The sequence below is a fragment of the Xenopus laevis genome, chromosome 3L (assembly GCF_017654675.1).
Source record: "Xenopus laevis strain J_2021 chromosome 3L, Xenopus_laevis_v10.1, whole genome shotgun sequence".
Taxonomy (NCBI): domain Eukaryota; kingdom Metazoa; phylum Chordata; class Amphibia; order Anura; family Pipidae; genus Xenopus; species Xenopus laevis.
The window spans coordinates 134,981,948-135,034,697 of NC_054375.1; the positions used below are offsets into that span (position 1 = coordinate 134,981,948).

Sequence of the window (52,750 nt, forward strand, 5' to 3'; positions counted from 1 at the left end):
TGTGCTGGCCGGCCTTCTGTGTGCACTGGCAGTTCTACATGTGTGCCTAATAGAGTTTAACTGTCCTTGCATGCTTGTCTCTTATTCTGCTCCTCAGCGGAATCTGCCATCGTCAGCAAACTCTCACCTGTGGGCAAATAGTTGGAATGTCAAGTTCCGAGAGGAAATGTGTCATCACATGAGGTGGAAGGGGAATTCTAATATGCATTAGGAAACCATTTCTGTACTGGGTAGAGTTTATCCTTTATTTGCATTTCCCCTGAGGAGACAGTTTCCACTTTATCCACCCATCCCATCACGCCTGATTGCATGTACTGAAAAAGAAAAATGTCAGCCATGAGAGGGGGTTATAGAGTTTAGATGTCTTCCTGAACTCTGACACTGAAAATTCAATAGTTGGATGTACTATTTAAAATGTTCTTTACATTTTCCCATATGGCAACTGACTCTGGCTATGGGACAATAGATGTATTGATCCCCTTGGACATGCACATACTGTTTTGTAACAAAGTTGTGTTGGGCCCCCTTGCATGTAACTTTAGAGGGGCCCAGCTCTGGCCTGACATTCCCTACCTTCAGCCCCCCCCCCCCTGGAAAAGGTAAGAGAGCGGCTGGGGAGGGAGGATTTTCTTAAAGGAACAGTAACACCAAAAAATTTGAGTGTTTTAAAGGAATGACAATATAATGTACTTTTGCCCTCCACTGGTAAAACTGATGTGTTTGCTATAGAAACATGACTATTATATTACAAGCTACTGCATAGCCACTGGGCAGCCGTTCAAGCACACAGCAGATAACAGATAAGTTCTGAAGAATCCCATTGTATACTACAGAGCTTATCTGTTATCTGCTGTGTATCCTGTAGCTCTTCTCCTTTCTCAGCTTTGAATGGCTGCCCCCATAACAACTATAGTATAGTTTCTGAATCAAACACACCAATTTTACCAGTGCAGCGCAGCAATACATTATATTTTCATTACCTTAAAACAGTTTAATTTTTTGTGTTACTGTTCCTTTAATTATAGAGGCAGCAGACCCACGACGGTCCGGGCCCCCCTGCAGCTGCGGGGTCTGCTTCCGCTATAGTTAAACCAGTGTTTACATATACACCCATGTTCCCTGCCCAACACGGCTTTTTTATTTTGTGCATATTTTAGCCAGCAGCGCAGAATGTAGCTCCTGTTCCCAAGGGCTGGAATACATGGAAAATACAGCATTGTTGGGACAAAAATAAATGGAGAACTGAACCTAAATGATGTCCATGATTTTTCTGGAACAATTGGTGTAATCTGTTCTAACTTTGACATTTTATTTAATCCAGCATTTACCCTCCTACAAATGGATGATGCCATATTGCAGCCCTCCAACTGAGCTGAACTCCAATATTGAGACTGAAGGTACCAATAATACAACAGCCACTGGGGGGACAGCAGGTTGAATATCACTGCTTTAAGTCTATCCATCACATTCCCTGCTTTGCTTGGGAACCCTATTCTTCTAACTCCGCCCCCAGAAGCAGCTTGTTAAAAAATAACCCCTACTGTTGGCACAGGGAAAAAAAGGGAAACTGCCACACGGTAAAATAATTGTCACCAATATAAAACATTGAAAGTGCTAATGATGTTGGGTGTGGGGTGCGAGTAATAGGAATATAAAAGAATACGTTGCTGACCTGCTCACAAACAAGTCATATAACGTAAAGTGGAGATAACAGCGTGGCCCAGACTGGTTCCAACTCTCCCTCCCACTAATATTACATACACTGGTATCTGTGGACTTGGGACAGTTGTGACGTCAGCAGCCAGGCCAGGAAGCAATGACTAACACTTACTGTCAATGGAATTTGCATGCCATGTCATTATTCAAGCGAGGGATCGGTCTGAGTATAATCCACAATGCAGAGAGGGAGAGAATGGCTTGGCAAACACTCTTCTTCTGTAGTGCCGTTTAACAACCCCCCTTATCTGTAAAGCAGGGAATAAACCTACAATAAACCTAGAATACACACCTACAAGTACAGAGTCAGCATTGTGGATAAGATCACATAGAATTCCCCGTCATAAAAAAGAAACCACTAAAAATATGATTAAATGGCATTTCAGCGCCTTCATTTCCATTTTGGGGGTTCCTTATTCCCATGTAGGCAGTACAATAATGATTCGAACTAAAAATCGTTTGACTATTCGACCATTCGATAGTCGAAGTACTGTCTCTTTAAGAAAAAACTTCGACCCCCTAGTTCACCACCTAAAAGCTACCGAACCCAATGTTAGCTTATGGGGAAGGTCCCCATAGGCTTGGCTAAGTTTTTTTGGTTGAAGGATAATCGTTGGATTGAAATCCTTCGAATCGTTCGATTGGAAAGATTCAATCGTTTGATCGAACGATTATTCCTTCGATCGTACGATCGCAGTATTTGCGCAAAATCCTTCGACTTCAATATTCGAAGTCAAAGGATTTTCATTCTCAGTCGAATATCGAGGGTTAATTTTTTTTAATATAAAATCCAATTTTTTTTTTAATAGGTGATTTTTTTTTTTATTTTAAAATGCACATACATTGATAACAAAACAAAAATTAATTAAAACATTTGTACATATAAGGGAACATATAGTTTCTAGGTCACATATACATAGAAGCAATATACCTCATTCTGTAATACCTTTTTTCTTTATTGCGTATCAAAGCACTTGCTTAAAATCAGAATTTTTAGTGGAAAAAAAACACAAATATTTCGGGATTTATTATACCCCGAGGACGGAAAAAGTCTGAATCTGAAAATCCAGCATCTCAGATCTGCCGAGGTTGTATATAATCAAAGGGAGAAGTCCCGACGGTATCTTGATCTGCACTGGGTTTCGTGCAATAATCGGAAGAGATTTTGGGTGGAAAATCCACAAAATTCATACGATTAATTTTTTCTGGTGTTTTCCCACACAGGAAATTTTCAGGAAAATGTATTGATAAATAAGGGGAAAAAAACCCAGTTCGGATTTGGTCAAAGTATTTTTTAGAAAGTAATTAAATAAATTCTGATTTTGATAAATGGGCCTCTAGGGATGGCATCTGGATATTATTTGGTCAGTGGAATGGGTGCAAAAATTAACTCACAGCCCTAGGAATGGAAAACAGAACTGGTAGCCAGATAAAGCTCCGGCAGCGGGTTAATAAATATTCTGGCACTGTAGTCTGTGCCCATCAGGCTGAGCAGTGGTTTCTCTGCTTACAGCAGAATGGAACCAGGCCAGCACTTACAATGACACTACAATGGGCTGCCTTGCCCTTTCACTCATAGTTCAGCATGTGAGGAGTCATTCTGTGCCAGTTTCCCCTGTTTGTTGGCACTGGATGGGACTCACTGATGCTGTAACATCTCACCCAGTCCCATATGGGTTTATTTGGACCAGAGCAGGGAATGGCTCGGGTGTGGCTCAGCTTCTTATGGCATTGACACAGGCTCCTCATCATCATCCTCCTTCTCCGCCCAGGTCCCTGAACTTTGAGTTGTTGTTTTACTCAGACACACCACTGAATCTCATATACGTTACACATACTATCACATACGTAGGATAGGATGATACAGGTAAAATGCTGGGTTAAATGAAAAAATAAAAAAAGCAGGAGCATCTGCTACTTTTATTGTTATGCCCTTATTGTGAGAACGCATGCTTGCGTCCTGTCCGGCGCAGGCGCGGACGCGCTAATGCGCGCCGGCGTCTGACGCGGGACGCCGGCGACGGTCCCGGACGCGGAGGCGCCGGCAACGGTCGCGGGCGCAAGGACGTAGGCGGAAACGCCTGTGACGGACGTGCTGGCGTCAGCTCCGCGACGTCAGCGCAATGACGCCAGTTTGGCGCCAAAACTCCTGTATTTAAACCCAAACCAGATTAACATGCATTGCCTGGTTATTAGGTTATTTCGACTGAAACCCTAGCGACTCTGAACTTTGGATTCCCGATTATTGACCCTTGCCTGAACCCGGACTTTGATTACTGCCGCCTGTCTCGACCTTCTTGCCTGTTTATCGACTACGAATATTTCTGCCTGCCTTTTGACCTCGGATCTCCTGACTACGACTTTGCCTCATCCCTTGTACTTCGCTGATCGTCTCACTGGCTACTCTCCACAACCCTGCTCCCTGTTCCACTCCAGGTGGGTAGCGGTTGTGTGAGGCGCTTGTGGGTTCATTAACTTCTGCTCCAGCCTCTTCTACGTCTGGATTATACTGGTAAGTCCTGACAGTATAACCAGGCCAAAGATGGATCCAGCTGAAGGGGCGTCCCCGTTTGCAGTCCTGACGCAACAACTGTCTTCTCTTACGCAAGCCGTCCGGGAGCTGCAAAGTGGCTATGCTCAGCTACAGGAGCACATTAGGACCCAACCACCGGTTGTTCTCCCTTCCACGGCAGCTGCAACTCCTCCGGTTCCAGCGGAAGTCCAGGTGATCACTTCTGAGATTTCGGAACCTAAGGTGGCCTTTCCGGAGAAGTTTGCGGGTGATCGGAAGTTGTTCCGGAATTTTAGGAGCAATTGTAAGCTACTGTTTACTCTCAAGCCTCACACCTATCCCTCTGAGCAGACCCGGGTTGGGGTGATCATCTCTTTTCTGACGGAAGAACCACAGACGTGGGCCTTTCGTCTTATGGATCGCCATAGTCCTGCATTGTCCACAGTTGACTCCTTCTTTGATGCCATGGCAGTTCTTTTTGACGATCCGCACAGAGTCACTACTGCTGAAGCCGCCCTGCGTGCCTTGAAGCAAGGTAACCGTCCAGCGGAAGACTACACCTTGGAATTCCGGCAATGGGCAGATGACACGGAGTGGAATCCGGCTGCGCTTAAGAACCAGTATCGCTTCAGCCTTTCTTCTGAACTAAAAAATGAATTGGCCCGTACTGGCATTCCCGACAGTCTGGAAGACCTCATCTGTCTGGCCATCCAACTCGATCGGAGGCTCAGGGAGCGCAGAGAGGAAGAAGAGGCAGAAAGAGCGGGTCTTCCACCTCAGTCTTGGATGTTACCAACCGCTCCACCTCCTATCCGAATGCCTTCCACTTTTCCTCCAGCTGTTCCACCACCCGTCTTCAGTGCAGCCCCAGAGCCGATGCAGATTGGAGCCATTAGATCTGCGTTAACTCCAGAGGAACGGATCAGACGTCGCAGACTCAACCTCTGCCTTTATTGTGGACAGGCAGGTCACTTGCTTCGGGGTTGTCCGATTCGTCCAACGGGTAAGAGGATTTTCGAAAGAGACTTTTCCAGTTGCCATGTCCCCGTGCCTCTCCTGACTGTCTCTTTATCATTGCAGTGGGGAGACAAGCGGGTAGAACTTCAAGCAATCCTTGATTCTGGGGCCAGCGGGTGTTTCCTGGACAATAAAGTGGCGCTACAGTTCCAAATCCCACTCCAGTCCAAAAAGAACCCCATAGCCCTCCGTGTGGCAGATGGTTCTCTGATTACCTCGGGCCCTGTGGTGCAAGAGACCGTCTCACTTTTTGTTGTGTTAAATAAAGGGCATACTGAAGTCATGAACTTTGATGTGGTTTCTTCGTCTCTATTTCCCGTCATTCTGGGTCTACCCTGGTTGCAGAAACACAACCCGTCCATCAACTGGACTACCGGTGAAGTGAACTTTCTTTCAAATTTTTGTTCCTCTCAATGCATTTTCTCTTTCAATAGAGTCTGTTCTTTATCTCCTGCTTCCGAAATTCATAATCTTCTTCCTCAAGCTTACTGGGAATTTACAGACGTTTTCAATAAGAAAGGGGCAGACAAGTTGCCTCCTCATCGTATTTATGATTGCCCTATTAATCTTCTTCCAGGGGCTCAGATTCCTTTTGGACGAGTTTATCCGTTGTCCGAGTCTGAACTATCGGAACCTCGTTCTTATTTAGATGAGAATCTAGCCAAAGGCTTCATTCGACAATCTTCTTCTCCAGCAGGAGCTGGGATCTTCTTTGTTGAAAAAAAAGATCATTCTTTAAGGCCGTGTATTGATTACCGGGATCTGAACAGGATCACTGTTAAGAATCGTTATCCACTTCCTCTTATTCCTGAACTTTTTCAACGTTTAGCGGAGGCTAAGATCTTTTCTAAACTGGATCTCCGTGGCGCATACAATCTCGTCAGAATAAGAGAAGGTGATGAGTGGAAAACGGCTTTTCGTACTCGTTATGGGCATTTTGAATACCTGGTCATGCCCTTTGGTCTTTGCAACGCTCCTGCAACGTTTCAACATTTTGTCAATGATGTTTTCAGAGACTTCCTCGACATATTCGTTATCATATATTTGGATGATATCCTTGTTTTTTCTAATTCTTTGGAGGAACACAGATCACATTTAAAAAAGGTGCTGGCTCGTCTACGTATTCATCAGCTTTATGCTAAAATTGAGAAATGTGTCTTTGAACAAACATCTGTGGACTTTTTGGGTTTTCTCCTTTCTCCGCAGGGAATTCAGATGGACTCCAGGAAGATCTCCGCAATTCATGACTGGCCAATTCCTTCTTCCAAGAAAGCTGTCCAACATTTTATTGGTTTTGCAAATTTTTATAGGAAATTTATAAAAAAAAATTCCCAGGTTATTCTTCCAATTACTGAGTTGACTCGTAACAATCAAAAGTTTTGTTGGTCACCACAAGCTCAGGCGGCCTTTGAGAAATTGAAGGCACTCTTCACTTCAGGCCCAATTCTTCATCATCCTGACGTTTCCCTTCCCTTCATCCTGGAAGTTGACGCTTCAGAGCTTGCGGTGGGTGCTGTGTTATCGCAAAGAGCTGGGTTTCAGGAGGATCTGCATCCTGTCGCTTTTTTTTCTCGTAAACTGGCCAAGAGCGAATGTAACTATGATGTTGCGGATCGTGAATTACTTGCCATTAAGTTAGCACTTGAAGAGTGGAGGTATCTCCTTGAAGGATCTAAACATCCAATCCTCATCTTTACGGATCACAGGAATCTGGAGTACTTACGTTCGGCCAAGAGGTTGAGACCCAGACAAGCAAGGTGGGCTTTATTCTTCATGAGATTCAATTTTCATCTTACATATCGACCTGGGTCTAAGAATGTTAAAGCAGATGCTTTGTCCCGTATGTTTTCTTCTGAAGACGAGCCGTCCTGGGTTCCTGAAACAATTTTAAACTCTAATTTTCTCCTGCTACAGTCTACCCTGGTTGATGGAATTAAAGACGCTTCCTTAAATCTCTCTGAACCATCGTTAGTTTCCAAGGAGGGTCTTCTTCTTCATCAAGGTAAAATTTTTGTTCCTGAACCTATGCGCTTAGAGGTCCTCAAGAATGTTCATGATTCAAAGTTGGCAGGTCATCCAGGTATCAAGAAAACTATTATCCTGGCTAAGAGACTATTTTGGTGGCCTGGGTTGGCTAAGGACTGTTTTCAATTTGTTTCGTCTTGTGAAGTCTGCTCTAGGTCCAAGGACTCTCATTCTCGGCCTATTGGTCTTCTACAACCTCTGCTGGTGCCTTCTCGTCCATGGGGTTCGGTTTCTTTGGATTTCATTTCTGATTTGCCTTTGTCTTGTGATTGTTCCACGATTGTCGTTTTTGTGGACCGTTTAACAAAAATGGCTCATTTCAAGTCGTTACCTAGACTTCCTTCTGCTTCTGAGACTGCTGATACCTTCATTAAGGAAGTGGTAAGGCTCCATGGTCTTCCGGATGAGGTGGTGTCGGATCGAGGACCACAATTCACTTCTCAGTTTTGGAGATCGTTGTGTGGAGCACTCAAGATTTCGGTGTCCCTTTCCTCTGCCTTTCATCCCCAGTCCAATGGTCAGACCGAACGAACTAATCAGACTCTCGAGCAATATCTGAGATGTTATTCTTCATACCTCCAAGATGACTGGGTGAATCTTCTTCCCTTAGCCGAGTTCGCCTATAATAATTCCCATCATTCTTCAATCAATCAGTCCCCCTTCTTCGCAAACTATGGTTTTCATCCAGTAACTTTTCCCTCTGCCATTGTTTCTGACATTTTAGTTCCTGCTGTCAAAGACCGATTAACCTTCTTATCCAATAATTTTCAAAAGATCCAGGAAAACATGAAGCAGGCCCAACAAAATTTCAAGATGTATGCCGATCGGAGACGGAGAGGGGACCCAGAGTTCAAGGTGGGTGACCGTGTTTGGTTATCAACTGTTAACCTTAAGCTTTCTTGTCCCAGTAGGAAGTTGGGTCAGCGTTTCCTGGGTCCCTTCCCTATTATTCGCCAAGTCAATTCTGTGGCCTTTCAACTCAAACTTCCAGCTTCCTGGCACATCCATCCAGTGTTTCATGCTGCTCTTCTAAAACCAGCCTCAACATTCCGATTTCCTGGGCGTTCGGCTCCTCCTCCGCTACCTGTGGTGGTCAACAGTCAGGAAGGATTTGAGGTTGAGGAGATCCTGGATTCCAGACTAAGAGGCAAGCGGCTCCAGTACCTGGTGAGATGGAAGGGTTACGGTCCGGAAGAAAATTCCTGGGAACCAACGTCGAATGTCCACGCTCCTGAGTTGCTGGAGAAATTCCATAGAACTCACCCTGGTAAGCCTTCTGGTGGTCGCGTCCTGAGGCCGCTCCTTGATGGGGGGCAATGTGAGAACGCATGCTTGCGTCCTGTCCGGCGCAGGCGCGGACGCGCTAATGCGCGTCGGCGTCTGATGCGGGACGCCGGCGACGGTCGTGGACGCGGAGGCGCCGGCGACGGTCGCGGGCGCAAGGACGTAGGCGGAAACGCCTGTGACGGACGTGCTGGCGTCAGCTCCGCGACGTCAGCGCAATGACGCCAGTTTGGCGCCAAAACTCCTGTATTTAAACCCAAACCAGATTAACATGCATTGCCTGGTTATTAGGTTATTTCGACTGAAACCCTAGCGACTCTGAATTTTGGATTCCCGATTATTGACCCTTGCCTGAACCCGGACTTTGATTACTGCCGCCTGTCTCGACCTTCTTGCCTGTTTATCGACTACGAATATTTCTGCCTGCCTTTTGACCTCGGATCTCCTGACTACGACTTTGCCTCATCCCTTGTACTTCGCTGATCGTCTCACTGGCTACTCTCCACAACCCTGCTCCCTGTTCCACTCCAGGTGGGTAGCGGTTGTGTGAGGCGCTTGTGGGTTCATTAACTTCTGCTCCAGCCTCTTCTACGTCTGGATTATACTGGTAAATCCTGACACTTATATTATATATAAATATATAGGTTTGCATAACTGAGAGTCATTCCTTTTATTATAGAACTCATGTATTTCCCTAAATCATTATTCAAACAAATAGGGGGCACAGCTCCCAGTGTCATTTAAGTACAGCAATCATGAAACAAGTAATTTTATTAAAGGGGTACGGTCATGGGAAAACATGTTTTTTTTCAAAACACATCAGTTAATCTGCTTCAGCAGAATTTGCACTGAAATCCATTTCTCAAAAGAGCCAACAGATTTTTTTATATTTCATTCTGACGTGGGACTAGACATATTGTCAGTTTCCCAGCTGCCCCCAGTCATATGACTTGTGCTTTGATAAACTTCAGTCACTCTTTACTGCTGTACTGCAAGTTGGAGTGATATCACCCCCTCCCTTTCCCCCCCCCAGCAGCCTAACAACAGAACAAGACAGAGCACTAGTGTTCCACAGAAGCATCTGCATTTCTAGCTCTTTTACCCATTTGGCCATATACGCCAAGTTTGGAGGCCACTTTGTCAGATCATCCTGAGAGTCTGTTGGATGACTGGACATATTTTTAAATTTCATCTTCCAATGCACCTTGTTGGCTAGTGGATGGTGCATCTGTGTTCAGGTTGCCAGCATTTTGCAGCCTACATTATTTCTTGCTGATGTACACGTGAGTGAAGTCAATGGAGAGGAAATTCTACAAGTTTGATATCAGAAAGGCGGCAGAACTCTAAGAATCTCCTGGTGTGCCATTGTGCCAACTCAGCTAAACATGGGGGTGTTAGTAAGCATAAAAGTAAAACAATAGAATTTTATTTTTTAAAATTAAATAAATTCTATATTTCATCATGGGGCAGGGGGTTGGGTTCTGGAAATATTGGGACTAGGGATGCACCGAATCCAGGATTCAGTTCGGGATTCGGCCAGGATTCGGCCTTTTTCAGCAGGATTCAGATTCAGCTGAATCCTTCTGCCCAGCCGAACCGAATCTGAATCCTAATTTGCATATGCAAATTAGGGGTGGGAAGGGAAATCATGTGACTTTTTGACAAAAAACAAGGAAGTAAAAAATATTTACCCCTCCCCATCCCTAATTTGCATATGCAAATTAGGGTTCGGATTCGGTTCGGCCGAATCTTTCACTAAGGATTCCGGGGTTCGGCCGAATCCAAAATAGGGGATTCGGTGCATCCCTAATTGGGACTGAGTTAAGCTGGACATACATCCAAAGGTCACAGATGAGTGAATCTTTGTCTGTTTCGGACACCAACGCACAGGGGCAAATTGAGCTGATCCAATCATTTGGACACCTGACCAATTATCAAATTTACCAGTGATCCCCGACCAGTGACTCGTGAGTAACATGTTGCTCACCAACCCCTTGGATATTGCTCCCAGTGGCCTCAAATCAGGTGCTTATTTTTTATGTCCTTGCTTGTAGGCAAGTTTTGGTTCAATATAACCAGATTTATGGCCTCCTGTAGGCTGCCAATCTACATAAGGGCCACCAAATAGCCAATCATATCCTTTTATGATTGTTTTGCTCCCCAACTCTTTTTACATTTGAATGTGACTCACAGGTAAAAAAGGTTGTGGACCCTGGATTATACTATAGACATGTGCAGGACTGCATTAGTGCAGCTATGGCCCTGATCCAAATGGATTTTATAACCTGCCAACTTGAACCTATGAGTAAAATAGTGAGCAATTTTGTCCTATTACTGACTTGGATTTGAATTTTATACCCTAACCCTTTAATACCTGATGCAGGTGAAATCTACATGGTACAGTTCACAGCACTGACGCATGCTGAAGACTGAAGCCAGAGAAATACCCCTGAACTGACTACTAATCAGCAAGGCTTATAAGCTAATACAGGTATGGGACCTGTTATCCAGAATGCTTGGGACCTGGGGTTTTTCAGATAAGGGATCTTTCTATAATTTGATATGTTCATAACTACTACTAGAAAATCATGTAAATATTAAATAAACCCAATAGACTGGTTTTGCTTAATTATATCTTAGTTAGGATCAAGTACCAGGTACTGTTTTATTATTATTTTTTTTTTCTTTGTTCAGGTAAGTTTATTTGAGCAATAATTGCATATTACTGTTTTATTATTACAGAGAAACAGGAAATCATTTTTTAAAATTTGGATTATTTGATTATAATGGTGTCTATGGGAGACCGCCTTCCTGTGATTCAGAGCTTTCTGGATAACAGGTTTCAGGATAACAGATCCTATACCTGTACTGAAATTGTATGGTGCTACCCCTACCCAGAATTGACCATAAGTTGCCAGCATGCTTACTGCCAATGCGAAATCTGCTATGTAACTAAACCAAAGCCAAATACTTATGAATATCTAAAAGTATTTCTTATTACCAAAGTGGGTTCCCGTTACAGGAATAGAAATGTAAAGATTTTAAAGTCGCTGTTCAACATTTTGTAATACTATTTATTTATGCTGCTCCAGCCTATTTCCCTACCACTGTAGATAACTTGCATAAGAATGAAATAAGATGATTTGATGTGATATTCCTGGCACAGGTCACTGACTGCAAACAAGGAGCATTGTTATAGAATGTGCCCAGAGATTTATTCCGGGCAGATAATTGGTCAGCGTCAGCCTCTCACTTTTGCATGCTTGCAGGGCCACACCATGGGTGCTCAGACTGAAGTTAAAATAATGCAGCCTTACATGATGTCAAAAATATTTTATATAATCTTGGTAGGGCAACAAGGTGTGAACTATCAAATCAAGCAGCAAATTGCTGAGATACCTAAGGTTAGCAGAGATAAAGAGCGGACTGTTTCAGAATGGAATCCATTGAGTATAACTTGGGTAGGACAATGATTGATTCTACCTGTATTTCCACTGTATTTTCTACTGGCAACACATTCTTGCAGTGTCCATAATATATATCATAGTATGTAAGGGGCTGCTACTCTCTCTTTTTTTTAAATTCGGGTAGTTTATTGAGTGCATAAAAATAGCAGTTTACAAAATAAAGTCAAAACAAGGAAGAACAATGTGTCACAAGTTACATGTCATAGACAAAAAACATTGCAGAAAGTATAACGTGCCGCCATCACTACTAGGCACAACAGTTCACATCTGTATTAATACAACTGTCACCTTCCCTGAAACCTGACAGATTAAACTGCTAGAAGTTGTCTTGGGTGCTGGGTGTAAAGGTCGGTCCAGGGCCCCCAAATGTTTTGAAATTTGATGGGGACTCCCCTTTTTAGGTACATTAAGCATTCAGTGTTACAGGTATCCTGAATTATTGCTTTCCAGGAAGAGAATGTAGGAGGAGCCACCGCTCTCCAATTCTGAGTAATTAACCGTTTAGCTAGTAGTAAGGCCTCAAGAAGGAAAAACGACTGATGATGAGTTAGCTTTAAGTCTTGAATTATGGCCAGGATGCACACCTTTGGCGACCTGATAATGGTCACCTGGAGCACCGCATCTAATGTGTCGAGAATTCTCCTCCAGTATGTAGAGAGCTTAGTACAGCTCCACAGCATGTGTAGCAAAGTCCCCTTTTCCAAAGCACATCTAGTGCAAACATCCGGGGTGCTGGCACTAATATAATGAAGTCTGACAGGGGTGTAGTAAGCCCTATGGAGAATATACAGTTGAATTAGCCGTAATCGATGATTGGGGGATACTAACTGAGGGGATTCCTGCGCTTCCTGCCACTCCTCATCCATGATGGTGCCCACATCTACCTCCCATTTTGACCGTAGCCCATCTAGGTTGTTTTTGTATACTTCTTGTAGCAACTTAGCATATAGCACTGTGACCAGACCTTTCGTATGCCCTCTCTTAATGTACAGCAAAAGGGGATGTGTGGACAGCGATAAGTCATGGTGTTTGTGTGTGGCATTGAGAGCACGGCTGAGCTTGTGAAAGGTCAGCCATTGGGTATGTGGGACCTGAAATTGGTCCTTTAATTGCACAAAAGAAATTAGTTTGCCATCAAGCCACACATCACCTAACATATGCACGCCACGGTCCGACCAGAGACTCATCGGGCCTAGTTTTAATAGGAGGGGGTAATCTCGGTTGTTCCATAACGGTGTAAGTGGGTCAGTGGCAGGAGAATTAAGAAGAGTGTTTGCCATTTTCCACACCCTACGTAGGGATCCGATGGGAGGGGAGAGCAATGCCTGAGATTTAGTGACAGAATTTCCTAGGATCCAACTTATTGGGTTATCCGGAAAGCCTGTCAACTGAGCCCAAAGCGAGTGCAGCACTCTATGATGCGAACCTTCCACCCAGGTAGCGAGATGGGACAGTTGTGCAGTCAAATAATATAAAAACATATCTGGGAGGGCCAAGCCAGCTTTGTTTTTAGCACACATTAATGTTTCAAGTTTCAGTCGTGGCCTGGAGTGAGCCCACACCAGTTGCCTAAAGACAGCATGCATTTTAAGAAAATAAGATTTCGGAATCTATATGGGGGCCTGTTGTAGCACATAGAGCAGCTTGGGTAAGATAATCATTTTGATAAGATGCACCCGCCCCGTGGGTCCAACCGGTAAGTTGGCCCACGACTTAAGTTTTTGGGACATCCAATCGTTCAACGGGTCCAAGTTCAGATTCAAATATTGCTGGGGGAGGGCTGTAACCTTGACTCCCAGGTAAGTAAATTCCGAGACTATCTTAAGAGGAAAGGTAGACATGTCTTCATCCTCCGCAAGCGGGTCTAGCATAAGAGCAGTGGATTTGGATTGATTTATAACCAGTCCAGAGACATCACCAAAGTCTGCTAAGACCTTAAGGACATTAGTCAAAGAATCACGTCTATCCCCCTGGTATAAGAGGGTATCATCTGCATACAACTGAATACGTTCCTCTCTATTACCCAGCACAAACCCCGTGATATTATCATGAGATCTGATGAGGTAGGCCAGTGGCTCGATGGCTAATGCAAACAGCAAAGGGGAGAGTGGACAGCCCTGTCTGGTACCTCGGTGGAGACGGAAGGAAGGGGTAGTCGTATTACTGGTTTTTATAGAGGCGGTAGAAGCATTATACAGTAATTTGACCATATTGATGTAGTTTGGGCCAAAACTATAGTTTTTCAGCAATTGCCAGAGATACGTCCACTCAACAGTGTCAAACGCCTTGGCTATATCCAGGGCAATCACAGTCCTCTCACCCTGATTATCATGGGAGAGGGAAAGGTTGGTGTAGAGTCTACGTATATTTAGGGCCGTGGATTTGCCATGCATGAACCCGGTCTGATCTTCGTGAACCAGGTGATGAATCACTTCACCCAGTCTCATGGCCAAGACCTTTGCTAAAATTTTAACATCCGTAGTAAGTAGTGAGATTGGTCTGCTACTCTCTCTAGTGCTCCAGTTGCTGGGTCGTCATCTTGAATGAATGGAGCTGTGCTTTTTTGCTCACAGATATGGGTGGCCAAAATGCACAATATCCAACTGTGGGCTGATCAGTCAGATAGCTCTAGGCTTGGCCTAAGTGCTGCCATTACTTTCCCCTAAATTATACTTAGTTAATAATTCAGAACACAACTAGAATGGGAGGTTAGGAAGTTGCCATTAGCAGTACCAAGCTTTAGTTTAGCAGAAGTGGGAAGTAAACTTGTGGGGCATATTAATTACACCAGAAGGGGCAGGGCAGCATATTTATTACACCAGAAAGGGCAATGCAGCACATTTATTGCACCAAAAGGAGCAGTGCAGCACATATATTGCAAAAGGAGGAGCAGCGCTGCATATTTATTGTACATTAAATTCACCAGAAGGGACAGTGCAGCAAATCAATTGCAGCAGTAGCTATAGGGCTATGATATAACTGCAGCAGAAGGTATGTGGACATGAGGACTGTGATTTTCTGATTTGCAGTAGTTTGCCTTCTTTTTTGTTGGGTGAGAGATCTTTGCCTCAATACCTTGCCTCTCTCTGTGTGTAGGTACAGAGAAAATGAGCAACAATGGCCTCTTGCTGTTAGAGCCTTGCGCTCGCCCTGGGTGTGGGTCTGCAGCACTGTTGCACTAAAACTGTGATGTTCAGCCAACTTATCTTCCTGAAGTCCCAGCTCAGTCCCCAGGCAAACTGTATTCAGGAAAGTGATGGAGGAAGCTGGGATAGCCCAAATACTTCTGGCTCCATGCAGACGGGCTCTGCCCTACCTGTTCCATCTCCCACCCTCCAACACAATTTGTAACTCAATTCTGATTTATCACTGGGAAGTATAAGTGCGTAAGTGCGAGGTGTTACACCCCGGCAGTGCAGTCATATATTCTGAGAATAAGCAGAGCACCACAGCATGTGCCAAAATAATTACTGGTATTACGGGAACTGGATACTGTTTTGTTTATGGATATAGAAATGCATCAGGTTTGCAGAATATTATTTATTTACCCTTTTTCCTAAGTAATTCAAGGATAAACCCCTGCATGGGTACCACAGCATCTCACATGGGAACATTTTCTATTTACCCTGCCATTTTCATTCTATCCCATGGAGATGGAACCCACCTGCCCTCTAGTGGTTAATATTTCTTACAATTTAAAAAGGAACTTGACTGATCTCTAGTGGTTAAAATTTTAAATGGTTGAATTACAGTTATTAAAACTTACTGCTTCCCTGGGTTTTATATTTGTGTCAAACAGTCTAAAATGCCTGGGTCCCCACACCACATGGGCACTAATTTGACTCTGAGGCAGTTTTACATGGGAAACTCACCTCTTTTAGTATATTATAGATGGAACAACTTTTCAATTGGTCGTCATTTTTAATTATCTGCTTTCCTCTCTTTCCAGAGAAAATGCTGTCTGGTAGTTAGGGTCACTGACGACAGCCATTGCAAATTAGATTGATCGCAAGACTTCAATATTATTAAATTTAGGACCTCTGCTTTTTCTCTTTCTGGTGCCTAGTCGCTATAGTAATGAAACCCTAACAACTGGATAGAAGTCTGAGAACTACAACAATAAGAAAGCACAAATAATCCAGCTGACCTGAGTTTGGGCATATTTAGTTTGCTGAGATGAATGTGCTTCTATAGGGAATAAACAAAGCAGCATGCATCAGTATCACACATGACATATACAATCGAGAATATATATACACTGCATGATATGCCTGTAAATATACACATGTATTTATATAGTAGTGTACATAAGGGACCAGGCTCTCTAATCATGGAACAATCCATTTATGTAACAGTGGAGGAATGCTCAGAATGGAGAGAATTGCTAGCAGCTGTAATATTCCTACCACCTCCCTGCCCGGACGCATCTGATTCATATTAATGGATATAATGTACACTCACACAAGTCCTGCCATGCACATCACCATCCAACCTGCACCCCACTGTGCCCAGAGCATACCTCCAGCATCCAACATCCCCTGGCCCTTTACACTTAGGCATTCTGCAAACAGCTCATATTGTCTTACAACACCCCCCCCCCCCCACACCCACACACACACACACACACACAAATACACAGATAAAGCCAGGTTGAGACAATCTCTTCTATACAGATCACAGACAAGCCGCTAAAATAAATTGATGGTCCCTTAAACACTAAAAATAAGGTAATTCTCATAAGCTTATATTTTTATTGTCCCACTGGGCCCCTTGGCCAAAAAAAAACAAAAAAAAACCTTACACAGTATCTTGAAAACTAGGGGGAGAAATGTAAAGCGCCTAGAAGAGGGCTCTGAGCAGTGGCATAGTTAGATATTATTGGGCCCCACAGCAAATTATTTTTAGCCCTCCAAAATGTCTAGAGGTTGAACTGTTTTACCAATATTTATTGAAATTAATTGCATATAAATGAGGGCCTCACGGGCCCCTTTGTGTCCTGGGCCCCCTGCAGGGTCTGCTTCCTCTGTAGTTACGCCCCTGGCTCTGAGCAATTTTATATTAATTTGTTTTGAGGGTTTACATTTACTTTAATGCCTTGCTAAGCTCTCTTTCTTATGCCAATGAATCATTGCTGCCTTGCAGTGCTGGGGTGCTAGCATCAATTCCAACTAGGGCTCTGTCTGTAAGGGGTTGTATGTTCTCCCGGTGTCTGTGTGGATTTCTATGGGGTGCCATTTGTCCCAAATACATTCTGAATACAAAACTATCCCTATTACACAGAATGAATGTTTCTCATGGTATATAAGTATTTGTGACCATACTCAGATAAAAAAATATACAAAATACTTATTTCTATTAAAGAATGAGAACAAAATCTGGTTAGTGCAAAAAAGGATGTCATTATATCACAAACTCCATTCTGTACAGTTTAACAAGCAATCTGTCACACAAATGTATAACCTCCATGTAACGGACGCACTTATGTGCAAAGTTACTTACAGAATAAATTATGTAAAAAAAAACTTGGACGTAATATATAATAGTGTAACTAACTAGTGCATGTCAAGCTAGATTTGAATGACAAAATAGATATTTGTGACAGAAAGCAAGATTTTAAAGTACAGGATTCATTCTTTCCACAAAATGAAAGCTCAGTTTCACAAAACAGATAAAATAAACATTCTGTGAAGCAACACTGTCAGTCACATTCCTAAACCAATAAGAACAAAGCTTATTGCCATATAACAAACAAGATGAGAAGTGGCCAGCTCTGCTCCACATGGCTGCATCATCCCTAAAGCTGGCCATAGATGCAAAGATCCGATTGTACGAATCATCGTACGATCGGACTTTCCCATCTCCCGACTCGCCACTAACCATTCAGATCAAAGTCTTACCAGTCAGATTAGTTAAAGAACAGATCAGCAATGTTCTGCCCCTGACAGCAATCGTACGATATCTATGTCCAACCAAAGCTAGTGACACTCTCCCACTGAAAATCGTACGATCGGCAATACACGCAGAGATATTATCGGCAGCCGACAGACATTTTCTAACCTGTCCGATCGACCAAACGACCGATCTCCGCCAGACGAAAAATGTCAGGACTCTCCACACAAGTTCCGAAAATCGTACGAATCCTCGATTCGTACGATCAGATCTTTGCGTCTATGGCAGCTTAAGGCATAATATCTGGCCTGTTATAGAGGGCGCCCTCTAATGTCCCCTCTGCTGCATAGTAATAAACATGAACAAACATTTCCTAAAAGGGCTGCTGTTAAACACTACAGGTTCATAATTGGACGTTTTTACAAATGGCTGATAAATATAATGCTGCAATTATAATGATTGTAGAGAAAGAAAAGTATGCAAAACATAAATATAATCATTTTAGGTGATATGACTATTCTTATTGTAGTAACTGCTTGTGTGGCCATTTTGGTTAAGGGAATTCCTGCTGTTTTGCCATTGTCTTATGATTCATTCCTGTTCCTGTTTCCCTCTTCCTGTCTAAGATGAGAGCAATAATGGGACAAGCCACACCTACCTGCCATGTTTTAATAAATGTACCAGAAGTTACTGTGCTTGTCTGGCTGTTTTGCCTGAACTAACACAGCAGAATCATTTAATCCACTACCAGCCAGTTTATCACAATTATCTCTTGCAGCCTCACCCATCACTAGGGTTGCCACCTTTTAAAATAACCTTTACCGGCAGGTGGAGGGGCGGTCTTAAATGGGCGGGTCGTGACGATAAAGGGGGCGGGGCGCTATTGGCTGGCCGGATCGTGCCGTCAAAGGGGGCAGAGCCAAACGCGCGAATTTGGCAAGAAGCCCAGGAAAAAAAGGTAAGTTTGGAGCAGGCTGGGGCAGGCCACGGGCTTTTTTAAGTGTATTACAAATTTACCGGCAGCTACATTGCCGGTAAATTTGTAATGCCGGCCTTGGCTGGTGTTTTACCGGCTGGCCGGTAAAATACCGGCCGGGTGGCAACACTACCCATCACAGGCCTAATATCCCTTCAATAATATCTGACAAACTCTCAGGGGCATATTTATCAAGGGTCGAATTTGAAAAGCTTCAAATTTTCACATATTTTTTTTAAATTCGAATCTAATTTCAACTATTCACTAGTTGAAGTACACAAAAATAGCTTGAAATTTCACCTCAACCCTTGATAAATCTGCCCCTCAGAGTCAGTAATAAGCTTTGTATATGATTGTTAGACTCCAATGTCTCCTCCTAGCTGTAATCTTGCACCAGTTAGCTTTTGGCAGTCTCTTTATAATGTACTTAGCTATAGTTCAACTGCTATATTATAAGTTTAGCCAGAGATGTGGGACTGATCTATGGTTGCCACCTGTCCAGATTTCATCTGGACATCCCGATTTTTTTGGAAGGGCTGCCCAGGTGAAAAGTCTGGATTTCCAAATTAGGAAATCCAAACAGGACACTGAAGTAAATGACAATCGCTGATTGCTACATAATCAGTCCTGTCCCTGATGTCTCCTGCACTGCCCCCTACATCACCGGCCCACCCCATGTCCATTTTTGCTGAAAAAAAAAGATGGCAACCGTAGACTGGAAATATGCACAAATATTCTGTATAGTATAATGAGTGGGTCTTATGAGATGTCTCTAGTTAGCTGTAGTTCAACTACTACATAATAGTTTTAGCCACAGATGTGCGACTGATCATGTGCACACATATTCTGTATATAGTGTTGCCACCTGGCCGGTATTTTACTGGCCTAGCCGGTATTACAAATTTACCGGCAATGTAGCTGCCGGTAAATTTGTAATACATCAAACAAATGCCCGTGGCCTGCACCCAGCCCAGTAAAAACTTTCCTTTTTGCTGCTGGCTTGAGTCCAAACTATGACATCACAACTGGTCCAGCCAATCACGTGCCATGGATCCACCCCCTTAATTGTCGCGGCCCGCCCCTTTGCAGCCACTGCCCGTCCTTTTATACCCGCCCCCTCCAACAGCCAGTAGAGGTTTTTTTGAAAGGTCGCAACCCTATCTGTATAGTATGATGTGTAGGTCTTATAAGCAGCCACTCATAAGACTTATATAGTATTATAGACTGTGCTGCCGAACTCCATCCGCCAGTGGGTCCCTCAGTGCCTTTACTGAGCCACATATACCAGATTAATCCATATGGGAAAACTTCACCCATGGGTAGTCTCTGCTCATTCTCAAACTGTTACATTGCTTTTGACAAAGCTGCCATAGTGATGACATTGAAGTTATGTAGTAGTTAAACTACAGCTAACTATGTGACTAAGAAACTGATTATAAGGCCCATACATCATAATATACAGACTGTGTGTAAGTCCCCAGTGTCTGGAGTGGCTGACTAAAGGTGGACATACGCTGGCCGATAAAAGCTCCCAAAAGACCAAGTGGTCCCTAGGGCCCACAATTGGATCAGACGAACATCAAGATCTGCTTGTTTGGCAACTTCTCCACTCCAGACAATGGGGACACACACAGTCTGTATAGTATGAGTAGGATTATAAGCAGTTTCTTGGCAGTTTCCATTTCATCACTATGGCAGCTTTGTCAAAAGCAGTGTAACAGTTTGTGAGTGAGCAGAGACTACTCACATGGGTGAAGTTTTCCCATATAAATTAATCTGGTAAAACAGCTGAATGACCCACTGGCGAATGGAGTTCAGCAGCACAGTCTTGTTGAAAAATTCTGAACTGACTCTAAGTAAAATACTTTTTTTCTAATTATATTATTGTATGACATGCAACTGGATTGCTGCTGGGCAAGGAACTGTGCAGTTCAGATTTGACAGTATTAATTATACAATGCTGACGATACCCAGATCTATCTCTCATCTCCTGATCTCAACCCAGAACTCCTAACTTGCGTCTCCTCCTGCCTGTCCACTATCTCTACCTGGATGTCGCAACGTTACCTTAAATTAACCTTCTATAAAACTGAAATGGTTCTCTTTCCTCCAATTAACACCAGTAACATCCCGGAAGTATCCATCATAGTTAACAATTCCACTATCGCCCCCTCTCCCCAGGCCCGGTGCCTTGGGGTTATCCTAGATTCTGCCCTGCCATTCACTCCTCTTATCCAGTCACTTCCACCTAAGAAACATATCCAAAATACAATCATTTATCACCCAAGATGCTGCCAAAATTCTTATTCACTCTCATCATATCACGTCTAGACTACTGTAACTCTCTTTTAATTGGCCTTCCCCTCCAGAGACTGTCCCCTCTCCAGTCCATAATGAACACTGCTGCGAGGCTCATACACCTCAGCAACCGCTCCTCCTCTGCCTAGCCATTCTGTCAATCCCTGCACTGGCTTCCGCTACCTTTCAGAATCAAATTCAAATTAATGACACTGACTTTCAAAGTACTTCATAACTCTGCCCCACCCTACATCTCTGAACTCATCTCTTTAAACTCACCCAACCTCTTACTATGCTCCTCTACTGACCTGCTACTCAACTCTTCTATCATTACCTCCTCACATGCTCGCATTCAAGACAATGCAAGGGCTGCACCCCTCCTCTGGAACTCTCTCCCACGGCCTGTCCGACTTTCTCCCAACCTTTCTGCTTTCAAGAAATCTCTTAAAACATACTTCTTTCGAGAAGCCTACCCTCACTCTGCTTAACTACCAAACGCAACACCACATATAGTACCACATTTTTCACAATCCCACACCTTGTGTATTACTCCCTTCCCTTTAGAGTGTATGCCTATGCATAGGGCCTTCCAGGGGGTCATTCTTCCACTGTATAGAGCACTTGTAAGGCCCCATCTAAATATGCCGTACAGTTTTGGTCTCCATCACTCAAACAGGACATTATTGTATTAGAGAGGGTACAGAGAAGGGCAACTAAGCTGGTAAAAGGTATTGAAAATCTTAGCTATGAGGAAAGACTGGCCAAATTGGGGATGCGCTTAAGGGGTGATATGATGACTATGTATAAATATATAAGGGGATCATATAATAATTTCTCTAATGCTTTATTTACCAGTAGGTCTTTCCAGCTGACACGAGGTCACCCATTCCGATTAGAAGAAAAGAGGTTCCGCCTAAATATTCAGAAGGGGTTTTTTACAGTGAGAGCCGTGAAGATGTGGAATTCTCTAATTCTAATATCTAATTCAATAGATGGCTTTACGTAGGGCTTGGATAGCTTTTTAGCAAGTAAGGGAATACAGGGTTATGGGAAATAGCTCATAGTCCAAGTTGATCCGGGGACTAGTCCCATTGCCATTTTGGAGTCAGGAAGGAATTTTCCCCCCTCTGAGGCAAATTGGAGAGGCTTCAGATGGGTTTTTTTTGCCTTCCTCTGGATCAACTGGCAGATAGGTAGTTAATAATAAAAAAAAAAGGTTGAACTCGATGGACATGTGTCTTTTTTCAACCTTACTTACTATGTTACTATGTTACTTTTTTGTACCTGTATTGATTGTGATGTATGGAACTCCATATGTTCTATGTATAGAATTCATGTGATTTAGTTGTATAATCACATCTACTTTACAGTGCTACGCAATATGTTGGCGCTATATAAATACATGTTAATAATAATAATAATAATAATACAATGTCCCTAATTAGTGATGGCCAAATCTGTGCCTTGAAATTCGCAAAACGGCAAAAATTTTGACGCGAGCTACTACTTGGTCCAAATGCATTAAAGGGCACCAATCATGACCAAAATCATTTACTAAGTAAATACACCATGTGAAAGTTCAAGAAATCCGAGTTAGAATTATTTGTATAATGTAAATGATCAGCTCACTATTCCTTCTGCAAGATCTCCCCTATCTCCCCTGCAGTTCTAGCTGAGGCAGCCATCTTGGATTTCACTGGCTCCTCCTACCTATATCTTCCCAGCCAACTGCAGCTCTGAAATCTTGCACATGCTCAGTTGAAATTCCTTGATTGCTTATCAACCCTTCTAAGCTATTTTCAAATCAGCCAAACCACTGTGTTAGCTGCTGTTCAGTAGTGCTGCCACCTGCTGGAAGTTAGTGTGTGCCCTTCATTTGCATAATGACTTTACCAGCAGGGGACAAGATAGGGAAATCTCCTGAAACTTCTAGTTTACTTAAACAAGGCATTCTGGGTAGAATACTCAAAGCAGTGTTACAATCTGAGCATGCTCCTGAAATTTGCATATTAGAGTCTCTGTTATAGTCTCAATATGGCCTCCCACAGTGAAAGAACCCAGTAAGGGATTTTTTTAAAACCTGCAGTTTTTTCAAAAAACTATATATGTAGTTTGATTAAAAGTGTTTAGCTTGTACTGGTCAGATTGTTAATATGTGTTTGATTTTGGCTGTGATAGGTGCCCTAAAGTTCTTTTTCTGGCTGTTCAGTGCAAAGAAAATAGGGACTTCCCAGTACAAATGAGGGACTGCAGGTTGAGCTGTCAAAAGAGGCACTGTCCCTCCGAAAAAGGGACAGTTGGGAGGTATGACTTCACTCTTTGATAAATTTACCCCTAAGCCTTAGGGATGATGCAGCCATGTGGAGCAGAGCTGGCAACTTCTCATCTTGTTTGTTATATGGCAATAAGCTTTGTTCTTATTGGTTCAGGAATGTGACTGACAGTATTGCTTCACAGAATGGTTATTTTATCTGTTTTGTGAAGCTGAGCTTTCATTTTGTGGAAAGAATGAATCCTGTACTATAAAATCTTGCTTTTTTGTCACAAATATCTATATTGTCATTTGAATCTAGCTTGACAAGCACTAGTTAGTTACACTTATATATTATGTCCAAGTTTTTTTTACATAATTTATTCTGTAAGTAACTTTGCACATAAGTGCGTCCGTTACATTGATGTTATACATTTGTGTGACAGATTGCTTGTTAAAATGTACAGAATGGAATTTGTGATATAATGACATCCTTTTGTGCACTAACCAGATTTTGTTCTCATTCTTTAATAGAAATAAGTATTTTGTATATTTTTTTATCTGAGTATGGTCACAAATACTTATATACCATGAGAGACATTCATTCTGTGTTTTAGGGTTAGTTTTGTATACAGAATGTATTTGGGACAAATGGCACCCCATAGTGCACAGGTAAAATAAGGTTGGGACCCCTGCTCTTCATCATACTAAAAGTTAATTTAAAGGTGAACAAACCCTTTAAGGAGCATCTAATTTTAACTGCATATGGCGCATATGTGACTTCACCCAGGTACTGTGGAAGCAGATAAAGAGGAGTCTGGGTAAACTGAAAGAAGCTAAAATGATCTGATGTGAAGCTGTTTTGACGAAGGACTTTCTCCATGAATTCTACCGCAGCATCCAAATAAAATGGGTCACATCACCATTACTGTTGAGAGAATACACGGTGTTTATTGAAGAACATGATGAACGTCTGGCTTACTAAGTGGCTGAATTACGATGTACATTAGATACTGATAATTACATTGAAAACAATGCTAACACAACATATTCATACAGGTGGTGTGTATAACCCAATAACTGTTCACAAGGCACCGGCCTGTAAGAGATTTGGTGTTTGATAAGTAAGAGCCTTTAGAGAACATGATGTGGGAATATTTTGCATGGCATGGACACGGCACTTTCGGAAAGTATGGCCTGTTCCACGGTTTATATACACACTTCTACATCTCTTGCAGTCTTTCCAAGGCATTTTGAAGGGTACTGCCATGTTTCATAGTTTCTCCTTCTCTATACCTCCTCAGTTGAGATCTGAGCATTAGAGGGGGCGTTTGTGGAGCACACAGAACTGTCTTTAATGGGGGGCTGTGAGCGGTATAGGGCACTTGCTCTTTTTGACTTTACGCATGAAGCGGTTGAACTCTCGGTTGGTCTTGTCCCATTTGTGTATTGCAGTCAGGAGGTGCTGAGCCTTCGCCTTTCGCCCCAGCACCAGGAACTGCCCTTTCAGTTGATCCAGCTGGTGACAAGGACAGTTGGCTCCATTCTTAAGATAGAGGACCAGTTCTGCCCAGTCTTTTTTCTGAATGGGTCCTTTCTTCAGAGCCTTCTTTTTTCGGAGGAGCAACTTGCGGTCTCCATTTTCCTTTTTCACCTCCCGTATCGATACCTTCAGAGCTGTGAAATTAAATCAAATGATTAGATGTTGGGAACATAGTTCTGGCAGCCCAGTGATGGGAGTCTGTGACCAAGTGCCTGGGAACTATTACTTCCATAATGGTTTGGTGGGTTCCTAGTCTAGTATCTATTGAGGGATGAAAATGCTATCAGAAAACATTACCTCTCCTCAGCTGCTCTGCTTTTTCAGTTCAGGAATGGGGTAACAGGGCTGTTGTGGGGTACCTGTTTGGTGCAGTTGGGGTGAGTGGAGGTGGTCTGTGAAGTAGCCGTATGATCAAAGTGAGGGTTTACTATTCTTTTAGCTACAGCTTCCAGCATCTTCCAGCAGACCTTGACTGATGAACCCTGCTGGGAGTGTTCAGTTGTGTTTCAGTTATTGGTCAAGAAGTTTTGCAACCATAACTTCGGATGCAAAGCCTACTGTAAACAACTTGAACTTAGAGCACTCCGGCCAAGGGCAAATACTGGCAATAGCAGCGATTTGGTGAAGGGTTTGTTTTGTCATTATGAAATGCTCATTATTCACACACAGAGGACTTTATTGTTTGCTCTCTAATGGGTTGTGAACTTAGCACTGTAGGTCATCTAAAAAATGTCTGGATAGAGCTGGGTTTTTATTTGAATGGAGAGTGAGGGTATTTACTTTTCTTTTATGAGTGTGGATATATCTTACAGTTGCTGTTTCCTTACTACTAGTGCTACACGGGGGCTGAAATTGGCCTGCTGAAATACAGGCAGTAGCCTCCTCTTCTGTTTGCATAAGTTACTATTGTGTCGATTTTATGCGCTGTACAATCAATATATGTACACATCTGGTTGTGTATCAATTTGAAAAAATTATTGTTTTGTCCCCCAAAGCTGGTCTGCCAGTTCAATAAAGTGATTTGACAACTGTTCTTACTTAATTCTGCTGTCTGGGCCTACAATGAGACAACTGCTTGATATAAACTGTAAACCAATCATGAAAAGCACCATGAATGCATTAGCCCAGCAGTAGACTGAAGAAAATGTGAGATAAAGGAGGAGATCACATCAGTACAAAGTGTTGGAGGCTGCGGTGGGCAACTGAGAACATCTGCTTCTTATTGTCATCTACATATCTGAGTGGTTTCTAGTTAGAATAGGATTCAAATAATCAAGAAAAGTGATAATGTGTGTATGAGAGGGAAGTGTAAGGGCAGAGACACGTGAAGATTTGGGGAGATTTAGTCGCCCGGCGACAAATCGACTCTTCTTCTTCTGGCGACTAATCTCCCCGAAAAGCCTTCCCGCCAGCTAGAATTTAAATCGCTGGCGGGATGGCACTCGTAGCGCTTCGTTTTCCGAAGTTGGGCGGACGACTTCAGAAAATGAACCGTTCCGAGTGCCATCCCGCCGAGATTTAGATTCTAGCCCCTGGGAAGGCAGGTCAGGGAGATTAGTCGCCTGAAGAAGAGTCGAGTTGTCGCCGGGCGACTAAATCTCCCCAAATCTTTGTGTGTGTCTAAATAGGGGAGTGATACCAAAAGTTATACCAAATGTTGGAGCAGAAAGATTACACAACAGAAGTTGAGATTCTCACCTACCTCACCAAAGAAGCTGTTTTAACAAAAAGGGGGTGGTCATTTGTATCAGAGGTGATACCCCATGTACTCATCCCAAGGAACACCAGGGAAATGAGATAAGGCACATCCTTATACAGCATATGGAAATAGCAATGGCTATTGCACACAGGAGAAGGCATGATGAGAGAATATGGACAGATGGACAGGTTTTTTTATGATGTTCTCTACATTAAAGGAATAGTTACACCAAAAAATGAAAATGTTTTAAAGGAATGACAATATAATGTACTGTTGTCCTGCACTGATAAAATTTGTGTATTTGCTTCAGAAATGTTACTATAGTTTATATAAACAAGTTGCTGTGTAGCCATGGGGGCAGCCATTCAAGCACAGGATACATAGTAGATAACAGATGAGTTCTGAATAATTCCATTGTATAATAAAGAGCTTATCCTATATCTGCTGTGTATGCTGTGCCTTTTCTCCCTTTTCAGGATGAAAATGCTATTAGAAAACATTACCTCTCCCCAGCTGCTCTGCTTTTTCAGTTCAGGAATGGGGTAACAGGGCTGTTGTGGGGTACCTGTTTGGTGCAGTTGGGGTGAGTGGAGGTGGTCTGTGAAGTAGCCGTATGATCAAAGTGAGGGTTTACTATTCTTTTAGCTACAGCTTCCAGTATCTTCCAGCAGATCTTGACTGATGAACCCTGCTTGGAGTGTTCAGTTGTGTTTCAGTTATTGGTCAAGAAGTTTTGCAACCATAACTTCGGATGCAAAGCCTACTGTAACCAACTTGAACTTAGAGCACTCCGGCCAAGGGCAAATACTGGCAATAGCAGCGATTTGGTGAAGTGTTTGTTTTGTTATTATGAAATGCTCATTATTCACACACAGAGGACTTTACAGATGGACAGGTTTTTTTTATGATGTTCTCTACATTAAAGGAATAGTAACACCAAATAATGAAAATGTTTTAAAGGAATGACAATATAATGTACTGTTGTCCTGCACTGGTAAAATGTGTGGATTTGCTTCAGAAATGTTTCTATAGTTTATATAAACAAGCTGCTGTGTAGCCATGGGGGCAGCCATTCAAGCACAGGATACATAGTTGATAACAGATGAGTTCTGAAGAATTCCATTGTATAATATAGAGCTTATCCTATATCTGCTGTGTATGCTGTGCCTTTTCTCCCTTTTCAGCTTTGAATGGCTGCCCCATGGCTACACAGTAGCTTGTTTATATAAACTATAGTAGTGTTTCTGCAGCAAACACACTAGTTTTACCAGTGCAGGAAAACAGTACATTGGGGTATATAAGATGGGATCACCACAGTGAAATACTGCCTCTCTCCATTCATTTCTATGGGATTTTTTAAAGAGTATCTATCAATGGGTGAAAGTGAGAGTTCACCATTTGACAAATACATCTTGAATACTCTCCCCGATATATGCCCAAATTGAAGTGGGCGATATTGGGCTGAATCGATCATGGGCCCTAGGGCCCAACGATCAGACCATAACTCATCTGAAACGGGTGGTCGGATTGCAGGACCGCATAAACGCACACATGTGGCCGTAATTCGTCAGGCTTCCCCGATCGGGATCTGGCTGACTTTTGGCCAGGTATCGATCGGGGGGAAGCCCTTTGGATGGCCTCACACACGGGCCAATAAGATGACATGACAACACTGCCTTAAGGCAGATATTATTTGCAGACGTTGTTCCCATCCACATTGGCAGGCTGATGCAATCCTCATCCAAGTGGCCTATAGTTGTAGGCCCCTCCCCGGCCAATAACTGATCATATATTGGGACCTATGGAGGCCCCAATGTATTTCTTTGCCTCAATGCAAATGTGGTCCTTGTCCAAAGGGCCCAACTGTTACCTGGCCAATTTTCTGCCAAATTTCAGTCAGGCGGTTCTGTCAGTGGGACTAATACGAAGTCCAGTAATCTGCTGACTAGGTCTGGAGGGACTGAGTCAGCAGCTTTTACCAGCTTATGTATGGCCACTTTAAAGAATATGAAACAACAAAAGTGACCATTTATGTTAAGATTTGTTGGCCAGTTTTGGACCATTTTTCCATGAATCAAGGGCAGTCTGGACTGACTTCAGACTGCAATTGGTCTCTCCAAACAAAAAATCTCATCTGCTGATACCTCTTTCCAGTTTTTGGAGCATTGAAAGATTCACTATTGAGAGGGTTTGTAACTCCCTGTCACTCACCAAGGCCATCGTCTGACCCCACTGAACATTGCTTTTTGCCCATCTGAGAGAAAAGGTCTTATTGTGGGCTTCCCACATAGGCAGGATAACAGTCCCCTAACAGAATTTACGATACTGTGTTTATGTAATTTAGATAGCAAGCTCCACTGCTGCAGAGTCTGATCTATGGAATATCTTGGTGCAATATAAATAAAGGATAAAAATAATAAAACAACTCCTTGTACTTGATAACTAAGGTCCTAAGCAGGGCCCTGTGTTTTCAACTAAGGCTCAGTGGAAGCGTAACATTTTGGTCCCCCAGTTTCACAATAAATACTTGTTTTTAAGGCCTCAGCAATGACTGCCACTCCCATAGCAGATCTATCCTACTTCCCTGATGGCCGCTCTGGTCCAATGGATTCTGGATAACAGATTCCATACCTGTGCAATAGCAGCCATGTTTATTATATATTATTAATAATTATGCTGAGAGTCTATGAAACAGGGTTCCTGGATATTCTTACCAAAGTCACTGGCGCACATGTGTTCATAGAGAGAGTCAGCCTTTATCTCACTGTCACATTGAGGGCACACCTCTGTCTCTGCATGGAAAGAAAAGTCACATATGAGGCCCAAGGCAAAACAACAGTATAATTCATTAGATCAGAGGTTTTCACACACTTTGGTTTGCAGCCTGCTTTGATCAGCTGCCCTTTAGCTCATATCAAAGTTAGAGATGCATTCAGATCATCGTTATGCAAGAGTTAAAGGGGAATTCAAAGAAGCTATAAAGAATTTCTATTAACCACGCATTTCACACTGCTGTTCAGGATAAGTCCCCACCGAGTACATAGCTTTGGGCATCCCTAGGGTGGTCAGCCCCACATACTGCATTAAGGAACCATTATAAATTGCCCACTCAGTCCCTCAAGACAGATCTAGCAGTTTATTGGCTGTTAAGAGACCTTTCTGACAACTTTACTGTCCAATATGTGACAAATACAGACCCGATATCTATTAGGCAGGTTACAATATCCAGTTGGACGAAGACCACATATCACTGTGATGCCACCTGATAACGGGTCTCCTTATGCTTCCCATCATTGGCTGGAAGCCAAACCATTGGTTCACAATTTTTCGCGCAGTCAATGGGTGATCAGATCGGCTACCTACTGATCCATATACCCATATACTAGGGGCAGACAGAGTAGGCGCCCGCCTAGGGCGCAATCATGATGGGGGGCGCACTTTTAAGGGGTTTTAGTTTTCTTTTTTTTAACCCTGGTTTGCTTGGCCTTCAATAGTTTTTCAATTCTATAAACTGCCTATTCCAACCCCCTCTTGCCCGTTATTTGTACTGAGGGCACTCCCCACCTCCTTCTTGGCTCCTGCTTGCATGAGTACATATTTGGAGGCAAAATGATGGATTTTCTGGCTGTTGCTGGCACAGGTACAGACAGGGACTGCTGTCTAGGGCCCCCCACCCCGTCGGCCCCCCGCCCCCTACTGTGATGCGTTGGCTGAGCTTGAATTCTTCACAGAGCCGATGGGCGTGCATGCGCAACGGCATCCCTCGGAGTTCCTTTGCTCGCATGTGCAGATGGAGCTGCGCAGCGCCAGAACATTTTTTTGTTTTTCAAATCCTGATATATGCAGAGAGGGGTCTGGCCCGACGGGGGCCCATGAGGGTCGGGCCCATCGGGTTTTTTCCCAGTGTCCCGCCGGGCCAGTCCAACACTGGGTGCAGATTGGGTGCAATATGAGGGCTTGGCTGCTGCTGGCACAGGTACAGAGGTAATATGATAGGTGCTGGAACAGGTACACATGTTTGGGGCATTATGATGGATTTTTGGCTTCTGCTGGCACAGGTACAAATTAGGGGCAATATGATGGATTTTTTTGGCTGTCACTGGCATAATTACAGATTTAGGAGGAACACTATGATGGACGTTTTGTCTTATGCTGGCACAGGTACAGATTGGGGGCAATCTGAGGGATTGACTGCCGTTGGCACAGGTACAAATGGAGGCAACATGGTTACTGGCACAGGTACAGGGGGCAATATGAATGGTAATGTGGGAATGGTAATGTAGGATTGGGTGGTGGGGCACTGATTGAAGTCCTTGCCTAGGGTGCCATACCTTGGCCCGGCCCTGCATATACCTTTCTCATACCTACCTTTCTCCCTTACTCCTACCTACTGATTCAAATAACTTTCCTCCTTAGTCCTACCTACTGATCCATATAACTTTCTCCCTTACTCCTACCTACTGATCCATATACCTTTCTTCCCTACTCCTACCTACTGATCCATATACATTTCTCCCTTACTCCTACCTACTAATCCAAATAACTTTCTTCCTTACTCCTACTTATTGATCCATATACTTTCCTCTCATTACTCCTACCTACTGATCCATATACATTTCTTCTCTTACTCCTACCTACTGATCATATAACTTTCTCTCCTTACTCCTACCTACTGATCAACATATAACTTTCTCTCCTTACTCCTACCTACTGATCCATATACATTTCTCCCCTTAGTCCTACCTACTGATCCATATAACTTTCTTCCCCTTCTCCTATTACCTTATTATGAGAAATAAGCCTTTATACCTATACCTCCTCCAAGATGTACACTATAGGGCTGATGGGGCTACTGACTGGCTAATGCCCCTTGTCTTTTGGAAACCATAAAGAATATGCCTTGTACAGTTTTTATTTTGCTCTGCACTGTAATGAATATTGTAATATAGCCTTACCAAGAAGTACATACGTTACACAGCATCAAGGTACAAGGAAATTATTCAGAGTCTGAATGTTACAACATGGTGAGGGTATTGCATACATACACACATAGAGCAATAGTACATTCTGTGATACAAGGTTTTATGTGACAGAACTGTCTGGTACACAAAAACTGCATCCTTGCAGCAAAGTGTCACACACTGAGTAACAGCTCAGCCTCTAACCTTGTCTCCTTGGCTCTGATGTGTTAATGGATCTCTTTCCTGTTGTCTTTTATTTAGCACATATAGGACAGCTGTGCTTCACACAGGAACATAAAATGTGATCTCAGCCCACCCAGCCTCTTATATACCTTATATACCTTATATATGTAGCTGATGATACTAGGCAAGAACTGGGATCTTCATTCTATGGTTCCACCAGCTGTTGCCTTACAACAACTCCCAACTGTCAGCTTGCTGACAGGGGCACTTGTGGTTCCTATGTGGTAGGCACAACTGCACTCTCTGCACTACCAATCATGCTCCTTTCATGCCTGGTTTGAGTTCAGGAGAGGTATGTGAAGGGGGTAGAGAGCAGTAAGAGGCCTGCTGCTGGTGGGGCACCCCATGTAGAGGATCAGAGTGGGAAGGATGGGTGAGCCCACAGTGTAGCTCACAGGACAGATATGGACATGGATTGGGCTCATCTTTTCCACCAGGGGGTGCATATTAAACCTGGAACTTCACTCATTTTAATTCTAAACAGTTAAATTAATGCATTGGCTCTCTCACACATACACAGATACTTGTAGCTAATCTATAGCAGCCCCACTTATTTGGTCAATTCAGTTGTTTTCACCTTGCTGGAATACACAGGATTAACAGGGAAAACAAAGATATAAAGAAACTTTAATATGTAAACATACAGCTTATATATGTATATATATCAGTGCAAAGCAAAATACACAAGGCTGCCAATCTCTTACATTGTTTGTGATACTGCAGTGAAGGTCTAGGGCCTAACAACAGCCAGGACAGGGGCAATTTAGGGGTCTTTATCTAAAGCTGAGGTCTCAGGAGAGAATGGGCTGAATCAGGCAATTACAGCAGTGCTCATTTGTTGTGGCGCCTGTGAGGATATGGCCTCTGAAGTGGTAACGACTTATTTTCACCTCTCCACTAACGGCCCCATCCCATTAAAATGTAAATGTTTACCCTGGTCAGCTCATTAAGATAAGAAGTGTTTGAGTAGTGCCTGGAGAGCTGGGGGTGAGGGCCAAACCTGGTAAATAAATGTCTCAGTATGAACCCAAAATGGACTGGTCTGATGGTTTGATGTGAGGTCCCATTCTCTAACATGTTGGCCAATCCCCAAATCCAGCTGTCACTTGGGGTGATTCAATTTTTGCCCAATCCACTGATGCCATCAAACTGCTTGTTCATTGGGACCCATACACAGTGTCAGACTGGGGCGTCCACTGCCCCAGGGTTCTGTCCCCTCAAGAGCTCACCACCCCAGCAATGGAGATACCCATTGTAAACCCCTCCATCTATGCACAACCCCTACACAAACTGAATTCCACTTCCTGATCAGGCAGCAGACCTGGGGCTTTGAGCTCACAAGAGCTAGTATTCACCAGGTTTTCTCCTGGTGCCCAACTGGTCCACTCTGATCTTGCCCATTCAAGCTTCAAACAATTATCCCTCAATTTTTCAGAAGATTAGGGAAATGTTGTTGAACAAGCTCCTGTTTGTTGTTCCCATGGCCTCAAACAAAGATGCTTATTTTTTAATTCCAGGGTTGAAGGCAAGTTTTGGTTGCATAAAAACCAGGTGTATTGCCAAACAGAGTCTTCAGTATCACAGTCCTTTTTTAGCATCACCCAGATTTTTCATGCTTGTGTTGCTCCCCAACTCTTTTTACATTTGAATGTGGCTCCGAAGCAGGGCAGCCATCAGGGGGGGAGAGTTGTAGGGGGCCCGAGGGTAAGGGGGGCCCGGCCATGCCACACTTACTTGATTAGCCCCCATCTTTCTGAGAACTGCTGACTTCGGGAAGGCATGGTCGTTTAAGGGGCCTGGCCACCAATTTTCTTATAATGTGGGGAAGGGGGGCCAGGGCCACCATTTTCCTCATGTGAGGTCCTATCCGCCAATATTTTTTAATGGGGGGGCCCTGGCCACAAATGTTTTTTTATGGGGGGCCCTGACCACCAATCTCTTTTTATTTTTTATTAACATGTGGGAACCCTAGCCACCAATATTTTTTTTGTTTTTTTACTGTGTGGTGGTAGGTGGACCTGTGGGGTGGGGAGGGTGGACCTGTAGGTGGGGCTTGCGGTGGGCACAGCCCAGGGGGCCCAGGAAAATTTGTCGTATTGGGCCCTGTGATTTCTGATGGCGGTCCTGCTCCCAAGTATGAAAGGGGACCCCTGTTCTACACTAACACACCATTCCTCACACTACTTTTTCAGATTAACAGATAAGGGTGTTTGTCATGCATCATGCCATTAAACAGAAGTCCTAAGGAGCAAATGGATAACTTCCCCGCTGGCTAAATTAAGGCACGTGCCATACAGCTTATCCTTTATCTTATCTTTATCAATGCCTAGAAATGTTTCTAGGCATTGTGTGTCTCTGGCTTTTCTCTTCTAGATAACTGACTCTTTCTGTATCAGTGTCCCCTGGGAGATGCAAGATATTGGACACAGCTTTACTGGAAACTGGACGCTACTTGTATTCTCTTTTATGATCTGCAGACATATGAAGTTATGGAGGTGCAGGATCCCTATATATTAATACATATATATTTTTTTTTTCTTAAATTAGGTCTGTGGCATGAGGTGTTGTTGCTACAAGTAGCAGTGATGGAATGGAACTGCTATCGCTTTGCGTTACTAGTGAAATTGTGCATAAAATAGCCACAGTTATTATACAAGGAAAGCTATGAGTCTATACCTTCAATTTTTGCTATTTATAAAGCAAGTGCTAAAGAAGTGGACAGAAGTAGAGGGGTGTAGTTATAGAACATATTTTTAGAATTGTATTTATCAATAGGTGAATGTTAAAACTCACCATTAAATACCGTAAAGGAGAAAACTTCACCGGCCCAGGGTTATTCCAGGCAGTTGGTAGCGACCGGCAAACTGTGGTTTCTGGCAAATGCCAGAGGTCAGCAGCTATCTATTGGGCTGATGGGGACTGTTTGGGCCTCTGTGTACCTGAAATGCCAGGGTCTATTTTGAATCTCTGGCCAGGACAGGCCAATGCAGTGTAAAATCAGTATGCCAGATTGCAGTAGAGTAAATACAGCCATGTATATTATAGCATGGACGGGGAAATATACAAATGTACCAAAAGTCTCATTGGGAAGGAACAACCCCCTAGCCTGCTGTTGGGATTACCTCTTATCTAGCAGGGATGCAAACAAGGGTTGGGGAGAGGCAAGTGATAATGTGGTATATCCTGTTATATCTACCACTGCATGCTAAAGGGGAAATAATAAAACTCTGCAAAGAACATTGTTACAGTTCCATACTTTAGCCTTTCCTTTCAGTTGGGGGGGGGGGTGTCAGTATGCTGGGATTAAAGAAGACTGACACCCAAAAACGGTTTATTGCATAATGGAAGAAAATGTCAACTTCCCTATAGACATACACACAGATAGGTAAATAAATAGATAGATAGATAGATAGATCATAGATGGATAGATAGATAGATGGATAGATAGATAGATAGATGGATAGATAGATAGATCATAGATGGATAGATGGATAGATAGATAGATAATAGATGAATAGACAGATAGATAGATGATATATAGAGAGAGAGATAGAGAGAGAGATGATATAGATGATAGATAGATAGATAGATAGATAGATAGATAGATAGATAGATAGATAGATGATAGATATATAGATAATAGATGAATAGACAGACAGATAGATGATATATAGAGAGAGAGATAGAGAGAGAGATGATATAGATAGATGATAGATAGATAGATAGATGATAAATAGATAGATAGATAGATAGAAGATAGATGATAGATAGATAATAGATCAATAGACAGATAGATGATATATATAGAGAGAGAGATAGAGAGAGAGAGAGATGATATAGATAGATGATAGATAGATAGATAGATAGATAGATAGATAGATAGATAGATAGATAGATAGATAGATAGATAGATGATAGATAGAGAGAAAGAGAGAGAGAGAGAGACAGAGACAGAGAGAGAGAGAGATGATAGATAGATAAATAGATAGATGATTGATAAATAGATGATAGATAGATGATAGATGATAGATGATAGATAGATAGATAGATAGATAGATAGATAGATAGAAATTATCTCCTTGTTTACTCTTGGCAACATTGTATTGGTAATCAGCTCTCCTCCAGGCAAGACTCAACTTCCCACAATGCCTTGTGTGTGCTGTAATTAACAGGCCTGGGAGGGAGAGTAACAGAAGCATGCAAGGCATTGTGGGAACTGGAAAGGAACTGATTTCTGATGCCTTGGGGGGTCAATTATCAACAGTGGGCAAAATTGCATCTGGGCAGTAACCCATAGAAACCAATCAAAAATGTTGCTCTTTCATGATTTCTGCAGACTGCTGACAAGCTAATCACTGATTGGTTGCTATGGGTTACTGCCCAGGTGCAATTTTTCCCAGTGTTGATAAATGATCCCATTGTTTCTGTAATCTGGAAAACTCAGAAGGGAAATAGTAAAAGACAGTCAGAAAAAGCCTTTTTTTACAAATGAGTTTAAAATCATTGTCCATGTTTTATTTAATATATACTGGAAAGTGGCTTAGAGTGACAACATCTTTCATTAGGCGCAGATTTTCTTTTCCTCGTTGGGTAGGCGACGCCCTTAAATATGAGCATTTCCATTAATATGTAAGAGTGCAGGCAACATCTTGCTCAGCACGTGACCATTAGGGGGCAGCCGTTTTAATTCCTAAGATTCCTGTTAAATATGGTAAGCTTTTAAAAGTAATAAATGTCTTTGGGGGGAATCACATTATGGGTAATTTCAGCAAAACACTCAACATATTTTTCTATTTATCTCTTTAAAGCTAGAATTAAGCAACAGTAAACGGACAAATGTAGCTGTTTATCGGAAAGAGGAATGTCTCATGTCATGCAATATTGGATTAATGAAGTCTTACGCTCTCGGAGCTGAAAAATGATGTCTGTGTTACAGATACCAAATGTAAAAAGCACAAAGCTGGCTCATATATTCCTAAAAGTAGAACAGCATTATATGGGGTAGTGAAATATTAAGTGCAAAGTTTGCAACAGGTCTAATTGCCCGTTGCAGGGCGGGGAGCGTTCGGAGGGATGGGCCGTTAAAAAAACAGGCTGTCAGGCTCAGAACTAGACAGGTGGCAACAGATGTGGGCCCCAATGGGCCTGCCTGCCCTATAGCTTTCACTAAACTATATGGGCTATGTGGGCCATAGGGTGAAAAAAAAGAAAGCCAGTCATTTCTTCCATGAAAAGTACCAAGCCTACTCAGCTCATAAAGGGGTTGTTCACCTTTAAATTAAATTTTAATATAATGTAGAGAGTGATATTCTGAGACAATTTGCAACTGTTTTTATTTTTTTATTATTTGCGGTTTTTGAGATATGTAGCTATTTATTCTGCAGCTCTAGAGCAGAAGAAGAAGAAGGCAAATAACTCAAAAGCCAAAAAAATAAAATAAAGGATAAATGAAAAACTGCTTAGAATTGGGCATTCTATAATATACTGAAACATGATGCACAGGTGAACCGCCCCTTTAAAGGAATTGTTCAGGGTAAAAAATAAAAACTAGGTAAATAGATTGTATGTGCAAAATAAAAAAATGTTTCTAATATAGTTAATTAACCAAAAACGTAATCTATAAAGGCTGGAGTGATTGGATGTGTAACATAATAGTCAGAACACTACTCTCTTGCTTTCCACTGATTGGTTACCAGGTATTACCAATCAGAGACTTAAGAGTGAGGCACATGGGTCATAACTGTTGCTTTTGAATCTGAGCTAAATGCTGAGGATCAATTGCAAACTCACTGACCAGTTATGTAGCCCCCCTTAAAGTCACTGACTAACACAGAGTTAAAGAGCTGAAAAGCAGGAAGTAGTGTTCTGGCTATTATGTTACACATCCAGTCACTCCAGCCTTTATACATTACATTTTTGGCTAACTAACTATATGAGAAACATTTTTTATTTTGCACATACAATCTATTTACCCAGTTTTTATTTGTACACTGAACTGTTCCTTTAAGGTTAGGACTATGGCTACATGTGTCTACAAAGCCTTTCTACCAGAGTGTATTTACATTTCATCGGGTAATGTTCAGTAAAGAGTATTAGAATAAGTCATAAGTCGCTAAATCCCTATAAGGAGCCATATTTATTTGCATTGTCATATGACTGGGAGCAGCCATGTTTGCTCAGATGAGGTACTAACACTAATTTAAAGCAGCCTCTCGTTTCCAGTTTGCAAAATAAAATGGTGGAATATCCGCATGCCTGTACCAAATCATTACTTTTTGGGCAAAACATATAATTGGTTTATTTCCTTCATCCAGGGTCAGTATAAAGTCCCTTTAAAGAAGAACTAAAAATGAACATGGATAAAATGGCATATTTTATATACTGAATTTATTGTTCCAGCCTATAGTTTCAGCTTGTCAATAGCAGCAATGATCCAGGACTTCAAACTTGTCACAGGGGGTCACCATCTTGGAAAGTGTCTGTGACACTCACATGCTCAGTGGGCTGTTGAGAAGCTAAGCTAAGGGGTCGTCACAAATTATACAGGTAGTATACCTGTATGTAATTATCTGGATTAATTACTAATCAGCCTTATATTGTGACATTTCTATTCTATGTGTACTGTATATTGTGAGTGGGTCCCTAAGCTCAGTAAGTGACAGCAGCACAGAGCATGTGCAGTGAATCAGCAGAAAAAAAAATAGGGAGCTACTGGGGCATATTTGAAGCCACAGATCTTTACTGCTAAATGGCTGTGGTTGCCTTGGGCTGGTACAGAAGCACAAAACATGTGCAACATTTCTAGCCTACTTCTTTAGTTAAGCTTTAGTTCTCCTTTAAGTGATGAAATATTCCACTTGAATGGATTTTACCTTACCCTGGATTTAGAAGACCTTTTTTCCTCCTATATACCTAGTTAGGCTATAGTGACCTAGTTAGGCTGTAACAAGATGATGAACAATTGATATTCTTATCAATTAATTCTTATTGAACATTGATCTGCTCTGAAGCTGGATACCTGCGGACGTTTGAGTCCAGTTCCTCTGTTCTCTTGCTTTGCTGGTTGAATGAATTGTGACCAGACATCTGGACGAGAGGTGGGTATTATAATAAATGGCTACAGATGGCTCACTTGCTTTAGAAGCAAGATGAACATGATACCAGGGCCAGATGTCAAAAAATAATTCAAGCTGTGTCTTACTAAGGCACAGGTACCATTCATCCGACACTAAACTCCCGCACTCGTTTCAATACTCTCAGCACCAGGTGCACAGAAACAGTGCTAAAAAGGACTCGGAGTCAGCCAAAAATCATTGAACCCAAAATGTCTGAAGACATCTGATTTGATGGAAGTTTATGATCTTCAGAGCCAAGAAATGCCCTGATTTCATAGAAACAAACCAAATTCATGCCCAAAGATGATCAGAAATTGACTCCTGCAGCTGTAAGAATGAGCAGGAATCTTCTTAGGATTGCTCTCAGTGAGAGTGCTTGGTTTGGAGTAGACTCAGCAAGGCAATAAGTAAGGCCCCACTTCTTAGCTTGCATATAACCACTATCAACTAACTCATAACCATATCAAACCACTGCCTGGTTTCTAGGGTAATTTAGACCCTAGCAACCAATATAGCTGCTCAAATTCCAAGCAGGTGACTGCAAAAAGCGAAATAATTAAAAAATGGCAAATAATAAAAAATGGGCCTATTGCATATTGTTTAAGAATAGCACTCTCTACATCATGATAAAAGTGAATGTTAATGGTGAACAGCCCCTTTAAATAATTTGCAAATCTGATGGCATGCATATAGGTCATAACATACATCATGTGTAGCATAAACCTTGGAACATAAACTCTATTTATATGCAATCTGTATTGGACGGATAGGAGTATACACTTCCACTTTTAATCTATATTTAAAATATTAAAACTAACAATAACCAGGGCTTACCTTTAATTTGTGTTGTAGTGAAGTCTGTGGACACACCCTAATGTGTGAACAGACTCTCTATTCTCTGCATATCTGAATGAGTACATATGGGGGAGCTGCCATACTGCAAATATGTAGAGAGGGATATTTTTACAGACTCCCTTGCAAGTGCAGATCTGGATATCAGGGCATTAAATGGCAGTGCATAGTCTGAGGCACTGTGTGGCAAGCAAAAAGTCTGACGTGATTTGTGGCATTGCATGATATATATACATAGTCAAGTCTATGTCATGTTACGGCACAAAGCTAGTTTATGGCACACTCTGGTAAGGGGTACAAGGTACTTTGATTAAGGACACAAAGCGGTGAGCTGCAAATGGACTGTATCGCACAGAGAACCAGGGAAAGCCTGGAGAACCAGAACTGCAAAGTATTAGTATCTTGGTGTTAAATCAAAATGAAATTTTTATTCTGCAGCCTTACAAAGGGGTGGCCCAATGCCCTTGGCACAAAGTTTTAGGGGCACAGCTCAGTCACGCAGGTGGCAGGAGCACTGAGCATTATGAACAGACTAAAGTAAAAAGGTGATTATATATATATACACGTGTTAGAAGGGACTAGGGTTGCCAGCTTTTCCGGAAAAAAATACCGGCCTTCCTATATATTTATAATTTTTCCCTATTAATAACATTGGGATCAACCATCATTTTTACCGGCCAGGCCGGTAAAACATTGGTCAGGTGGGAACCCTAGGGACCAGCACTCCAGTTTTCTTTATATAAAGTGATTTATTTCATTACTTGCTGTATCCAGTGTAAAAATAATGTTTATGAGATCAGCACTTTATCCTTGATAAAGGTCCCAATAGGGACTGAAATGTTAGAAGGAAACAGCATGTTATGAAATAAATCACTTTACTGGAGTGCTGGTCCCTTCTATCATGCATATAAGCCACATTGCCCATTGGTCGTGCACCCAGGAAGGTAATATCGTTATTACGCGAACACTTGGGGGTACATTTCTCAAAGAATAAAGTAAGAGATCACCACAGTCCTCTAGAGTGAAATTCCGCACTCTCCTTTCACTTCTATGGGATTTTTAAAAGCATATTTATCAATGGGTGAAAGTGAAAGTTCATCCTTTGATAAATACGCCTTTCAAAATCCCATAGAAATGAATGGAGAGTGGCGGAATTTCACTCTAGAGGACCGTAGCGATCTCTAACTTCACACTTTGATAAATATACCCCTTCGACTCTGTTTGTGTGTGTGTGTGTGTATATATATACAAAAATTGAGTATAGGACTGGCCAGATATGGGATGACTTTGACGTAGTTGGCCAGCTTAAATATATAGCAATATATGGACAAACAATCCCTGTTTTGTTTAAAGGGTAAGGCATTTTTCAGTAGCAGTATGCACAAAATGTCGCTGTCTTAAATATATTGATAATGGGTTGAGTGCAGAGGACTCTTGTATTTGACTATATGTATTTTGTGGTCACAGCCTCATTGCACCCCCGCCTAATGGTTTTAAAAAATAGTGGTGAGCACAACTTTCCCTTGTTTGTTATAGTTTATACAGGAGCAGTGACCAGCTCCATGTTGTAGCTCCCACCCTTCCCAGCTATAGTCAGGTGATCCCACTGGTGTCTAATAAAAGGGCAGCCAAGTATGGAGGTTTACTTTGAAAGCAACAAGTTAAGTTGCAGGTAATACCTAGTCCCTTTGTAAAATGTATAATGAAGCAATAGAATTCTTAATGAATCAGATAAAATTGAGCATAGGACTGGCCAGATATGGGATGACTTTGACGTAGTTGGCCAGCTTAAATATATTGCAATATATGGACAAACAATCCCTGTTTTGTTTAAAGGGTAAGGCATTTTTTAGTAGCAGTATGCACAAAATGTCGCTGTCTTAAATATATTGATAATGGGTTGAGTGCAGAGGACTCTTGTATTTGACTATATATATATATATATATATATATATATATATATATATATATATATATATATATATATATATATATATATAGTTACTGACTAACTGATATATAGTTAGTGACACTTAAGTTGTACTCACTTCGTGACCGTGGCGCTTGGGTGGCATTAGGCAAATGAACAGCGATACAGACATCTTCTTCTGTGGGGTACTGCTCACAACGAAGCATCTCTGGCCAGTGGAAGCCAAAATATTGCATGACCGGCTCACAGGCATCTCTGACCGACTCGCAAAGTCTGCGGCAAGGGTAGACGGGCCTGTCCAGACACACTGGGGCGAAGAGAGAGCACAGGAACACCTGTGTGCTAGGATGGCATTTCTTACTGAGCAAAGGGACCCAGCTACTTGCCTGGTACTTCACCTCCGCCATTGTCTCATGGTCAAGAAGGTTGGGCAGTACCATCTTATTGTATCCGACCCCATGGCACAGGGTCATGTCCTGAGGAATCTCCAGGCACTGCGCCGGTCTGGAATAGAAACGGCCACTCTGGTACTGCCTGCCCAGGTCCGGCTGGAAGCTCACATAGTCATACTCGCTCGCTTGGGGAACCTGGGACAAGATCCCAGGAGTGACCCAAAAGAGGAGAAGTGGCCAAATTCCGTTTTCACCATTCATTTTACCTTAATCCGGAAGAACAAGGTTCTTATTCTGTGGAAGGTGAAATTCCTGCAGGGGGTTCTCCCCTACAAAAATAAACCACTAAAAAGTCATGAAAAAAAAAAAAAAATCAGGGGAGTGGGGATTATTGAGAGAGTTATAAGAGGCTGGCAGTGCAGTGGCGAAGTACACACAGGGCTGGGGAGGGATGCTTGTGCCTGCTCTGTGCCCTGATAAAGTGTGATACAGCTGCACAGGGAGCACAGAGTCCAAAGCAGGAGAAAGGCAGAGAGAGCCAATGAGGGGAATGAGAACCCTCCTCCGCTCCTGCCTCGCTCCCTCCTCCCGCCCCTTCTCTGCTTTCTCTCACATTTACTTTCACTCCCTCTCTCCTCACTTGCCTGTCTCCTTCTTCACTTCTCTTCCCCCCACTTCCCTCCTTCTTCTTCACCCCAACTTTTCCTTTTCCCTCTTGTGCCCCAATGTTATTTGCCTTTATTCCCCAACATGTACTTGTCCCCAAAGCACTTCATATCCTTTTCATTTTCCCACACTTTCCCACTTCTCTCTCTTACACCTTTCCCTCACAGCTCTCCATACATAGCTCATTTACAAGCGTCACTGACACCGCAACTGCTTAACCGCCAAAAAAAGAAAACTGTTCCTTCTTTAAAAAGCACACGCACATTTGCTTCCCTGCGTGTACTACATATATACTGCTCTTCCACGTGCCATGCTCTGGGTGTAATGCAGATATAGCAGTGTAAAACTAAAATACAAGGCTTTCCTGAACTGTTGCAGCTGGATATGGACAGATGCAGCTAAATTGTAGCTATGTATGTAAATTAAGCATAAACAGGTTGTTCACTAACCAGCGAAAAGTCTCCATTGACCGATTCGCACCCATCGCTACACCTCACCAGGAGAAAATTCGCTCAGACAACGATAATTCACATAAATGCAGAGTTTTGTCGTGAGGCACTGAACGATGGAGACTTTTCGTGAAGATTCGCTAGCGTTCATTTCTGCCTAGTGCAAATTCACTAGAGGTCTTGCACTCAGGTTAATTTGCATATGGTGGGAATTTTAAAGTTGAATGGACGTCTTTATGTTACATGTTGCAGCAAATACATTACATTTCCACTGTTAATTACACATGTCTAGGGAACCTTAATAAAATAAAATAGAGTTGTTATATTGCCCTACACATGAGCCCACTGTATAGTTTGTTTCATATGTTAGAAAATGTATGGGGGAAACCAGTTACCCAAAAAATAATTTTTTAGGACTTTTGCAGGCTTTCATTCTGAAAAAAGGAAAAGACGCCAGCGTTTTTTGAACTTTGATGCTTTTTCCACTCACAGAATATGATGTAAGTGACAGAAGATTCAGGAAGATTTATGCACTGCGGTGCACTTCGCCTGGTCTGAGCTGGCAAAGGCAAGTCTGGCGAAAGCGGTAACGTTCAGTAAAATCCGCATTTTTGTGAATTTGCGGAGTAATGTCCATTCACCAGAGTGAATTGTCACCTGGCGATAGAGTGCGAATCAGTTCTAGCGCCTATCTCTCTCTCTCTAGAGAAATTGGCGCCTGCGCCCGTTAGTAAATTGACCATGTCCCTGCGGGTGGTAACTCTGGCTTATTGTCGCCGTTTGCCACTTTAGTAAATCCCTTAGTATGATGTAGAGAGTGATATTCACTTTTTATTATTTGTGGTTTCTGAGTAATTTAGCCTTATATTCAGCAGCTCTCCAGTTTGCTATTTCAGCAATCAGGTTGCTAGGGTCCAAATTACCCTAGCAACCATGCACTGTTGAATAAGGGACTGGATTATGAATAGGAGAGGGTCTGAATAGAAAGATGAGCAATTAAAAAGTAGAAATAACAATACATTTGTAGATTGTTGTGTTTGTTTTTAGATGGGGTCAGTGAACTCTGTTTGGAAAGAGGCAAAAGGCAAATAACTCAAAAACAATAACAGATAAATAATGAAGACAGGCACTAATGCTGTTTTAAAGGGGTTGTTCACCTTTCAAAAACACTTTTTTTGTCAGTTGAGTTGTTTTTAGATTGCTCACCAGAAATAGACTGTTTTTGCACTTTTCACACTGCCCTCCCGTAAGTAAATGACTCCTTTGTGTCAGTCTCTATACAGTCAGTTATCCTTATCCTGTGTAAGCTATTTTTTTCTTCTTCTAGTTCTTTTCTTTGACCAACACAAGCTCTTTGATTAAAGGAACACTATACCCCCAAAATGAATACATGAGCATCAGACAGTTTATATTGTATTAAGTGGCATAATAAAGAACCTTATCAAACTGGAATATGTTTCTAATTAAATCTTGCCCTTTTACATCTCTTGCCTTGAACCACCATTTTGCGATGGTCTGTGTGCTGTCGTGTGGAAGCACAAGACACAACTCTGTCTGTTAATTGGCTCATGAGACCTATAATGTATGATTTGTTAGTATGTTTGTGTGCACAGTGAATCCTAAGATCCCAGGGGGCAGCCCTTATTTTTTAAATTGGAAGTTTTCTATTTTTGATTACCCAATGGCACTTACTACAAAAAAAGTATATTATTATGAAAATTGTTTATTTACATGAAGCAGGGTTTTACATATGAACTGTTTTATACAATATATTTCTATAGAGACCAACATTGTTCGGGGGGTATAGTTTTCCTTTAACAGGAGTCAGAGTCATATTTATTATATAGGAACCCGTGGGCACATGCCAAGACTGGTAGCTTTAGGGGTGGCTAAAAAAAATTCCCCCCAGCTGCTGTCAGATTCTTGTGGCTAAATCTGAATGCGATTCACTGGATGCAAGTCTGGCGTGGCTGTGGAAACGTGGAACTACTGTCATATTCCTGGGATCCCCAGCTTCATTAGGTACAGATGCATACCATTCATAATGGACACATTAGCAACCACATGGGAGTACAGGAGTGTGTTTGGATATGAGTCAACAAATTGCATCAATATGTGCTCTCTATTGCGGCTCTTTTAGAGAACCCTCATTTGCAGTGTGTTTGTAAATGACCCCTCCATTGTCTTATGGCGACAAATAAGGAGGAGTTCATTATAAAAGAAGTTTATCTGTGAACTGCTAATGACACAACTGTTTTCTTCTCCTCCCACAATTCAGCTGAAGGACCAGGAAAACTGTAAAAAAGGACAGAATTCTTCAAATCTCTACCAATCAGCGACAGCTGCATCATTTAACCACCCCTAACGTAATTGGCTTTACTCTAAACATTAACACTTAACCCTTGCCGTAATTATCAGCTATACCCTGATGTCACTCACCCCGCTCTCCGTTCGGATCTTTAACAGCCTATTGGTGGCAACCCTACCTTGAACCCAAAAAGACTGAAGAACTCTGCATTAGACATACCACAGGAAACCCCAGGTTGACAGTTTCTCATTTTCCCTTCATTTTTATTTTTTGTAGGGGGGGGCCATCACACCCTGTAATGCACCAGCTTATGAACCATTCCGAACATACAAGCTGGGGAGAGCCTGGGGCATAAAGCACTTGGGAGTCAGGACCCCTATGACAAAAATAATGTTTCCCCCTCTAAAGTTGCATTCTACTTCTCCTGGTGCTGCAGGCGATGCTGGGACACATGCATGTGTATAATGAGTTTAATGCTTTAATGCAAGTTTAATATCAGACATGAAATTCACCTGCCAGTGCTACAGGCACAGGTACTCAATGTACGGGCCCTAAGTATAATTTTGCACCTCTCTAGCACCCGCACCTGCACCTTAGGTAAATGGGCTCTTGAATGTTCCATAACCCTTAGCTAGTAGAGATGCCTAATTTAATATGATTGTTGAACTAAGTTCAGCCAAGGAGTTGCCTATGTTACAAATACAGATACAGAACCTAAAGAATGATAGCAATCTGGGAAGCACTGCGTACATTCCTATAGTCTGTTTGGTTCACAGAGACAGGAAAAATGTGCTGCTCCTTGTAAAACACAAAGAAAGAGAGACGTACATATTGGTTGTTTGACGTACAGATAAAATACTGTGTTAACAAGATAATAATTCAAATGTGCTATCTCTAAAAACTCTACAATTAGTCAAAATAGTCATGTGCCGTGCATATGGAGTAAAAACAGAACATCAAAAACAAACTTCTTGGCTCACTTTAGAAGAGACAGCGTAGTGTGGTTGGCTGTTCTCAGTGAAACAGACCTTAAACACAAAGTAGTAATTATTTGAGTACTGAAAGGTGCTGACCCCCGTTGGCTCATTCACAAGTTCACTAGATGCTTTGGAAGTGCAAAGGGCTATGCTTTTCTTTTGAGGGACCAGAACAAATTTTAGCCACATTGCACACAATCTAGTCATGTTGGATCAGGAATGTCTTCATGATGAGCATTTGAAAGAGCAATAGAGTTGTTATATACAATATACACAAACAGGACTTTAAATTGAATGCTTTAGAAACAAGTTATGAGGATGAGGAACATGGCTATGAAAAAAAAAGTTTACCTTAGGGCAGCAAGGGCGTTTTCCCTGGGTCCCTAAATAAAATGGGCCACTTCGGTGAAGAAAAATAGATATGACTGTGTTCCTTAAAGCAGTGATCCCCAACCAGTGGCATTTGAGCAACATGTTACTCACCAACCCCTTGGATGTTGCCAGGACCGCCATCAGAAATCGCAGGGCCCCATACGACAAAATTTCCTGGGCCCCCTGGGCTGCGCCCACCGCAAGCCCCACCTACAGGTCCGCCCTCCCCACCCCACAGGTCCACCACACAGTAAAAAAAACAAAAAAATATTGGTGGCTAGGGTTCCCACATGTTAATAAAAAATAAAAAGATATTGGTGGTCAGGGCCCCCCATAAAAAAAACATTTGTGGCCAGGGCCACCATTAAAAAATATTGGCGGCTAGGACCCCAGATGAGAAAAAAAAATTGGTGGCCAGGCCCCTCCCCCACATTATAAGAAAGGGGCCAGGGCCCCTTAAACATCCATGCCTTCCCGAAGTCAGCAGCTCTCAGAAAGATGGGGGGCCCGGCTAATCAAGTAAGTGTGGAGTGTCCGGGCCCCCCGTACCCTCGGGGCCCCCAACAACTCTCCCCCCAGTCCCCCCCCTGATGGCTGCCCTGGATGTTGCTCCCAGTGGCCTCAAAGCAGGTGCTTATTTTTGAATTCCAAGCTTTGAGGCAAGTTTTGGTTGCATAAAAACCAGGTGGACTGCCAAACAGAGCCTCCTGTAGGCTGCCAGTCCACATAGTGGCTTCCAAATAGCCAATCACAGCCTTTATTTGGCACCCCCAGGGATCTTTTTCATGCTTGTGTTGCTCCCTAACTCTTTTTACAATTGAATGTGGCTTTATTAAGGTCTACCATCACTTGAGGCATCAATACCAATGCTGTACTGATGCTGTACCAATCAACTCTGGTGCCAGATTTAGCTGAAAGTATCTGGCAGCGGAAAGGGGAGGGGTTTTTTTTAACCAAACTTTATTAACCATATCTGCACCCAAGGAAAGTCCCCCTAATGCTGTTGCCCTAGGTAAAGTCCCTCAGGTGCCTATATGGTAAATTCAGTCCTGAGTAAGTGTAATCTCATGATAGCTGGCCATACCTGGGAAGATCCTATTGTTTGGAGTGGTCCCAAACAAGCAGATATCTGCTTTATTCCACCACTAGGGTTGCCAGCCTACATTTTTATCTTTTTACCCTATTAAGAATATCAGGCATTATTTGTACCAGCCAAGCCAAATGGCTGTATTGCAACCCTATTGGCCACCTGACTGGAGGACCAAATCTTACTGATCCAAGAATCTAACCCCTACAGGCCCTATGTAGAGGACCCTATCTGCAGCCTAATACAGTCTATGTCCGACAGGATCTTACCATTCTCCCGATAGATAGGTGACTGAGCAGTGATGAGATATCAGTCATTATTCTAGCCCCATAGAAGTGCCAATAAGTTGCAGACTGTGTCAGAATAAGTGGTTAGTATGGCATCCACTTTTGGCTGGTATAGGTTCAGTTTTTGCTTTTTTCCGTTGTTGAACTCGGTGAGGAATTTTGGGATTTGTTGATCAACAACAGGCAGAGTTTCTACAGGTAGTAAAGCCAGGATTTATGCAATTTATTCCCCCCTGCAAATGAGGGCTCCATCTTTCCTGCATATCTAGGGCACCTCCTTTTCTCTAACTCCAACACTGGCTATGAACAGGGAAGCAATTTCGGAGGTTAGCAAGGACAGGCAAATATTGCCTAGCAACTAAGAAGAGGCAAAAATATTTAATTAATTGCTTTAATACATGAAATGATGAACTGGTTACTTCTCCTCATATTACATGATAAATACAATGCAAGGCTTTCTCTTTCTATCCACAAGTTGCTGGACTTGGACAGCAGAGTGAGTTCTTGTGCCAGCTGCATTCTCTTCTCTCTTATTTACCACTAATCAACTTTGCTCTCTCCGTTTATAGAATGTGCACAGGTTTAAATCAGCTAACACATGCTAGTTACTCCGAATTGTGCTAAGTTTCCACCCATATGCTTGTGTGTATCAAGCTGTGATTTGAATTGTCCTGAGCGAAAGTTTACTGGGCACCCACAGTAGTGTTTTCTGAGGACCCCAGTTTTACAAACCTTAGGAAAGATATTCTCTCCTTCAATCACAGGCAGAAAGTTAAAGGGATATTGTCATGGGGAAAATGTTTTTTTTCAAAATGCATCAGTTAATAGTGCTGCTCCATCAGAATTCTGCACTGAAATTAGTTTCTCAAAAGAGCAAACAGATTTTTTTATATTTAATTTTTAAATTTGACATGGGACTAGACATATTGTCCGTTTCCCAGCTGCCCCCTGTAATGTGACTTGTAAACATCATTCACTCTTTACTGCTACATTGCAAGGTTTCCTCATCTTGCACTCATTTTTCTTTCCATTCCTCACATGAAAAATAACAGGCAAAGGGTCCCAGGATATCCGTACTTTAGCTAACGTCCAAGGTGCATGTGACATTATAAACTTCAGCTTGGTCTTTTTTAAGAGTTAATATTGTTAAACAGCTCTACGTCAGTGATCCCCAACCATTTTTACCCGTGAGCCACATTCAAATGTAAACGGGGTGGGGAGCAACACAAGCATGAAAAAAAGTTCCTTGGATGCCAAATAAGTGCTGAGATTGGCTATTTGGTAACCCCTATGTTGACAGGCAGCCTACATGAAGGTCTACTTGGGAAGTACATTTTTATGCAATTACCAATTGCTACCAAGCCAGAAATTCAAAAATAAGCCCCTGCTTTGAGGCCACTGGGAGTAAAATCCAAGGGGTTGGTGAGAAACATGTTGCTTGAGGGCCACTGGTTGGGGATCACTGATCTACGTAAACGCACAGGCTACTAGGCAGTCTAAAGTGTTTCCCTCTTATATGGAGCGTGCCATTTACATCCTTGACTAGAAGACCACATTCTGGCTTTGTGTAATGTGATTCTAACACAATGGGAGACTTTTGGGAGATGATATGCTAGCTTGCTTTCACAACTTCAGAAAAAGAATGTTGTTGGGCAGGGGTTTGCTAAGATCCTTGCAGTACAGTTATGGGATCCCATTATCTAAAAATGTCTGAATTATGAGAAGGCCGTCTCCCATAGAATCCATTTAAAGAAAATAATTAAAATTTTTAAAAATTATTTCCTTTTTTCTCTGTAATAATAAAACAGTAACTTGTATTTGATGGTAAATACGCTGCATGAATCCATATTGGTGGCAAAACATTCCTAATGATTACATGGTTTTTAGCAGACTAAAGGTGATGCAAATTACAGAAAAATCTTTTACCCGGAAAACTCCAGGTCCCATGAATTTCCGACAATAGATTCTATACCTGTACAACATATTTTTATAATGTGTCTGTTCCCGCTAAGATGTGCTCTTGTGCATGCGCATACAAATGGTGCTGTGCACAATGCTGACTTCTCTGTGCCCAAAGTTTTTAAAAGTGCCCACGGAAGATCATTTCTGTGCGCATAAAAAGAAAAAATTGAGGGAACATTGTTTGTGGCTGTTGGTAAAAGTTATTGTGATTCATTGCAACCAACCAGCATCAGAAAGAGAGAGAGATGGGAACATACAATAATAATATTACTTTATTGAGTGTAAGTAATGGAAAAACTATGAATTGATTGAATGTATGTAAATATTTAAAGGAGAATTAACCCCTAAAAATTAATATGGCTAAAAATGACATTTTATATACTGATCTTATTGCAGCTTCTCAATAGCAGCAATGATCCAGAACTTCAAACTTGTCACAGGGGGTCACCATCTTGGAAAGTGTCTGTGACACTCACATGCTCAGTGGGCTCTGAGCAGCTGTTGAGAAGCTAAGCTTAGGGGTCGTCACTAATTATCAAGCAGAAAATGAGGTTTGTCTGTAATATAGGCTGATGCTACAGGGCTGATTATTAGATCATCATGCTAGTTGTAATTATCTTATATTGTGACATTTCTATTCTATATTTACTGTATAGTGTGAGTGGGTCCCTAAGCTCAGTAAGTGACAGCAGCACAGAGCATGTGCAGTGAATCAGCAGAAAAGAAGATGGGGAGCTACTGGGGCATCTTTGGAGACACAGATCTTTACTGCTAAAGGGTTGTGGTTGCCTTGGGCTGGTACTACTTCTTTAGTTAGGCTTTAGTTCTCTCTTAACCCCCATTCCACACTGCAAGAAGCAGATGCAGGTACAAAGCTTTTCTACTGCTGAAGCTGGCATACACACCAAACCGGGTTTGCCTATGAAACTAAACAAAGAAAAAAATCCTTTAAAATACATGGATTATAAATCAAGACATTGACAGGGCGGAGTAGGTATAGGATCTATTATCCAAAATGGTTTAGATGTAGGATTTCCAGATAAGGGGACATTCTGTCATTTGGATCTGCTAAAAATCATTTAAACATAGACCAATATGGATTCATGCAACTTAGTTACCATCATGTACCAGGTATTATATTATTACAGACATAAAGGATTTTTTTTTAATTAAATTTGCTTAAAATGGGGGTTGGCCTTCCTATAATTCAGTGCTTTTTGGATAATGAGTTTCTGCATATAGGATGCCATACCTCACCCTATTCATCATATTTCAACAAATGGCATGATAGGGACAAATGCAATCGCAGTTGTGGTCACGCAAAAATGGATGCAGTCATTGCACAAACTGATGCCATTCAGTAAAGATTTGTGCCCAAACATGCGCCTCACTTGGTGCCAGTGAGTTTGTCCCACTTCACCTGCAGTAATTCCATGGTTCCCACAGCGGCCTACCTCAATAAGCACAACAGACTTGTGCCTAAAGAATTGAGTACAGTCGTCATTTTGATGCCAGAAAATGACCCAATCTTGACTACTTATCATTGCAATTGTATCTGATTTACATCAAGTGAAAGTACATGTGTATTTGGCACATTTACCACTTTTTTTCTGCAATTCAATTGGAATTATGGTTAAAAAAAGCTGAATTCTGGGTAAAAAACAATAGCTAATTAGGTCCAAAAGAACTTTGCACATTGCATTAGCTTTTCTGAACCCAATAAGTAGGGCTTGTCATTATTTTAGAATATATAAATGATTTTTTTTTTCAGAGGAAGAGACCCTAAATAATTAATTTTTAAATTTGAACAAATCAGTCAAAAATAGAAAGCAACTAAAAAATAAAATCATTGTTTATGGTGTAGTATTTGAAAGTGACCTCTTTCCCCTTTAACTCCATGTTGTCTGGGAGATAACAATCCATTCCGGAAATGTTTACTGTTTAGCATAAAGAGGAATATGGACTGAATAGTTCTAGAACTTGATCGCTGTTTCTGTGACAACATAGCGTTAGTTGACATCTTTATGATCAGCTTAATCTACCCGAGCCTGGAGCCATTCCAGTCCTACTAGAAATTGTTCCTCCTACTGTTCACAACCAGCCTGTACTCTTTGGAAACCTCTACCTTACCCACAAGCTTGTGAACTCATTCCCTGGCCCACCATTGTGTTTCTGGATTAGATTTCCATTGTTACAATTGTTTTCCATTATAGGCATAGGTTTAGAAAGCAATAAAGGGAACCTTGCCCAGGGTAGCCTTGCATCTCACGTACGGGACTAAAAATTGGTAGTGACACCTAAAACAAAACAAAAAACTCCATTCAAAATTTAAGTTGATGGTTCAGCAGAAGTCAATTGTAAAGATAAGTGAAATTCCATTCTTTTAACAGCTGGCATTGTCTAGAACTGTGAGAGAAGGTCTGGTTGGGGTGTTTGGAACATGCAACTGCACATTGAGCCATAAAGAAAATT

At 42.1% G+C, this 52,750-nt stretch overlaps 1 protein-coding gene across 1 annotated transcript; it reads right to left on the minus strand.

Annotated features, from left to right (window-relative positions):
* Window positions 1-24,789: 24,789 nt before the first annotated feature.
* sfrp1.L (secreted frizzled-related protein 1 L homeolog) lies at window positions 24,790-42,431 on the minus strand. Its single transcript, NM_001087488.1, is given in 3 exon segments — window positions 24,790-25,112; window positions 29,392-29,469; window positions 41,897-42,431. Coding segments are annotated over 3 exon segments (936 nt in total).
* Window positions 42,432-52,750: the final 10,319 nt, after the last annotated feature.